The sequence below is a fragment of the Rana temporaria genome, chromosome 10 (assembly GCF_905171775.1).
Source record: "Rana temporaria chromosome 10, aRanTem1.1, whole genome shotgun sequence".
NCBI classification, from domain to species: Eukaryota; Metazoa; Chordata; class Amphibia; order Anura; family Ranidae; genus Rana; species Rana temporaria.
In genome coordinates, this window is record NC_053498.1 from 21,129,300 (window position 1) to 21,201,388 (window position 72,089).

General features: G+C 46.1%; 2 protein-coding genes across 4 annotated transcripts in view; both read left to right on the forward strand.

The window, feature by feature from the left end:
- The first annotated feature begins 718 nt into the window (after positions 1-718).
- On the forward strand, positions 719-28,523 carry ETHE1 (ETHE1 persulfide dioxygenase). The gene is made up of 7 exons (XM_040327362.1): positions 719-877; positions 8,006-8,150; positions 12,614-12,762; positions 14,326-14,455; positions 17,287-17,376; positions 22,820-22,936; positions 28,223-28,523. The coding sequence occupies exons 1-7, from the start codon at positions 788-790 to the stop codon at positions 28,264-28,266; spliced, it is 765 nt and encodes a 254-aa protein (XP_040183296.1). The 5' UTR covers positions 719-787; the 3' UTR covers positions 28,267-28,523.
- A 30,141-nt stretch (positions 28,524-58,664) lies between these two features.
- The window catches only part of PHLDB3 (pleckstrin homology like domain family B member 3), a 122,965-nt gene continuing 109,540 nt past the window's right edge, over positions 58,665-72,089 (forward strand). For all 3 annotated transcript variants that reach the window (XR_005743983.1, XM_040327363.1, XM_040327364.1), the window contains exon 1: positions 58,665-58,835. The gene's annotated coding sequence lies outside the window, so the exon portion shown is untranslated. The remainder of the gene's footprint in view (positions 58,836-72,089) is intronic.

Here is a 72,089-nt window from a genome sequence, read left to right on the forward strand (position 1 = left end):
ATATTTATTACACACGACCACGCCCCCGGACCTGTACACTTTTTTTTTAGACCAGACCACGCCTCGGCTCTTCATATTTATTACACACGACCACGCCCCCGGACCTGTACACTGGTTATTAGACCAGACCACGCCCCCGGACCTGTACACTGGTTATTAGACCAGACCACGCCTCGTGTCTTAATATTTTTTTACACAGGACCACGCCCCCGAGACCTGTACACTGGTTATAAGACCAGACCACGCCTCGTCTCTTAATATGTTTTACACAGGACCACGCCCCCGGACCTGTACACTGGTTATAAGACCAGACCACGCCTCGTCTCTTAATATGTTTTACACAGGACCACGCCCCCGAGACCTGTACACTGGTTATAAGACCAGACCACGCCTCGTCTCTTCATATTTATTACACAGGACCACGCCCCCGGACCTGTACACTGGTTATTAGACCAGACCACGCCTCGTCTCTTAATATTTTTTACACATGACCACGCCCCCGGACCTGTACGCTTGTTATCATATCATTCCTGTGCGCTTATGATTAAACCAAACCACGCCCCCTCCCGTGATTAGATTACACCTAACCACGCCCCTGCCCTGTCATTCGGACCAACCCTCGCCTGTGCTGTTGCTTGTAAACTAGACCACGCCCCGGGCCGTGTAGGCTTGTGATTGGTACGGAGGTGTGATGGGCGTGGCGCCCCGGGGGTTGTGGGCGATATACGGGGGCGGACAACATAGAGGACGTACATTCTCTTAAGGGATCTGTGGTGACACCGGGGAGATGCAGAGTGTCATTAATACAAGTGTGCTCGGAGGAGTCCGGAGATATTGTGCCATGGCAGCCGCAGGGAAAGGTCTCATCTTCAGGCAGGTGAGTGCTGAGCATAGAACAGAGAGGATTATGGGAGGGGAGAGGGGGGAACCAATCAGAGGAAGTGCTGCTGGCTGATCCTTTCCTAATCATTCATGAAATATCCAGAAATAACAACTGTGTGTGTTGCAATGTGACCACTCACTGGGCTGGATTCAGGTAGAATTGCGCATTTTTTACGGAGGCGCAGGGCAACGTTTTTGCCCTGCGCCCCCGCAAATTTGCTGCGCTGCCCTCGATTCACGGAGCAGTAGCTCCGTAAATTGCACGGGCGCGCCGGCAAAATGCCCGGCGCAAGCGCGCGCAATTTAAATGATCCCGTAGGGGGCGGGAATCATTTAAATCAGGCGCACTCCAGCGGCGATCGTAGAGCGCATGCTCCGTCGGGAAACTTTCGCAAGGACGTCATTTGCTTCAAAGTGAACGTGAATGGCGTCCAGCGCCATTCACGAATCACTTACGCAAAGTATGTAAAATTCAAATTTCGCGACGCGGGAACGACGAGTATATGTAACAATGGCTGCCCCTGCTAATAGCAGGGGCAGCCTTACGTAAAAACCGCCGTACGTAAACTACGTAAATTGCGTACGCAGGGCTCGCGCAACGTTGTGAATCGGCGTTAGTATGCAATTTGCATACTATACGCTGAGCACAACGGGAACGCCACCTAACGGCCATCGCAAGAATGCAGCCTAAGATATGCGGGCATAAGAGCCTTATGCCGCGCAGATCTTAGGCTGCAGTCGGCGTAACGAGGTTCCTGAATCAGGAGCACTCGTTACTCCGGGGCAAGTAAGCAATTGCGCTGTGTAACCTATGGTTACACAGGCGCAATTGCTTCTTGAATCCACCCCTGTGTGTGTTGCAATGTGACCACTCACTGTATTCAGGCATGCAATTATATAAGAAAAAAATTAATAAAATTATATTATTATATTGTAAAAGATAATGTTGCACCAAGTAAATTGATGCCCAACACGTCACGCTTCAAAAATTGCGCCCTCTTGTGGAATGGCGACAAACTTTGACACTTAAAAATCTCCATCGGTGAAGATTAAAAATGGCTACAGGTTACCAGTTTAGAGTTAGAGGAGGGGCCAGATCCACGAAGACTTACGACGGGCGTATCAGTAGAAACGCCGTCGTAAGTCCGAATCCCCGCCGTCGCAACTTTAAGCGTATTCTCAAACTGAAATTGCGCTTAAATGTTGCTAAGATACGGCCGGTGTAAGTCTCCTACACCGTTGTATCTTAACTGCATATTTACGCTGGCCGCTAGGTGGCGTTTCCGTCGATTTCCGCGTCGAGTATGCAAATTAGCTAGATACGGCGATCCACGAACGTACGTTCCGGCCGGCACATTTTTTTTACGTCGTTTCCGTAAGGCTTTTTTTGGCGTATAGTTACCCCTGCTATTATTAAGTATGGACGTCGTTCCCGCGTCAAATTTTGAAAATTTTATGTCGTTTGCGTAAGTCGTTCGCGAATAGGGCTTTGCGTAGAATGACGTTCACGTCGTAAACATTGGCTTGTTGCGGTTTAATTTCGAGCAATGCGCACTGGGATACCCCCACGGACGGCGCATGCGCCGTTAAAAAAAAAAAAAAACGTCAATCCTGTCGGGTCACAAACATTTACATAAAACACGCCCCCCTGTTCCACATTTGAATTAGACGGGCTTACGCCGGCCCAAGGTATTTTGCTAGAATTATTGCTCTCGCGCTAACGATCGCGGTGATACCTCACATGTGTGGTTTGAAAACCGTTTAGATATGTGGGCGGGACTTACTAATGTGTTTGCTTCTGCGCGCAAGCTCAGCGGGACAGGGCACTTTTATTTAAAATGTTCTTATTTATTCTTATTTTTATTCCTATAATAAGGAATGTAAACATCCCTTGTAAAAGGGGGGGGGGGGGGGAAGCATGACAGGGCCTCTTAAAGCGGAGGTTCACCCAAAAAGTATATAACATTACATTCAGTATACCCCAAACATATACAGTATGCCGGTGTTTTTTTTTTTTGGGGGGGTGTACATACGGTATTATCTGTATTTTCCTCCCGGCTTCCGGGTACTCGCTCCCGCAGGAGTGGGCGTTCCTGTGCAGTGCCGCAATGTCATCTGGGACTTCGCCCATATGATTGACGTGCCTGAGAAAAACTCCCCCCGGCGGATAAGGAGCGCCACGACTTTCCGAAAGTAGCCGAACCACGAGTCGGCTCTATACCGCGCCTGCGCAGTCAGCTCTACGCAGCTCCTAGTCGGTGCGCAGGCGCCGTATAGAGCGGACTTGCGGTTCTGCTACTTTCGGAAAGTCGTGACGCGCCTTATCCGCCGGGGGGAGTTTTTCTCAGGTACGTCAATCATATGGGCGAAGTCCCAGATAACATTGCGGCACTGCACAGGAACGCCTAGTCCCGACTTCTGGGTACTCGCTCCCGCAGGAGGACAATACCGATAATGCAGTATGTACACCCCCCAAAAAAAAAAAACGGCATACTGTACATGTTTGAGGTATACTGAATGTAATGTTATATACTTGTTTTTTGGGTGAACCTCCGCTTTAAATATGAGATCTGGGGTCAAAAAAACTTAAAATCTCTTATCTACACTTAAATGCATTTATTTATATATATATATATATATATATATATATATATATATATATATATATATATATATATATATATATATATATATATAATATATATATAATTTCTCGTCCGCGCCAAAATACGACGCCTCACATTCGGACTTAAGACGGCGTATCTGAAGATACTCCGTCGTAAGTCCTTTCTGAATCTGGCCTATATATATATATATATATATATATATATATATATATATATATATATATATATATATATATATATATATATATATATATATATATATAGGCCAGATTCAGAAAGGACTTACGACGGAGTATATATATATATATATATATATATATATATATATATATATATATATATATATATATATATATATATATATATATATATATATATATATATATATATATATATATAATTTCTCTATCTATCTCATACATAGAAGTGATGTTGCTTTCATCATCCAAGGTTATGGAGTTGATTGGGGGCCGTCATTCCCTCACTCGACTCCATGCCTCAGAGGGAACAGGACCAGATTGTCTCTCCGCCGCTACCAACGGCTTCAGGAAGCGGCGGAGACAACCGGCGGGAGGGGGGTGGTCACCTCTCCCGCCACCGATTAAAAACGATTTTGTGACGAATCCACCGCAGAGACCACTTTTATCCGAAAGCAGACCGCCCACCGTTTTTTAAAAATAGCGGGGTAATGGCGGCTATCTGCTGACATAACGGCAGTATTTAATGTCAAAGTACCGTCGTATAATGCGGGCGGGCCGGAAGCGGTTATTACTATGACAGGGGAGACAAATATAGTATGGGTCGGTGACAGGTCCTCTTAATGGAGCCATCATGGGGTTTATTGGATCCCTGATGTCTTCCCTGCCCTTCAGTGCAGCTAATCAAGAGCAGATTCTGCTTGAGAATGCTGAGCTGGGTAAGAACACCAATGGTGGAGGAGGGGGAGGGGGGGATCAGGGATATTCCCCCAAGTTCATCTTTCAGTCTGTGGAAGGCTTCTGTCACAATGCTTGTCTCAAAATGCGTTTCTGGTGCATTTTGAACCTCTGGAAAAAGGACACGTGACTTCAAAAATGCACCACGGGTGCGTTTCTGATGCCTTTTTTTTATTCCTTTTAATGTGTAGGTGCGTTTTTGTTTTTTTTTAGCTGCATCAAAACGCAGCATGCAGAACTTTTAAAACCGGATTTAGGATTTAATGGTAATGCGTTTTTTTTCTTTCGCTTTTCTTGACACAAACGCAAGAAAAAAGTGATGAGTGTGAAAGCAGCCTGAGTCCTGGTGCAGCTTTGAAATCGCACAACTTCAATGCAATGTCTAAGCTGCAGATCAGTGCGGTTTGTCTCTCCTGATTTTATTGTGGAATACGACTTCATTAAACAGAAGCCAATGAAATCGCAAAAAAAGTAGTGCAGGAACACCCCTTTCAAAGTCGCAACAGTTCCATTAGCGGCAGTGGAGTGCGATTTTTTTTTTTTTTTTTTTTTTTTTTTTTTCTCTATAAAATCGCTCTGGTGTAATTTACCTTGGAGGCCTTTCACACTGACCCCCCCCCCCCCTTTTTTTTTTATTAATTTTTCTTTTTTTTTTGCCCTGGCAAAAGTAGAAGAAAAATACACGAGCATCAAATCCTATGGAGCTCTTTGCACCGGTCATTTGCATTTTTAAAAAGATCCGCATGCTGCATTTTTGGTGTGGCTAAAAAAAAAATAATAATAAAAAAAAAAAAATTAATGGACCTCTCCGTTGACATGAATGTAAAACAAAAAAAAACTGCAGTTGCGTTTATAGTGCGTTTTTGAGTTGCGTGTCTTTTTTTTTCCACAGGTGCAAAACGCACCATACGCGATAAAAAAATATGCATTTTTACAGAATTTTTTTTTTTTTTTTTAAATGGAATAGTATGAAATCAGCCTTAGCTAGAGAGCGCCTAGGAACTACCACGGGCAGTAGGGGTGGGGTTGGCACCGTCGGCGCCCTGTGTGAGTGGGCAGCTCTAGAAAGTCCATTCACTTCTGTGTGATCTGTGCATGTTTTTCTGGAATACGCAAAAAAACGTACATCACCCTTATGGGGGCCATTCATGGTTCACTGCACCCCAAACGTGGCAAGCAGACCAACATGCGCAAAGTGGAAAGCGTCAAAATGCTCTATGAGCTACATTACTGCGCTTTTGTCTCGCATGGGACAACACATTGACATCAATGGGGGGGGGGGGGATTAGTGTTGCGGGACGGGGTGGAAAGTCACAGGTGGGAGGGGTGAAGCTGTTGACAGGCGGATTCCTTTCCTACTACAGAGAGTTCAGACTCCTCCATCTGCTCTGTGTGACACCATAGGGGGGGAGGGGACATGGAGAACTAGATTGGAGGATGCCGGTTTATTGTGCAACACGCAATACTCGCCGAATGACAGGAGGACAAGTGTGCGCAACTTGGACATTTCCTCTGACGTCCATGGGAATTACAATTTTGGCAATTGTCTTCCAAAAATTAGAAACAATGTACACTTTGATTGTTTGGGGTGTTTTGCTGGGTAAGTATTGCATATGAATGGATAGTCAGGGGAAAGGTACAAATCATCTGTCAAAGAATTTCCCTAACAAGCTATGACTTCACCACTCTTCCCCTGCTCTTTCCGTGACCTCGCCACTCTTCCCCTGCTCTTTCCGTGACCTCACCACTCTTCCCCTGCTCTTTCCGTGACCTCACCACTCTTCCCCTGCTCTTTCCGTGACCTCACCACTCTTCCCCTGCTCTTTCCGTGACCTCACCACTCTTCCCCTGCTCTTTCCGTGACCTCACCACTCTTCCCCTGCTCTTTCCGTGACCTCACCACTCTTCCCCTGCTCTTTCCGTGACCTCACCACTCTTCCCCTGCTCTTCCCCTGCTCTTTCCGTGACCTCACCACTCTTCCCCTGCTCTTTCCGTGACCTCACCACTCTTCCCCTGCTCTTTCCGTGACCTCACCACTCTTCCCCTGCTCTTTCCGTGACCTCACCACTCTTCCCCTGCTCTTTCTGTGACCTCACCACTCTTCCCTTCCTCGTCCCCCTGCCCTTGTCCTACCCTTCCGCCGCTCTTCCTCTACCCCCACCGCTATTTCTTTGCCCTTCTCTTGCTCTTCCTCTGCCCTCACTGCTATTCCCCTTCTCTTTCCTTGCCCTTCTCTTTCCTTGCCCTTCTCTTTCCTTGCCCTTCTCTTTCCTTGCCCTTCTCTTTCCTTGCCCTTCTCTTTCCTTGCCCTTCTCTTTCCTTGCCCTTCTCTTGCACTTTCCTTACTTTTACACCACTCATCCCCCTGATCTTGTCTAGTCCTTGCACTGGTCTTCATCTGCCCTCACCGCTATTTCTTTGCCCTTCTCTTGTCCTTCCACCGCTTTTACTCTGCCCTTACACCGCTCTTCCCTTGTCTAGCCCTTCCACTGGTCTTCATCTGCCCTCACCCCTATTTCCTTGCCCTTCCACTAGGGGTGCAACGGATCAAAAAACTCACGGTTCGGATCGTTCCTCGGATCAGGAGTCACGGATCGGATAATTTTTCGGATCGGCAACAAAAAAATAAAAATCTCCCCCACTGTAATATCCACATCTCCTCCCCCCCACCAACTATAGTACCCCCTCGGTGCAGACCTCCCCCCCTCCTCTTAGTACAGTGATCCCCCCCCCCTTCTCAGGACAGTGACCCCCCCCCTTCTCAGGACAGTGACCCCCCCCCAGCTAGTACCGACAGACGAGCGGTGTGTCCCACGAGTGCGGGCTCCTCCTCTGTGGGTGTAAACAGAGGAGGGCCGCCGCCGGGTGTACCAAGATGGCCGCGGCTCCGGAGCTAGGCCGAAACCGCGGTCTTTCCTAATGTTACGGCGGCGGCTCCAGAGCTAGGCCGAAGCCGCGGCCTTTCCTAGCGTTATGGTCACGGCTCCGGAGGTAGGCCGAAGCCGCGGCCATAACATTAGTAAAGGCTGCGGCTTCGGCCTAGCTCCGGAGCCGCCGCCGTAACATTAGGAAAGGCCGCGGCTTCGGCCTAGCTCCGGAGCCGTGGCAATCCGCGGATCAGTGTGTTCCGATCCGAAGGGGGTGACCCGTTTGGATCACGGATCAACTGTGATCCGTTGCACCCCTACCTTCCACTGGTCTTCCTCTGCACTTGCACTGCTCGTCCCTTGTCTAGCCCTTCCACTGGTCTTCCTCTGCACTTGCACTGCTCGTCCCTTGCCCTTACACAGCTCTTCTTTTGTCTAGCCCTTCCACTGGTCTTCCTCTACCATCATGACTATTTCCTTGCCCTTACACTGGTCTTCTAAAGATCCGCTAACCTATGTGAATCTGGCCCAAGGGCTGTAGAGGAGAGGGCTGCAGATAAACAGGTAAAACTTACGTTGGAGAATTTGCTGCATCTGTGTATCACATGAAGCCAGTCACTTCACTGGGTATATGTAAGGGTTTACAACCACTTTATGCATTGCTAATTGTCTTGTTTCTTCCTCCCCTTGCAGCTCTTTGAGCCCATCAGCTGTACATATACTTATCTTCTTGCCGATGAGGCCAGTAAGGAGGCCGTTCTGATCGATCCCGTGCTGGAAACCGCTAACCGGGACTCCAAACTCATCAAAGATCTTGGCCTAAACATGATTTATGCAGGTATGGCTCGTGCTAGGTTGCACTCTCCGGGGGGCGCTGTAATGGCTGTTTCTTCTCAGGAAAGATAAAGCAGATCGTAAACCATAGTTACGCAGCGCAATTGCTTGCTTGCGCCGGCGTTACGAATGCTCCTGATTCAGGAACATCGTAACGCCGACTGCAGCCTAAAATCTGCGTGGCATAAGGCTCTTATGCCACGCAGATTTTAGGCTGCATTCTTGCGATGACCGCTAGGGGGGAGCTCCCATTGTGCTCAGTGTATAGTATGCAAATTGCATACTAACACCGATTCACAATGTTGCGCGGGCCCTGCGTACGCAAGTTACGGAGTTTCCGTACGGCGTCTTTAGCGTAAGGCTGCCCCTTCTAATAGTAATGCTAAAGTATACCCGACGTTCCCGCGTCGTGAAATTTGATTTTCACATCGTTTGCGTAAGTGATTCGTGAATGGCGCTGGACGCCATTCACGTTCACTTTGAAGCAAATGACGTCCTTGCGACGTCATTTGCCGCAATGCACGTCGGGAAAGTTTCCCGACGGCGCATGCGCTTTACGATCGGCGCGGGAACGCGCCTAATTTAAATGATTCCCGCCCCCTGCGGGATCATTTAAATTGCGCGCGCTTACGCCGGGCAATTTTGTCTGCGCGCCCTCGCAATTTACGGAGCTACTGCTCCGTGAATCGAGGGCAGCGGCGCAAATTTGCAGGAGGCGCAGGGCAAAATCGTTGCCCTGTGCCTCCGTAATTAATGCGCAATTCTTACTGAATCTGGACCACTATTCGTACAATGTAGTATTACATCGCTTTATTATTATTATTATTATTATTATTATTACTTCTATTATGAGTAGTAGTATTAATAATAATAATAATGCAATTTAGTAATAACAATCCAATGTAATAAGATTATTTATCTTTGGTTTTTGGTGTGTGTAATGAACAAAATATATATATTATTATATATATAAATAAAATTTATTGAATCACAATACACATATGCGTATGAATTACTGACCCTGGGTTTAAATTCGCAGGTTGTTTACACAGTACGGGCCAGATTCACGTAGGAGATACGACGCCGTATCTCCAGATACGCCATCGAATCTCTGAGTGTGAGGCGTCGTATCTTGGCACCTGATTCAAAGAATCAGATACGCCAGAATTTGTCTAAGATACGACCAGCGTAACTCTCCTACGCCGTCGTATCTTAACTGCACATTTACGCTGGCCGCTAGGGGCGTGTACGCTGATTTACGCCTAGAATATGTAGATATGCCTATTCACGAACGTACGCCCGGCCGTCGCAGTACACATACGCCGTTTACGCTAGGCTTTTTCTGGCGTAAAGTTACCCCTGCTATATGAGGCGCAGCCAATGTTAAGTATGGACGTCGGGCCAGCGTCGAATATTACGTCGTTAGCGTAAGTCGTTTGCGAATAGGGCTGGGCGTAATTTACGTTCACGTCGAAAGCATTGGCTTTTTGCGGGTTAATTTGGAGCATGCGCACTGGGATACTTTCACGGACGGCGCATAAAACACGCCCACATCTTCCACATTTGAATTAGGCGGGCTACGCCGCCGCAACTTTGCTTTGAGAATACTGCACTTGCCTGTCAAAGTTGCGGAGGCGTAACGTAAATAGGATACGTTACGCCCGCACACAAATACGCGGTCCCTACCTGAATCTGGCCCAACATTTGTATGTTGTCATATAATATATTGATTCTTAAAGTGGAGGTGCAGCCGCGATTATTTTTTTATTAAAAAAAAATATATATATATATATTATGATGTAAAATAAAAATTATAATAAAAAATAAAATTAATAATAATAAAAAAATAATTTTTATCCTTTTTTTTTTTTTTTAAGCTGCTGACTTAAGGACACTTACCTGTCCTAGGCGGCCGCAATGTCTCTCCCCCCCCCCCCCCCCCCCCCCCCTCAAAGGCCGATCGTGGCAGGTCACGGCGTCGCCATCCTCACTGATGCCCTGTACACCTGACATGCCGAAACCCGACATTTTTTCCCGATGTGATTCCTCTCAAGCCTGCCTTGAATACAATCAAAAAAACGCTTGACCAAAGCGCGGTGGCGTGCAACACGTACAACGGGACTATAAAGGGGACGTTCCATTCAAATGGCGCCACCCTTTTGGGCGCTTTTGCTGATCCTCGTGTTAGTAAAAGTTTGGTGAGAGACGATTCGCGCTTTTCAGCCTCGTGCTTTTCAGTCCGTTACAGCGTGACGAATGTGCTATCTCTATTACGAATGCTAGTTTCATACTTGATTCTGAGCATGCGCCTCCCCCTTTTGGAAAATCGTACACACAAGCGATTTTCGTGACGAGAAAAAGACTGGGAAACACGACAGGAAAAAATACAGCAGGTTCGAATTTTTTTGCAGGCAGTTTTCTCGTCGGGGATTAGGAAGATCCGCCTAGCAAATACCGTTTTTGGTAAGTAAAAACATCTTTTTTTTTAGCATTTTTATTTTTAGGTTGGACCTCCACTTTAATTTTCTCGTGCAGGTTTTGTTTAGGGGGGAACTTTTTTTATTTTTTTGGGGGGGGGGTTTATCAATTAAACTGGGTCAGAATGTTACCAAGTGTCTTGCGCCCACTATTACCCCTCTTACCAGCAATCCCAGAATCCTCCGGGCTTCTATTTTACGTGCAGTACGTGACGCAACGCATTGTAGAAGTAGTTATGGCTCACTAAAACTGCATAAACATTTTACATGTCTGTCCTATGACCGCCAATGCCTGGATCTAAGACTCTTTTTTATTTTTTATTTTCTCCAGTGAGGACAATAAACTCTACAATAAGTGAACTTTGCTTTGCTGTTGTAATTATAAAAGTTGAGTGTTTTGCAGAAGGTGATAAACTGGATTGGTCGGGATTTAAATACTACATACAGGGTACCGCCCTGTAAACTAAAATACAAAGCCATTTGGGGTGTTTTTCAGAAACCTGTAGTAAAAAAAAAAAAGTTTCTTCGTCAGCCTTCCTAATGGGGGGGGGGGGGGCCTTCCTATTCCAGTCCCTGTAGCAGATGCATTGGCTACTATGGCTATCTGTACGCCACCAGTAGCGCCTTGTACATGCAAAAAGGGGTGGGGGTACTCATGACATCATTGGCCATATTGGGTCAATGGCATCACAAGCATCACTGTCCCTGTTCTCTGGATAGGGGTTCTTCTGACACCCTGATAGGAGCCCACCTGATTCCTGGGATGAGACCTCCTGTCTCTTGGCTGTGGTTCTTCTTACCCGGGGCTGGGACCTCCTGGCTGGGGCTCTTCTGACCCGGGGGTTGGGACCTCCTGGCTGGGGCTCTTCTGACCCGGGGGTTGGGACCTCCTGGCTGGGGCTCTTCTGACCCGGGGGTTGGGACCTCCTGGCTGGGGCTCCTCTGACCCGGGGGTTGGGACCTCCTGGCTGGGGCTCCTCTGACCCGGGGGTTGGGACCTCCTGGCTGGGGCTCCTCTGACCCGGGGGTTGGGACCTCCTGGCTGGGGCTCCTCTGACCCGGGGGTTGGGACCTCCTGGCTGGGGCTCCTCTGACCCGGGGGTTGGGACCTCCTGGCTGGGGCTCTTCTGACTGGGAGCCCTGAGCTATCCTTTACTGTTGGGCTTAAAGCGTAGTTCCACCCAAAAGTGGAACTTCCACTCCTCTTATTCTTTTTAGGGGGAGGGAGAACAGGATACCTGTCTTTGACAGCGGAGCTGTGATGTCACCGCGGGGCTCCCTCCGCCGCCGGGCCAATAGGAGAGAGGAGCAGGGCCTTGTGCATGCATAGTAGGGTTCCCGGTGTGAAGCCGAAAGGCTACACTGTCAGCTTCCTGTACCCTCAATAGCGGCGGAGCACCCGACAGCTGATGAAAACATCAGCTGCGGGTGCCGACATTGCTGGACTCCAGGACAGTGTCCATTTATTAAAAGCCAGCAGCTGCAGTATGTGTAGCTGCTGGCTTTGTGTGTGGTGTGTGTGTTTTTTGTGGTGGAACACCGCTTTAAAACCTTACACCCAGTCTGTAGCTAAAACCTGCTGTACTTCTTTTTCTCCACAAGATGTCCTCAGTTTTCCGGGATGATTGTCTCTCGGCTTCACCAGCCCTGAAGATGGAGGACATACTGTGAGTGCTGGATGTCATATATCTGTCCCTTGAAGGGGTGTCACCACAGCGTCCTTCATTCATTGTTATATGATGCAGAGAGTGGTGATAATATTGCACCAGTGCTGTTCTCTGCATCTTCCAGGACAACCCATCGCTGGGATAATATGGGATGAAATAAAAGATCCAGTGTGTCATGTGACAGTCAGTAAGACTTTGGGAATTTCTGCTGTTGTAGATCCTCCCCTATATTTTGATTTGAGTATTTGGTGGCTTTAAATCGCTGTGTCGTAAAAAAAAGGTTTTATCAGCCCGCTGATCTGTGTCCTTCTGTGTCCCTACAGCCAACACCCACTGCCATGCCGATCACATTACCGGCACCGGGGCCCTGAAGAAGCTGCTGCCTGGATGTAAAAGTGTCATTGCCAAGAAAAGTGGGGCCCACGCTGACCTCCACATCCAGGAGGGAGATGTCCTCAAGTTTGGGAACTTTGTGAGTATCACACTTTAGAAAAAGGAATTCAGTCAAAGCTTGTAAAGCCAATGGCTGTTAAACGGCAGGCGAGGAGAGCTGTAGATTGGCATTTATTCCAGTTCTGTTTCATACAAATCATTAACTAAAAAGGAGTGCCCCCCCCCCCAACAGAGTACACAGGGGACTTAAAGGGCAACTGTATAGAATAATAGATATATGGAAAATGGAACAAGTGCAGCGCTAATAATAAACTAACATAATATAAAGCAAGCTGAATGCAATATAGAATGTAAATAGTGAATAAACATAAAATTAACACCAATGTACAGTACAGACCAAAAGTTTGGACACACCTTCCCATTCAAAGAGTTTTCTTTATTTTCATGACTATGAAAATTGTAGATTCACACTGAAGGCATCAAAACTATGAAGTAACACATGTGGAATTATACAGAACAAAAAAGTGTGAAACAACTGAAAATATATTTCATATTCTAGTTCCTTCAAAGTAGCCACCTTTTGCTTTGATTACTGCTTGGCACACTCTTGGCATTCTCTTGATGAGCTTCAAGAGGTAGTCACCTGCCGCAGCACCCCATCACTCTCCTTCTTGTAGCCCTTACACAGCCTGGAGGTGGATTTGGGGTCATTGTCCTGTTGAAAAATAAATGATGGTCCAACTAAACGCAAACCGGATGGAATAGCAAGCCGCTGCAAGATGCTGTGGTAGCCATGCTGGTTCAGTATGCCTTCAATTTTGATTAAATCCCCAACAGTGTCACCAGCAAAACACCCCCACACCATCACACCTCCTCCTCCATGCTTCACAGTGGGAACCAGGCATGTAGAGTCCATCTGTTCACCTTTTCTGCATCGCACAAAGACACGGGGGTTGGAACCAAAGATCTCAAGTTTGGACTCATCAGACCAAAGCACAGATTTCCACTGGTCTAATGTCCATTCCTTGTGTTCTTTATCCCAAACAAGTCTCTTCTGCTTGTTGCCTTTCTTTAGCAGTGGTTTCCTAGCAGATATTCTACCATGAAGGCCTGATTCACACAGTCTCCTCTTACCAGTTCTAGAGATGTGTCTGCTGCTACTTTGAAGAACCTAGAATATTAAATATATTTTCAGTTGTTTCACACTTTTTTGTTATGTATAATTCCACATGTGTTACTTCATAGTTTTGATGCCTTCAGTGTGAATCTACAATTTTCATAGTCATGAAAATAAAGAAAACTCTTTGAATGAGAAGGTGTGTCCAAACCTTTGGTCTGTACTGTAGGTGAGTAAGTGCTAATAGCAAATATGGCATGAATGAAAAAATGTCTTTGCAACAAATGATTCAAAAACACAAGAATTATGTCTCTATAGTCTATATTTACTTGTTTGCAATATTTTACTTCTTCTCCCTCCCTCTCTCTGAGCTCTGCTGTACACTTGGTTGATACTAAATTTCAGATACTAAAGGTGTCTGCAAAAATAAAAAATAACTGCATTTAAGGGTGTAATGACTACATAGCTTAGTGATGTTTTATATCTGCCTGGAGTTTAGCTTTAAGGATTCTTTTCCCCTTTCAGTTCCTGGAGGCGCGATCCACCCCGGGCCACACGGACGGTTGCCTTACCTATGTGCTGAATGATAAAAGCATGGCCTTTACCGGGGATGCTCTGCTCATCCGAGGCTGCGGCCGTACTGACTTCCAGCAAGGTAGGTCCGGAGCAGACACAGTGCTGTGGAGGGAGGGGGATGAAACAGAGAGAGAGGGGGATGGATATTGAGGGTGGCGGTTCCCATGATAAAGGCGTATTTTGGAATGTCATCATTTTAGATCTGTGCCGTGGTTTGCTGCCATGGCAGGGTGCCTAATGTTCAAGTCATGTTTAGCAGCTCAGAACATCACCGGGACAGGAAACTTTTTGTCAGGTCAAACCCCATTTAGACTCATTTACACCTCTGCGGCTTTTTACATTTGCTGGAAACTGCTTTTATCAAAGCAGCAAGCGGGATTACTTAAGGCGGAATTCCACCCAAAAGTGGAACGTCCACTTTAAGTACTCGTCGCCCCCTTGCATGCTACATTTGGCATGTAATTTTTTTTTTGGCGGGGGGAGGGGGAGGGGGTTCTTTGTTTTGAAGGGGACTTCCTGTCCCACGTCCTCCTTCCGCCTAGGCGACTCCTCCTCTCCCCTTAGGTGGCCCCTATCTCTAGGCGATCACCTGGGACATGTGACAGGTCCCAGAAGATCGCCTGTCCACTCCGAGAGCGCAGCGCGACTTGTGCGTGCCCGGCCGCAAAGCCACAAGCTATCACGGCCAGGTGCCCACAGTTCTAATGATGGCACCACAGGGAGGAGGGGGAGAGGAGCGAGCCTCTGGGGGGCTGCATTGCTGGACCGCGGGACAGGTGGAGTGGCCGTTTATTAAAAGTCAGCAGCCACAATTTTTGTAGCTGCTGACTTTTAATAAACTAAAAATAACCTGGAACTCCCCTTTAACCATTTGCCCACCAGACACCCCTTCCTAACCAAACCAATTTATAGCTTTCAGCGCTCTCATACTTTTGAATGACAAATACTCAGTCATGCAACACTGTACCCATATGAATTTTTTTTTGCCCTTTTTTCAGACAAATTGCTTTCTTTTAATGGTATTTAATCACCACTGGGTTATTTTATTTTTTGCACTATAAATTAATTTTTTTTTAAAATTAACCACTTCCATACCAGGCACTTGCGCAGCTTCCTGCCCATGCCAATTTTCAGCTTTCTGCGCTGTCGCACTTTGAATGACAATTGCGCGGTCATGCTACACTGTACCCAAACAATTTTCTATCATTTTGTTCCCACTAATAAAGCTTTCTTTTGGTGGTATTTGATCACCTCTGCGATTTTTTTCTCATTTCTTGAGTCCCTAAAATGTCAGGAAAGTCTAATTGCCCCCAAAGCCCCTTTTTTGGAAAGTAGACACTCCAAAGTAGTAAGAGGCATGGTGAGTTTTTTTGGGTCACTTTTATTCCTATTACAAGAAATGTAAACATGTTTTGTAATAGCGGTGGGGGGGGGGGGGGAGCATGACAGGACCTCCTTAATGTGAGATCTGGGGTCAAAAAGACCTCAGATCTTGCATTTACACACAAATTTAATAAGGGTCCTCGTATTTATATTCCCCCCCCCCCCCCCCAAAAAATTAAAAAAATCCCCTTTAAGACCATTTGGCGGAAGTTGCGTTTTGACGTCGCTTCCATCATCCAATGTTATGGAGCCGAGCGGGGGGTCATCATTCCCTCACTCGGCGCCAGGCCTGTGAGGGTATAGGATAGTCTCCACAGTACCGGCAGCTTTGGTAAGCGGCGGAGATGACCAGAGCGTGGCGGGGGAGCACCTCTCCCGCCACCGATAAAAGTGGTCTTGCGGCAAATCCGTCCCAGAGACAATTTTATTTTATTTATTTTTTTAATCTGAAAGCGGACCGCCCGCCGTTTAGGAGGATACCGGGGTTATGGCAGCTATCTGTTGCCATAACAACAGTATTCCACGTCAAACAGTCAACGTCTAATGACGGCGGCTGGTCCGTAAGTGGTGAAACGCCTGACGGGTTCTAATCCTCTAATCCAGACTGTCCTTGGCATCTTTGGGCCAGATCCTCAAAGAAGTTACGCTGGCGTATCTATTGATACGCCACGTTACTTCTAGTTTGCTCCAGCGTATCTTTGTTTTGTATCCACAAAACAAGATACGCCTGAAGCTGGGCTAGATCCGACTGGTGTACGTCTTAGTACGTCGTCGGATCTAAGGTGCATATTTACGCTGGCCGCTAGGTGGCGTTTCTGTCGATTTTTTCCGCGTCGAGTATGCAAATTAGCTAGATACGGCAATCCACAAACGTACGTCCGGCCAGCGCATTTTTTTACGTCGTTTCCTTAAGGCTTTTTTCGGCGTATAGTTACCCCTGCTATAATTTCGAGCATGCGCACTGGGATACCCCCACGGACGGCGCATGCGCCGTTAAAAAAAAATGTCATTTTACGTTGGGTCAAAACGTATTAACATAAAACACGCCCCCATCACATCCATTTGAATTGCGCGTCCTTATGCCGCCAAAGTTACACTACGGTGCCGTAACTTACAGCGTGAATTCTTTCAGGATAAGGAAAATACGCTGTAAGTTACGGCGGCGTAGTGTATCAGAGATACGCTACGCTGGACGCAAAAATGCGCCACGCTACGTGGATCTGGCCCTTTATGTCCAATTCAGGGCTATAGTCCATCAGTCTTGATGATGTCAGTACCTTAGAGCACTGGTGCATGGGGGGAGAAGTTGCTACAGGGACTGGTCTAGCAATGCAGAGGAGCCTGCAGGAGCGGAGGGTTCAGGAAGTTGATCTGCTTTACAAAATCACCTAGGCAGGAACAAGCAGGTAACCCATGCATGGCGGCTCCAGCCCCACTGCAGGGGAGAATTTTTAGGTTTCCTAGAGTTCAGCTTTGAGTTTGTTATGGTCTCTGTATTTGTTACCCTCATGTCATTGTGTTCTGCAGGTTCTCCCAACACTCTGTACCACTCTGTACACACCAAAATCCTCAGCCTGCCCGACAGCTGCTTCCTGTACCCAGGCCATGACTACACTGGTGAGTCTGAATTTTTTTGACACTTATTAATTCCAAGAAGTTTTTTTTGCTTTCAATCAGCTGCGGGCGCTGTCCTTTTTTCACTAAACAAAAGGCGAGAATGCTGCCAGAAAGCAGCCGCTCTGCCCTGATGACCCTTTCAATAGACATGTTTATCTTATGTTATGTTTTGGAGAAATCGGCATTGGCTGATTTTTGTCCAAATTTGGCTGATATTTAACATGGCCACTAGCGGTGCCACGGCTCCGGAGCTAGGCCGAAGCCGCAGCCTTTCCTGATGCTGTGACCGCGGCGGCAATCCGCGGATTGCCGCCGCGGTCACAGCATCAGGAAAGGCCGCGGCTTCGGCCTAGCTCCGGAGGCCGCGGCCATCTTGGTACACCCAGCGCGGCGGCCCTCCTATCTGTTTACACCCACAGAGGAGGAGGGGCCCGCGCTCGCTCCTGTCTATTGGCCAATGATCGTGCATGCTTGTGTTTACCTACATTGATTGCCTAATCCCTCACTGAGCTCCAGCATGTCATACAAAACAAAGATCTGCAACAACGACTGAACTCTGGGCGTACAATGTCCAATGGATGTGTACAGCAGATATAAAAGCACACAACACATGATTTTATACATTCACAGGAGGCTGTGCAAGGCTTAGACATGCATCGTCTTGATTCACTCTGACCCGTGTACTGTGCATAGACATGTTATGCTGTACAGCCGATGGTGTGTACATCTGCATCATCATGTCTGTACTGAGGAGGGGGTGGGTGTCTATACTGGAGGGAGAGGGGGTCTGTACTGAGGGTGGTGTCACAATTTTTTTTTTTTTGCACCAGTGCCACCTGCCAGTGCCAAAATCACCTTCTATCCAGTGCCAATTAGTGCCACCTTCTATCCAGTGCCAATACCAGTGCCACCATCCAGTGCCACCTGCCAATACCAACCAGTGCCATCTGCCAGTGCCTGCCATCCAGTGCCAATTGGTGCCACCTGCCAATCAGTGCCATCTGCTAGTACCATCTTTCAGTGCCTTTCAGTGCAACCTGCCAGTGCCACTTGCCAATCAGTACCTTCTGCTAGTGCCATCTTCCAGTGGCAATTAGTGGCATCCAGTGGCACAAAAAAAAAAAATATTGGCCGCAAAAATCGGCATCATATATCGGCCATCGGCCGCTCCGATTTCTAAATATCGGCATCGGCCAGAGAAAAACCCATATTGGTCGACCTCTAATCCACAGTATAAAAAGTGAGAAATCCACCCCTCCCCCCACATAACACATCCTGGTAATATACAATGAACTGTGGATCACCTCATATTATGATTAACATAACATATGATAAACATTTCCAAGCTAGTAATGTAAATAACCTGTCACTCAAAGCAAGGAGAGAGGAAAGGACTTTTTATTTAGACAGGTTTTTATCTGGAAGTCTGTTCATTTTCACTGAACAATAAAAGAGGATTGCTCAGAGCTGGATTAACTCTGTGTGGCAAGACTGGGCACAGATGATAGGAAATCTTATACTCTACATTGTGACAGCAAAAAAATAAAATAAAAATGTTTGGGGTTTACATCCACTTTAAAGGAAATCTCAAAGGGGGCTTGGTTACTAAATATTGGTTGGCCAAATGTAAGAAGCATTCACGCAAGCTGAACACATTTTCAATGCAGGGCAGCCATCACAAATGTTGGGGCCCCTTACACAGCTTTAGGCAGGGCCCCCTGGAGCAGAGAACCGGGAGGGGGGGGGTATTGCTGACGGAAAAAAAAACAAGTGCAATCTCTTCTCTCCTGACACGAGATTTACACAAAAAAAGGGGCACTGGGGAGCATCGGGCCCCTTACAGGTATAATGCAAAAGAAGAAAAAACATTTATTTATTTTAAACGGTAGGGGGGCCAGCCGCGGGCCTGTAAGGGGCCCTGAGGACCATTGGCCCCCTTACAGGTGTAATGCAAAATAAATAAATAATAATAAAAAAATTATAATAAAAAAAAACCGGGAGGGGAGCCAGCCGGGCCCCTGGGGACCATCGGGCCCCTTACAGGTGTAATGCCTGTACCCCCCCTGATGACGGCCCTGTTTCTAGGCTACTCTAAGGCCGCGTACACACGGTCGGTCCATCCGATGAGAAAGGTCAAAACCGATCGGACCGATCGGTTAGGCGTCCATCGGTTCAATTTTAAAGCAAGTTCTAAATTTTTCGACCGAAGAATAACGGACCGATGGGGCCCACACACACGATCGGTTTGGGCCGATGAAAACTGAACTTCAGTCCGTTTTCATTGGTTTTGACCGATCGTGTGTGCAGGGCCTAAGGTGTCTATTGATAAAACATTTGTTGGATGGACAGAAACTTTCCTGCAAGCTGAACAAAAACTTTAAACAACTTTTCCTAATAATAGATTGGCTTCTGTATCGTCAGCTCCATCTAGTGGCCACATGTAGTATACAGGGAGGAAACTTAAAGGGGTTGTAAAGGTTTTTTTTTTCTAAATAGGTTCCTTTAACCTCCCTGGCGGTATGATTCTTTCCGAAAAAACATGCTGAAAGCGGTACCATTATTTGCAAGGAAATTTGGCGTTTTATATTGTAGGTCTGTAATTTTTAGAAATAACTCACTTAAATCTGACCAAACAAGATTCTAATAGGCATCCCGGGTATGACATTTTTTTAAAAACAAAATTATAAATTATAATATAATAAATAATTATAAATAATTATAACAAATAATATAATTATAATAAAAATTATTCAATAATGTAATCAAATTAAAATCACTGAAATTTGCTCAGTTGCAGAATTGTTGCTGTCATTATTTTTTTTTTTTTATGACGAATTTCCCCACAAATCGCTATCGCACAATTCTGCAAGTGATTATAATTTATTATCGCTGTTTTTTAGCTGATCTAAAACTATTTTTGACATAAAGGGACACTTTTGGTTGCTATGGACAATCTACAGTTTGCAGGGAGAAAGAAACGTTTTTATTATATAAAATGACATGCATGACACAGGACAGACCACTAGGGACAAGGGGGGTGTGTTTTTTTTACATACAGTACTGTAATCTATAAGATTACAGTATACTGTATGTAATGTGTTTGTTTACGTTTTTGAATTTGGCGCCGTTCTCCGTCCCCGTGCGTCGTAACGTCGCAGGGAACGGAGATCGGCGTCACACGGAGGCACTATGTGAATCGAGCGAGGTCCCGCTCGCTCACACAGCGCGGTGGCATCGCTGGATCCAGGGACAAGGTAAGTAAAAAGTGCCTGTGGATCTAGCGAGGCAAGCCCGAGACTGACTCGGGGTTACCGATCGTAGCAGGAAAATCTAACCCCGAGTCAGTCTCGGGAACACCGCCAGGAAGGTTAAGCTAGTGCATTGTTGGTTCACTTACCTTTTCCTTCCATTTCCCTTCTAAATGTTTTTTTTCTTTGTCTGAATTTCTCACTTCCTGGTCCTCCTCAGTAAGCTGTTCTAGTGGGCATTTTTATAGCGATCAGTGCTATAAAAATGCATTGGATTACTATAAAAATGCCACTGGCAGGGAAGGGGTTAACACTAGGGGCCGGGGAAGGGGTTAAGTATGTTCCCTGGGTGTGTTCCTTGGGTGTGTTCTAACTGTAGGTGGGGGGGGGGACTGACTAGGGGAAATTACTGATCTTCTGTTCATACATTGTATCAACAGAAGATCAGCATTTTTTCCCCCTGACAGGACCGGGAGCTGTGTGTTTACACCCACAGCTCCCGGTCGCCGCTCTGTAACGAGCGATCGCGTGTGCCCGGCGGCGATCGGGCACGGGAGTCGGAGGCGAGCGCCTCTGGCGGCGCGCACGCGCGCCCCTAGTGGCCTGCTCGAGAGCCGACGTATAGCTACGGGCTCTAGCGCAGGGGAGCCGACCTGCCGCCGTAAAATGACGGCGGCTGGTCTGCAAGTAGTTAAGTTACATCTATGACAACCGTCAGTAAATTTACAAACCGTTTTGTAAAATCCGTAATTTTTGCATCTGTCCATAAATGTCCATTACGGACATATAGGTAGAGTTAGGCCGACTTATCAGTAGATTAGGCCGACTTATCAGTAGATTAGGCCGACTTATCAGTAGATTAGGCCGACTTATCAGTAGATAAGTCGACCTAACTCAGAATCTACGCCGACTTATGTTTAAGCGTATGCTCAAACAGAGATACGCTTAAACATATCTAAGATACGACGGCTTGCGCCGTCCTATCTTAGATTGCAATATTTCGGATGGCCGCTAGGTGGCGGTTCCATTGCGGTCGGCGTAGAATATGTAAATGAGTTGATACGCTGATTCACGAACAAACGCCCGGCCGCCGCAGTAGTTTTACGCCGCTTCCGTAAGGCATTATCAGGCCTAAAGTTATTCCACCTTTAACAATGTTAAAGTATGGCCGCCGTTCCCGCCGCGAGATTCGAATTTTTTACGTCGAATCGGGATTTATGTCCACGTCGAAATCAATAGGCCCGTGCAGCGTACTTAGCCGCAATGCACACTGGGAAATGTAGGCGCCCGGCGCATGCGCAGTAAAAAAAAACGTAAAAACCCGTGAGGTCAAGCCTCATTACCATGAAACACGCCCCCCTCCAACACATTTGAATTTGGCGCCCTTACGCCCGCCCGCTTTAGGCTACGCCGCCGTATATTAGCACGCAAGTACATTGAGAATCATGTACTTGCCTAGCTAACTTACGGCGGCGTAGCCTAAACAGGCTAAGCTACACCGCCGCAAGTTTAAGCCTTCGTACCTGAATCTACCTAATACAGACTACACGCCCATAGTGGACATTTATGGACCGATGCAAAAATTACGGATTTTACAAACTGTTTGTAAATTTACTGAAAGTTGGCAACCCTGGTGGGGGGTGCTGGAGAGCCTCGGAAACACTCGGAAAGGCCGGAGGACAGCTCTGCTGAACTCCGCTCGGCTTCGGCGCCACCACCACCTCAGGCCAAACGTGGTACTGCACACTGCTGTGGCTTGAATCCTGCTTGTTTTGCGAGACAACACTTGCAAACTGAGTCAGGATTAAAAAAAGAAATAGCTCCGATTGCGAAACGCTCGTTAACCACGTTATTCGCAATCCGAGGTTCCACTGTATTAGGAAAAAAAGTTCAAAGTTTTTGTTATGCTTGCAAGAAAGTTTCTGTCTGTGCAACAAATGTTTTATCAATGGACACCTTAGAGTAGCTGTTGCCGTCCCATTCAGAGCTGATGGCTGCTGCTCTCTACAAGGGTCAGCTTTACTTGGCATGGTAAGGACAAGTGTTCCCAGATTGATCTGAAGTCTGCCCCCTAGTGGTGGGGGGTCATCAGGGAAGAGATCACTGCAAATGGTAGACCTGTTGACTTTCCATTTAAAGAAGACAGAAGCGCTCCAGCAGTTGGTAGCTCCTGATTAGATTTCTTCCTGTTACAGGTCAGACGGTGACCACCGTTGCCGAGGAGAAGCGACTGAACCCCCGACTAACCAAGGACGAGGCTGAATTTGTCAAGATCATGAATAACCTGAACCTGCCCAGACCAGCTCAGATAGGTGAGAGCAAGCCCAGGCATTCGATTGTTTTTCCACCTGTATTATACCGTATTTATCGGCGTATACTGCGCACTATTTTGCCCTGATAATCAGGGCAAAATCGTGGGTGCGCGGTATACGCCGATACCCGCTTTCCCGCCACGAGTTTGAATACTGCGCCGGCATATACCGAGCGCAGTACACTCGTGTATCTTTGGGCAGTCTCGGCGCCTCTCGCGCTGACGTCCTGAGTGTACAGGACGTGAGCGCGAGAGTTGCCGAGCCTGCCCGACGATACACGAGTGTACTGCGCTCGGTATATGTCGGCGCAGTATTCAAACTCGGAGCGGGAAGGACGCCGGACCCGACGAAGAGGACACCCGAAGCCACAGACGGACGCCGGACCTGACGAGGCCGCCGATGGACGCCACGCAAGACACCAAAATTGTAAGGAATTCGGGCAACTTTAGGGGTGCGCGCTATACCCCGATAAATACGGTAATTGACATACATTTATTACAGAACTATGCAATGCTATATTCACATCAGCCCCTGTCCTCAAGGAGCTTACAGTCTAAGGTCTCTAACTGATATATATATATATATATATATATATATATATATATATATATACACATACACAGTATCTGACAAAAGTGAGTACACCCCTCACATTTGTGTAAATATTTTATTCTATCTTTTCATGTGACAACACTGAAGAAATGACACTTTGTATCTACAATGTTGTGTAGTGAGTGTACAGCTTGTATAACAGTGTACATTTGCTGTCCCCTCAAAATAACTCAACACACAGCCATTAATGTCTAAACCGCTGGCAACAAAAGTGAGTACACCCCTAAGTGAAAATGTCCAAATTGGGGGCCAATTAGCCTTTTTCTCTCCCTGTTGTCATGTGACTCGTTAGTGTTACAAGGTCTCAGGTGTGAATGGGGAGCAGGTTTGTTAAATTTGGTGTTATCACTCTCTCATACTGGTCCCTGGAAGTTCAGCATGGCACCTCATGGCAAAGAACTCTCTGAGGATCTGAAAAAAAGAATTGTTGCTCTACATAAAGATGGCCTAGGCCAGTGATGGCGAACCTTGGCACCCCAGATGTTTTGGAACTACATTTCCCATGATACTCATGCACTCTTCAGAGTAGCTGAGCATCATGCGAAATGGAGTTCCAAAACATCTGTAGTGCCAAGGTTCGCCATCACTGACCTAGGCTATAAGAAGATTGCCAAGACCCTGAAACTGAGATGCAACACGGTGGCCAAGACCATACAGCGGTTTAACAGGACAGGTTCCACTCAGAACAGGCCTTGCCATGGTCGACCAAAGAAGTTGAGTGCACATGCTCAGCGTCATATCCAGAGGTTGTCTTTGGGAAATAGACGTACGAGTGCTGCCAGCATTGCTGCAGAGGTTGAAGAGGTGTAGGCTCAGCCTGTTACTGCTCAGACCATACGCTGCACACTGCATCAAATTGGTCTGCATGGCTGTCGTCCCAGAAGGAAGCCTCTTCTAAAGATGATGCACAAGAAAGTCCGCAAACAGTTTGCTGAAGACAAGCAGACTAAAGACATGGATTACTGGAACTGTGTCCTGTGGTCTGATGAGACCAAGATAAACTTATTTGGTTCAGATGGTGTCAGGCGTGTGTGGCGGCAACCAGGTGAGGAGTACAAAGACAAGTGTGTCTTGCCTACAGTCAAGCATGGTGGTGGGAGTGCCAGGGTCTGGGGCGGAATGAGTGCTGGGGAGCTACAGATCATTGAGGGAACCATGAATGCCAACATGTACTGTGACATACTGAAGCAGAGCATGATCCCCTCCCTTCAGAGACTGGGCCGCAGGGCAGTATTCCAACATGATAACGATCCCAAACACACCTCCAAGACGACCACTGCCTTTCTAAAGAAGCTAAGGGTAAAGGTGATGGACTGGCCAAGCATGTCTCCAGACCTAAACCCTATTGAGCATCTGTGGGACAACCTCAAACAGAAGGTGGAGGAGCGCAAGGTCTCTAACATCCACCAGCTCTGTGATGTCGTCATGGAGGAGTGGAAGAGGACTCCAGTGGCAACCTGTGAAGCTCTGGTGATCTCCATGCCCAAGAGGGTTAAGGCAGTGCTGGAAAATAATGACACTTTAGTCCCAATTTGGACATTTTCACTTAGGGGTGTACTCACTTCTGTTGCCAGCGGTTTAGACATTAATGGCTGTGTGTTGAGTTATTTTGAGGGGAAAGAAAATTGACACTATTATACAAGCTGTACACTCACTACACAACATTGTAGCAACGTGTCATTTCTTCAGTGTTGTCACATGAAAAGATAGGATAAAATGTTTACAAAAATTTGAGGGGGTGTACTCATTTTTGTGAGATACTGTGTGTGTGATATAGAGATACATACACCGGCTAAGGAAATGTGTGACGCAGCCAACAAAGAACATTTTGTGCAATACTCTTCACTACCACTAGAGGTCACTGTGGTTTACTGTCTTGTGTTATGACATTTAAAAAGGTGCTCCAATCTGAGTGTGTGTGTGTGTGTGTGTGTGTGTATATAATATATAATGGGGAGGGTAGTGCTGCGCTAAAAATTAGCGCAGCACTACCCTCCCCATTATCAATTGCTTATGGTTTGATACACCTTCCAGTGCCGCAGCTGTACCTCCACTTCTCATCACTTTCATTCCCCCCCCCCCCCTTTCTTCCCCTCTGTCTCCCCTCCTTTGATAAGCGCGGTAATATCCATTTTTCCACTGTGTATAATATATATATATTTAAAAAAATCATACAAATTAAATACTGTAGCTGCTGCCTTTTTTAATATGAGGACACTTACCTGCCCAGGGATTCCACAGTGTTGGCACCCCGAACCAATTCAATCGGCTTTGGGTGCTGGCGTCGGCATTGTAAGTAAGGGAAACTGGCAGTGAAGCCTTCAGGCCGTTTCCTACTGCGCATGCGCGAGTCGTGCTGCACTTTATGAATGGTCCCGCCAACTTCTTGGGCTCTGTGTTTGTCCCAGAAGTCAGTGGGGGGAAGAGGGAGGGGCTGGAAATTCGAACAAGTGGGGCTTCCCCTTTTGGGTGGAGCTCCATTTTAAGGTGTATGTACGGCCATTTTTTTTTTCTGTTTGGAATGAAAAGGGAGGGGTACAAAACACTGCCAGTTTATTTTTTTGCTGTCTGTCCCATAGAGGAAATGAGGAAATTTCCCTTCTTCCTGTTTTGGAGACTCAACAGTAGATGAGAGAGAAAGGCCCAGATTCACAGACAGCAGGCGCACATTACGCCGCCGTAACGCAAACAATATACGCTACGCCAACGCAGCGCAGAGAGGCAAGCATGGAATTCACCAAGCCAGTGCTCCCTACGCTGCCCTGGGTTTCAAAGGCGTACACCGGCGTAGGTGGAAGTGGGCGTGAGCCATGCAAATGAGGCGTGACCCCATGCAAATGATGGGCCGAGCGCCAGACGGATACGTATCACGAACTGCGAATGCGCCGAGACGTGGACGCATCCCCCCCTGCGCATGCTCCCAACCACGTCGGAACAACTGCCTAAAATACGCCGGATCACTGCGTACGGCGTGAACGTAACCTACGCCCAGCCAGACACGTCCAACGTAAAATACGCCGGCTTGTATTCCATGGTGCAAACCTTTGCATGTCTGCTGCTGGGTTACACCTCCTTTATGGGGAATAACTTTACGCCGGACGTACAACTTGCGCGCACTGCGTCGGGCGCACGTATGTTCGTGAATCACTGTATTGCACTCATTTGCATATTTGAATGGGTAATCAATGGGAGCGCAACCATGCGTCCAGCCTAAATGTGCGCCCACCCTACGCCGGCGTAGGCAAGTTACGTCGGTGGGATGAAGCCTGTTTTTAGGCGCATCTTAGTTTGTGGGTCTGGCGCACACATATGCGGGGCGCACATTTGCACTACGTCGGCGTAAAGTGATTTACGTCGGCGTAAGTGCTTTGTGAATCCGGGCCAAAGTCTCTACAATAGTGTTTCTGAACTCCTGTCCTCAGGTCCCGCTAACAGGCCAGGTTTGCAAGATAACTTAAATACATGACAGGTGATATAATTTGCTGCTCAGTGATTGCAGTATTCTAGTCTGCATCTCCCCAAGGTAATACATAAAACCTGGCCTGTTAGTGGGTATATAAACTTGGGAAGTCTTAAACAGACAAAATAGTTTCTTTTGAAACGCAGCCAAGAAAATGCAATGTGTGAGGCTAAGATCTTATTGGAACTCTGGACCAGATTCACAGAGATTTACGTTACTCCGCGGCGGCGTAACGTATCCCATTTACGTTACACCGCCGCAGGTTTACAGCGTAAGTGCCTGATTCACAAAGCTCTTACCTGTAAACTTGCGGCGGTGTAACGTAAATGCGCTCGGCGCAAGCCCCCCTAATTCAAATGGGGCGGGCACCATTTAAATTAGGCGCGTTCCCGCGCCGAGCGTACTGCGCATGCTCCGTCGGGTAAATTACCCGACGTGCATTGCGCTAAATGACGTCGCACGGACGTCATTTGTTTAGACGTTAACGTAAATGGCGTCCAGCGCCATTCACGGACGACTTACGCAAACTACGTGATTTTTTAAATTTCGACGCGGGAACGACGGCCGTACTTAACATGGCTTAGAACACCTAGGGCTCAGCCCTAATTTTACGACGCATATCTCGACGGAAACAACGTAAAGTTAGAGCGACGGGTAACGCGGACGTTCGTGGATCGCCGTAACTAGTCATTTGCATATTCTACGCCGACCGCAATGGCCTCGCCACCTAGCGGCCGGCCTAGAATTGCATCCTAAGATCCGACAGTGTAAAACAGTTACACCTGTCGGATCTTAGGGCTAGCTATGCATAACTGATTCTATGAATCAGCCGCATAGTTAGGATGGGCGGATCACAGAGATACGCCGTCATATCTCTTTTGTGAATCTGGCCCACTGTGTGTGAAAACTGGGACTCAGTAATGGCCTAATTGGATATTCCCAAATCAAGATATTTAGTGAAGGTGACAAGTAGTAGTAGTAGTAGACGTAATCGCCACCCCACCTGGCAGATTTGTTTCTTTTTGGCTATTGTGCTTTATTGTAGTGACACTTGTTAACCACTAGGTGGCATGATGGGATTACTTGCTAAGCGATGGAGAAAACGTATAAATTGCAGTTGTGTATGCGATTCTTCCGGAATTCCTCTTCACTTTACTCTCCTTTTGTATGTATATTTTATTATAATGGTGTTTTTTTTGTTTTTGTTTTTTAAGATGTTGCCGTCCCAGCCAATCTGAAATGCGGGATCCAGGATTAATGACGTCATCACAGACCTGAAGATGAGCGGGCCGATGCAATTCATTGTGGTGTCTTTTTTATTGAATGTTCTTCTATGAATTGGTGGATTTGAATAAAGAGAAACTGAGCGTTGTCCCTCTGCTTTTACTGTGACGAAACATTGAGAATACTGTTTTATCTAAATACCTCATTCTTCATTACTTTTCATAGTGAAATGAACATTTTTTGTATATATTTGTAAATGATTATTTTTCCCAGTAAAGAGGATTTATACCACTTTCTGTGTCATGTAGTTTTCTTTTACCATTCTTGTTGTAATTGGGTCATTAGAGTAGACAAGCACTGCCGAAAAATCTGTTCGTTTTTAGTTTTCTACCCAGTAGGCTGGACTATACCCTAAATACTCGCAACCCCTGAACGCTGTATGTTGGGATGTACATTACATACTAGTAGGGTTGCCACCTCATCCCTTTAAAACAGAACACATATGAATTACACAGGTTCTGAGGCTAATTGAATGCAGGTAAGGCACCAAATGAGTCTTAATTACCACCTTAATTAGCCACAGAACCTGTGTAATTAATATGTGTTCTGTTTTAAAGGGATGAGGTAGCAACCCTAGATACTAGTGACCCGTGAACTCTGTATGCCAAACTGCACATTACATACTCCTGACTACTAGGGGTGCAACGGATCACAGTTGATCCGTGATCCGAACGGGTCACCCTCTTCAGATCGGAACACACTGTGATCCGCGGATTGCCACGGCTCCGGAGCTAGGCCGAAGCCGCGGCCTTTCCTTATGTTACAGCGGTGGCTCCGGGGCTAGGCCGCAGCCTTTCCTAATGTTATGGCCGCGGCTTCGGCCTACCTCCGGAGCCGCGACCATAACGCTAGGAAAGGCCGCGGCTTCGGCCTAGCTCCGGAGCCGCCGCCGTAACATTAGGAAAGGCCGCGGCTTCGGCCTAGCTCCGGTGCCGCGGCCATCTTGGTACACCCGGCGGCGGCCCTCCTCTGTTTACACCCACAGAGGAGGAGCCCGCACTCGTGTCTGTCAGTACTAGCTGGGGGGGGGGTCACACTGTACAGAGAGGAGGGGGGGTCACTGTACAGAGAGGAGGGGGGGTCACTGTACTGAGAGGAGGGGGGGTCACTGTACTGAGAGGAGGGGGGGGGTCACTGTACTGAGAGGAGGGGGGGGGTGTCTGCACCGAGGGGGTACTATAGTTGGTGGGGGGGGGGGGGACATGTGGATATTACATTGGGGGAGATTTTATTTGTTGCCGATCCGAAAAATGATCCGATCCTTGACTCCTGATCCGAGGAACGATCCGAACCGTGAGTTTTTTGATCCGTTGCACCCCTACTGACTACGCTGGGCTGTAATTTATATACTACAGAACCCTGCACACTGTTTGTTGGAATATTCATTACATACACTTGAGCCCTGCGCTCTGTATGCTGGGCTGTAGCTTATATACTCCTGACCTCTGCAATCTGTACGCTGGGCTGTAGCTTATATACTCCAGAACCCTGCACACTGAATGTTGGGCTGTACATTACATACCGTATTTATTTGAGTATAGCGCGCACCCCTAAAGTTGGGCAGAAATTCCTGTGGGAAAAAAAGATTTTGTACTTGCAGTTTTGGTGTCTTGCGCGGCTTCCATCGGCAGCCTCGTCGGGTCCGTCTGCGGCTTCAGGTGTCCTCTTCGTCGGGTCCGGCGTCCTCCTCGCTTGTTTCCCGCGCCGAGTTTGAATACTGTGCCGGCATACCGAGCGCAGTACACTCGAGCAGGCTCGGCTACTGTCGCGCTCACGTCCAGGACGTGAGCGCGGAAGAAGCCGAGACTGCCCGACTATACACGAGTGTACTGCGCTCGGTATATGTCGGCGCAGTATTCAAACTCGGGTGGTGGGAAAGCGGGTATCGGCGTATATCGCGCACCCACGATTTTGCCCTGATTTTCAGGTCCCGGCCCCTTACCACGTGACCAGCTGTCAGCCAATGACAGCTGTTCACGTGATGTAAACAAAGCTCGGTAATCGCTGGCTCAGGTGCAAGGGACATCAGTCCGGAAGAGGAAGGAGGCACATCTGCCTCATGTGTGCCAATCAAAACCCCCTGCCAGTGCCAACAAGTGCCACCTATCAATGCCCAAGCGTGCCACCCATCAATGCCCATGAGTGCACCTATCAATGCCCACCACCACTGGTGCCACCTACAGTGCTGCCGATCAGTGCCCATCACTGCCACCCATCAGTGCCACCTACCAGTGCTGCCTATCAGAAAAGTCTATCAGTGCAGCCCCATCAGCGTATATCAATGAAGAAGAAAAATTACCCGTTTGCAACATTTTATAACAAAAAATAAAAAAAATAGTCTTAATTTTTTTTTTTACAAAAAATAAAAACTGCAAAGGTGATCAAATACCACCAAATGAAAGCTCTATTTGTGGGAAATAAATGATAAAAATGTCATTTGGGTACAGTGTTGCATGAATGCGCAATTGTCATTCAAAATGCGTCAGCGCTAAAAGCTGAAAATTGGTGAGGGGGGGGGGGGGGTTAAGTGCCCAGTAAGCAAGTGGTTAAAAGGGGTTGTAAACCCTTGAGGTTTTTCACCTTAATGCAATCTATGCAAAAACCTTTTGTAGTGCAGCAGCCCCTCAGAGCCCCCGCACCTTTTACTTACCTGAACCAGATGGTTCCAGCGACGGGGATGAGCAGAGCCGCTTCGGGTCCTCATTGACTGAATTGATACCAGCAGGTGCATTGGCTCCCGCTGCTGTCAATCAAAGCCCCAGGTAGAGGGGGCGTTCAAAAAGAAGAGGAGCCAGGAGCGCAACTGGGGGACCCCAGAAGAGGAGGATCGGGGCCCCCCTATGCAAAGCCACTGCACAGAGGGGGCAAGTATTTAAAAAATATGAACCTTTACAACCCTCTAAGCAATGACAAAGGTAAGGTGCACTTCTAGTGCAGGGATCAGTTTTTATGGCCACTGAATACACTTAAGTCTTATTCCTTCTGAAGGCAGCGCTGGAAAATGTTCCCAAATGTGAGCGATACTTTCATCTGTCCAGTTTGTAAATTAAAGGCAGGAGTTCCAGAAATAACTCTACAAAGCAGCTGAACGAACCAAGCCAATAATTAGCCCACCTGTTGCCAATTAGGCTCAGCCATAAGACGTGCCAGCCCTATGGGGATGAAGAGCTGCAGACGGCGGTTTGTGCATTAGGGAGATGGTTTTACTTTGAAACCATGATGTCGAGGTCCAAGGGACCCTGTCACTGTCAGGATAGGAATATGGGAGCTGACAGTGTCAGGAAGGCCATGTTTTAATTCACTGCTTGGAAGTGAACACCTACTACTCCCATCTCTGCCTGTACGGTACTCAGGGCCGCCATCAGGGGGGGTACAGCCGGTACAACTGTAAGGGGCTCCAGGGCCCGAGGGGTAGGGTGACCAGACATCCCCTGTTTCCGGGGACAGTCCCCGGATTGAGGACACTGTCCCCGGATTGGATTTGAACAGGGGCTGGGGCAATTTCAAAGACAGTCAGTGCAGAATAAAAAAAAAAAAAAATCAGAATTACACCCCCCCTCCGCCGCACCTTCTAGCTTAGGGGCGGGGTATATTTTTTTTTCCATTATCCGTGCCCCTTTCTGATGATCATGTGCTAGTGTCATGGATATGCAATAGTCTGGCAGCTTACCTGTTTCCATCTGTCCATTAACTACTAGCCAACCAGCCACCGCCATTATACGGCGGCAGGTCGGCCCTCCGGGGCGAGAGCCCGTAGCTATACGTCCGCTCTTCGAGCGGCCACCCGCTTGCCCCCGATTACCGTGCGTGTTCCCAGGCGGGTTCGATCGCCGCCGGGCACACGCGATCGCTCGTTACAGAGCGGGGACCGGGAGCTGTGTGTGTAAACACACAGCTCCCGGTCCTGTCAGCGGGGGAAATGCTGATCTTCTGTTCATACAATGTATGAACAGAGGATCAGTGTTTCCCCTAGTGAGGCCACCCCCCCTACAGTTAGAACACACCCAGGGAACATACTTAACCCCTTCCCCGCCCCCTAGTGTTAACACCTTCACTGCCAGTGGCATTTTTATAGTAATCCAATGCATTTTTATAGCACTGATCGCTATAAAAATGCCAATGGTCCCAAAAATGTGTCAAAAGTGTCCGCCGTAATGTCGCAGTACCGAAAAAAAAATCGCTGATCGCCGCCATTACTAGTAAAAAAAATATATTAATAAAAATGCCATAAAAATACCCCCTATTTTGTAAACGCTATAACTTTTGCGCAAACCAATCAATAAACGCTTATTGCGATTTTTTTTAACGAAAAATATGTAGAAGAATACGTATCGGCCTAAACTGAGGGAAAAATTTTTTTTTTATATTTTTGGGGGATATTTATTATAGCAAAAAGTAAAAAATATTCATTTTTTTCAAAATTGTCGCTCTATTTTTGTTTATAGCGCAAAAAATAAAAACCGCAGAGGTGATCAAATACCACCAAAAGAAAGCTCTATTTGTGGGAAAAAAAGGACGCCAATTTTGTTTGGGAGCCACGACACACGAACAAGCGGCGCAGTCCCGAATCGCAAAAAGTGCTCTGGTCTTTGACCAGCAATATGGTCCGGGGGTTAAGTGGTTAAGAGGCCTGACTCTGTTCTGGTTACCTTTCTATCTATGCGACTGATTCATAGAATCAGTTACGCATAGTTAGCCCTAAGATCCGACAGGTGTAATTGTTTTACACTGTCGGATCTTAAGATGCAATACCGCGGCCGCCGCTGGGGGGAGTTTGCGTCGTAAACCAGCGTCGGGTATGCAAATTAGGAGTTACGGCGATCTCCGACGGTTTTTCACGTTTGCTACGTCGCCGCTAGTCTAGTTTGCTGTGTAAAGTATGGCCGTCGTTGCCGCGTCGAAATGTAAAAAATAATGTCGTTTGCGTAAGCCGTCCGGGAATACGAAATTACGCTACGCGCGTCGCCGTTCAAAAAAATGACGTCACGGCGTGCAAAGCACGGCGGGAGTTAAGAAACGGAGCATGCGCAGTAGGTCCGGCGCGGGAGCGCGCCTAATTTAAATGGCACACGCCCATTTAAATTGGCCCGCCTTGCGCCGGAGGCCGCCGGCGTAGGTTTTCATCGCAAGTGCTTGGTGAATCAGGCACTTTCGATGAAAAATTGCGGCGGTGTAACGTATCTAGGATACGTTACGCCGCCGCGATTCTACGTGAATCTGGCCCTATGTGTATATCCAGGGCGCTCCAAGCATTTGAATCCTGACAGATAAAGTCTGTGTTGGAGAGGGTAGCAAATCTTTACACACTTTAGGCAGCACTCAGGGAGACAAGCAATCTCTAATGGAAACAGAAATACAAACAAGGCGCCTCTAAGTGCAGAAGTATAAAACTTTTAATATCCCCTAAAGGGGTTAAAAACACTTACAAGATAGTGGATGAAACAGACACGTAGCAGGTAAGTGTGTCCAGGAGATGTTCCAGTGGCAGGGCAGTCACAGTCCGTGATGAGACAAAAACCAACATGGAACACAAACATGGAACACAAACAGGAAGTGGACAGGAAGTGTGTCATATGACACACTTCCTGTCCACTTCCTGTTTGTGTTCCATGCTGGTTTTTGTCTCGCTTCCTCTGATGTCATCCCCAGGCTCCAGCATTATTGTGTCCCCTGAACATTTACAGCACAAGTTGGCTGTTTTTTCGTGGACTTCCCTGGAAGCTTTAACATCACAGACTGGGATTGCCCTGCCATTGGAACATCTCCTGGACGCACATATCGGCTACATGCCTGCTTCATCCACTATCTTGTAAGTGTTTTTAACCCCTTTAGGGGATATTAAAAGTTTTATACTTCTGCACTTAGAGGCGCCTTGTTTGTTTTTCTGGGGAGCACTATGGGAGCTGAAAGGCACTGTTGGATGTTGTGGGGTGGTGTCGGCTATGGAATGTTGGGCTCACTATGGAGCTGGGAGTAGGGTGACCACATTTCCAAACTACCATTCAGGGACACCCCCCCTTCCCAAAAATCAGCTTGTGCTGTAACGAATCACAGCACAGTGATTGGACACAAGAGGCGGGATTTATGATTTCTCCAATCACAAGCAGGGGGCGGGGATTGTGCTCCTCCAGACATTCCCAGCCAGGACAAGTACTGTCAGTGAGTAAAGCAGTGATGTGGCTGCCTTTTTTGGGGGCATCAGATTGGCCTGGGGGGGGGTGGATGTGTCAGTTTCATTCCGGGACACAGTATTGTCCTGGATTTTGCAGGACTGTCCCTGGGCAATACGGGACACGTGGTCACCCTAGCTGGGAGGCATTCTGGGACATTAGGGGGCACCAGGGTTATTTATGGGGCAATGCAGTCCACTATGGAAGGCACTATGGGATGTTTTGGGGCAGTGTGGGTGTTGAGGGGCACTGCGGTTCACTATGAAAGGTTAGGGCCACTATGGAAGCTGGGAGGCACTGTGAGAGTTTGAGGGGAACTGTGGATGTTGACAGGCACTATGGAAGGTTTGGGGGCACGGTAGGATGTTGGGGGGCACTGTGGTCCACTATGGAAGGTTGGGAGCACTATGGCAGCTGGGAGGCACTGTGGGTGGTAAGGGGCAATGCAGTCCACTATAAAAGGTTGGGGGGGGCACTATGGAAGCTGGGAGGCAATAATATTTATATATCTATATATACTGTATATATAAAACATTGTGCAGGAGATGTAACAAGTCACGGCGGAAGAGTTGCAGAACTTTCAGCAAGAAAACATTTTCGTTGCCGAAGACGGCCGGAGCCAAAATTCATTCATACATAAAGGTAACAGGAAGCCGTGGTGTTTATAAATGCGCTAGACCAGGACAGATGTGAATGGTTATCCGCAGCCAGCGAACATCTGCTTCTGCTTAGCAGAAGAATGGCTCGGAGCTGCTGTTTTGGTTCAGAAACACTTCTTTAAGCCTCGTGCTCCGGTTCAGCTCCCCAAGGCCTCTCACATGCCAAGTGTAGTATTTTCTCCAGTAAACTGTACCCCATCTGTGGATGTTAAATATAGGCTGTGCGTATGTTTCTGTGCAGTGTTTAAAATTACCTATAAATTGGAGAGGGTTGTAAAAAGTCAATCTGAAATGTTCGTATGATTTTTTTTTTTTTTTTTGGAGAAACCCATTCAAGGCTGAATTTACAATTAGGTCCCCTGGGCCCTGGGCCTCATAGGCTGCAGCACCAAAGAGATTTATTTTCTTTGTATAGTCTTTGGCTGTGCATGTATTCCAATCATCAGTACACATCTAGTAATCTCCTCTACTTACAGTCAGGTCCATAAATAGTTAGTAGTTACATAGTTAGTCAGGTTGAAAAAAGACACAAGTCCATCCAGTTCAACCACAAAAAACAAAAAAACAAAATAAAAAACACAGTAAAATCCTATACACCCAACTCCATACCCACAGTTGATCCAGAGGAAGGCAAAAAAAACCAGCGGAGCATGATCCAATTTGCTACAGCAGGGTAAAAAATTCCTTCCTGATCCCCCGAGAGGCAATCGGATTTACCCTGGATCAACTTTACCTACAAATCTTAGTACTCAGTTATATTCTGTACATTTAGGAAAGAATCCAGACCTTTCTTAAAACAATCTACTGAGCTGGCCAGAACCACCTCTGGAGGGAGTCTGTTCCACATTTTCACAGCTCTTACTGTGAAAAAACCTTTCCGTATTTGGAGGTGAAATCTCTTTTCCTCTAGACGTAAAGAGTGCCCCCTTGTCCTCAGTGATGACCGTAAAGTGAATAACTCAACACCAAGCTCACTGTATGGACCTCTTATATATTTGTACATGTTGATCATATCCCCCCTTATTCTCCTCTTCTCAAGAGTGAATAAATGTAGTTCCTCTAATCTTTCCTCATAGCTGAGCTCCTCCATGCCTCTTATCAGTTTGGTTGCTCTTCTCTGCACTTTCTCCAGTTCTCCGATATCCTTTTTGAGAACTGGTGCCCAAAACTGAACTGCATATTCCAGATGAGGTCTTACTAATGATTTGTACAGGGGCAAAATGATATCTCTCTCTCTGGAGTCCATACCTCTCTTAATACAAGAAAGGACTTTGCTCGCTTTGGAAACCGCAGCTTGGCATTGCATGCCATTATTGAGCTTATGATCAACTAAAACCCCCAGATCCTTCTCCACTACAGATCCCCCCAGTTGTACTCCCCCTAGTATGTATGATGCATGCATATTCTTAGCCCCCAAGTGCATAACTTTACATTTATCTACATTAAACCTCATCTGCCACTTAGTCGCCCAATTAGACAGAGCATTGAGGTCGGCTTGTAAATTGGAGACATCCTGCAAGGACGTTATTCCACTGCATAGCTTGGTGTCATCTGCAAAGACAGAAATGTTACTTTTGATCTCAGACCCAATATCATTTATAAATATATTGAAAAGTAAGGGTCCCAGCACTGAACCTTGGGGTACACCACTGATAACATTGGACCATTCAGAGTAAGAATCATTAACCACGACTCTCTGAATTCTGTCTTTCAGCCAGTTCTCTATCCATTCACAAACCGATATATCCAATCCTGTAGACCTTACCTTACACATGAGCCGTGTGTGCGGAACTGTATCGAACGCTTTTGCAAAATCCAAATATATCACGTCCACAGCCACGCCTCTGTCCAGGGTTTTACTTACCTCTTCATAAAAGGAAATCAGGTTTGTCTGACAACTTCTGTCTTTCATGAATCCATGTTGTCTGCTGCTTAAATAGTTTTTTTCCTGCAAGAACTCATCCATGTGGTCTTTTATTAAACGTTCCAGTATCTTCCCAACTATAGAAGTATAAATATTGGGACATTGACACAATTCTAATCTGTTTGGCTCTATACACCACCACAATGGATCTCCTTCATCAAGGTGCAATTAGCACTTAGGGCTCTTGCACACAGCTGGGGCAAGTTCTGGTATTTTTCTTCATCTGGGAGCTCATACAGCCACCTATAGGCCCCTTTCACACGTACGGACCGTATGTCCGCATTTTCATCCGTCCGTTTGCGGATGAAAACGGGACATACATGGGTCCCTATGTGATTACGGGTGTCAGCGGATGAACATGAAAGGGCCCTTAGTATAAAGGCGGCCATACACGGTTCGAATTTCAAAAGAATTTTCTTTCGAAAATCGTATCAAAGAATTTTTCGTACGAATTTCGCACCGTTAGTGGGCTGCAGCAACAGCCGATTTTCGGGCGGCAAACAAATTTGAGAAATCCGACATGTTGGAATTTTTTTGAAAAACTAACGATTTTCTGATCAATGATGGGAGACTCGTGCGAGAAATGTAATAAAAAAAAAAACCGCGCATGTGCAAGAAAAGAATATTCCCGGAGAGAAAAGAATATTCCCGGAGAGAAAAGAATATTCCCGGAGAGAAAAGAATATTCCCGTAGAGAAAAGAATATTCCCGGAGAGAAAAGAATATTCCCGGAGAGAAAAGAATATTCCCGGAGAGAAAAGAATATTCCCGGCAACATGAATATTTTGTCGGCCGAATTTCGAAAATCAATGGTGGCATCATCGGATCACAAAAAAAAAAAACTTTCGGATTTTGAAAAGAAAATTTGTTCGAAATTCGACCGTGTATGGCCTGCTTAACGACTGTACTATGTATATGCAAGTACCCAGGGTTGGGACATGGGGTGGGCAGGAGGGACGGCTGCCCTGGGCACTGTGGTATCATGAGAGGAGGGGGGGCACTGCAAGGAGGTTGAAGGGAGGGTACTTGTTTTTTTTGGGGGGGGGGCAGCAGGCGGTATGAATTGTTCTGGGAAGAGGAATGGTGGGTGGGTGCTAGGAGTTGTCATTTGGGAGGATTTGTGCTAAGAGGGGGGACTTGGGGGGTTTGTGCTAGAAGAATTGATATAGTGGAGAGGGGAGGGGATTTGTGGTAGGAGGAATAAAAAAAAATGTGGGGGGGGGGGGCGGGGATTTGTGCTAGTAGAGATGATTTGGAGGAATTTGGGCTAGGAGGGGAAATTTAGGAGGGGGAGGGATTTGTGCTGGGAGGGGTGATTTGCAGTGGGGGGGGGGGATTTGAAGGGTAGAGTATTTGTGGTAGGAGGAGTGATTTTTTTGAGGGGTCGATTTATGCTGGGGATGATTTGCGGAGAGAGAGGATTTGAGCTGGGAGGGGGTATGGCAAAGATAAAGATTTGTCCTGCGAGGAGGAGGAATTTATGCTTAGGGGTAATCATGCAGATTCGTCCCCAATTTTTTTGGTGGGGGGGGGGGGCTGAGATATAATGCTCATACCCATCTTGGGGAGGCACAGCTTGTCATGTTGGCCCTGGGCTCTAGATGACCTTGTCCTGGCACTGCAAGTACCTGTGAATGCGTACAGGCATGCAACCTTGCGTCCAGAGCTGTATGCAGGGCTGCTGATAAAAATCAAGGGGCCCCGTACAGCCTACCTGACAGCCTACCTACCCCTCCTCCGAAAATATATATATATTTTTTTTGCTAAAATGGAACGCCCGCAATGCTATGCTTTGCAGCCATTATACCCAGGTTAAACAAGACCTATTCAAGTGAATATGGGGTGATATCTGCACCCCCACAGTCAGGGCAGCCATCAGGAATTATGGGGCCCCTTACACAGCTTCAGGCATGGGCCCCCTCCCCTGGAGCAGAGAACCAGGGGGGCTGCCGCAAATTGAGAAGCGGGGGGGGGGGGCCTTTACAAAAAAAAAGAAGAAATAAAGAAAAATATAAAAAAGGGGGGGGGGGTTGCCATCCAGGGCCCTGGGGACCTCTGAGCCCTTTAATAAAAATGTGTGTGTGTATATATATATATATATATATATATATATATATATATATATATATATATATATATATATATATATATATATATATATAACAAAAATAAAAAAATAATAAAATATATATATATATATATATATATATATATATATATATATATATATATATATAGACATACAAAATTATTTTTTTTATAAAAAAAAAGGGGGGTTGCCATCCGGGGCCCTGGGGACCTCTGGGCCCTTTAATAATAAATAATATTTTATATATATATAAATATATATCTCTTTTTTTATATATATATTTTTTTACTTAAATATATAAATATATATAATAAATATATAAAAGATATATATTTTTTATAAAAAAATATGAAAAAAAGGGGGGTTGTCACCCGGGCCCCTGGGGACCTCCGGACCTCTACAAAAAAAAAAATTGGCCCTTTAATAAAAAAAACAAAATAAAAATATATTTAAAAAAAAATATTTTTTTATAAAAAAAAGGGGGGGGGTTTGCCATCTGGGGCCATGTGGGCCTCCGGGCCCCTAGGGACCTCCGGGCCCCTGATGGCGGCCTTGCCCACAGTGTTCATTCAGGATGGTGAGCACTCCTGCTCACCATCCTGAAATAACCCACCTGTGTGCAGCTGCCAGCGGGAGAGGAAGGAAAATGGAAGCAGTGCAGGGAAAGAGGCACACAGGGGTCCCAGACAGTAGGGAAAGGGGGTGCAGATACTAGAACTGCTGCAATGCAGCAAGAGGAAGAAAAGAAAAGTAGAAGCCGGCAGCACTGCATAAAATGAATGGGCTGCCGTGCCCGAGCAAACACGGGCACTAGTGTGAACCTAGGGTTAAGGGCCCCTGGATCAGTGGGAAGGGCCCCGTCCTGGAGGGAAGGGCATCGGGACTTATGAAAAGGATCCTGGCTGTCAGGGGGGGCCATCTATGGTTTCTTGCACTGAGGCCCTGAATGTTGTAGTTACGCCTCTGCCCTGTGCCATCCACCCACGTGCAAATGCAGAATTCTCATGCACCAATGGTAAATGCCCAGGTACACGAGGTCTAAGGGAACAGTTGGCTATAATGCATAGCTCCCAACTGTCCCTGATTTGGAGCAATGTCCCTCTATCCCTCTGTCCTCCTCATTTGTCCCTCATTTCTGTCTGATCTGTATAGTTGTATATAAAATGCACTTTTTTTTTATCAAAACGTGTTTTCCTTTCATCTGATTTCTAAATTTCTGCATTTGTAAATTCCAAAAGCCAATATAAAGGAATAGTAGTGGTAAAAAAAAAAGTACTTGTGGGTTTAACCACTTAAGACCCGGACCTTTAGGCAGCTAAAGGACCTGGCCAGTTTTTGCGATTTGGCACTGCGTCGCTTTAACAGACAATTGCGTGGTCGTGCGACGTGGCTCCCAAACAAAATTGGCGTCCTTTTTCCCCCACAAATAGAGCTTTCTTTTGGTGGTATTTGATCACCTCTGCGGTTTTTATTTTTTGCGCTGTAAACAAAAATAGAGCGACAATTTTGAAAAAAAATCAATATTTTTTACTTTTTGCTATAATAAATATCCCCCAAAAATATCTAAAAAAAAAAATTTCCCTCAGTTTAGGCCGATACGTATTCTTCTACCTATTTTTTGTAAAAAAAAAAATCGCAATAAGCATTTATCGATTGGTTTGCGCAAAATTTATAGCGTTTACAAAATAGGGGACAGTTTTATTGCATTTTTATTATTTTTTTATTTTTTTACTACTAATGGCGGCGATCAGCGTTTTTTTTTTCGTGACTGCGACATTATGGCGGACACTTCGGACAATTTTGATACATTTTTGGGACCATTGTCATTTTCACAGCAAAAAATGCATTTAAATTGCATTGTTTATTGTGAAAATGACAGTTGCAGTTTGGGAGTTAACCACAGGGGGCGTTGTAGGATTTAGTGTTCACTTAGTGTGTGTTTACAACTGTAGGGGGGTGTGGCTGTAGGACTGATGTCATCGATCGTGTCTCCCTATAAAAGGGATCACTCGATCGATGCAGCCGCCACAGTGAAGCACGGGGAAGCCGTGTTTACATATGGCTCTCCCTGTTCTTCAGCTCCGGGGAGCGATCGCGATGGAGCGGCTATAAACGAATAGCGCCCCGTCGTCCCGGATCGCTCCCCGCGGGAATCCGACCGCCGCAAGTACCGGGGGGGGGGGTCCCGATCGGACCCCCGACCCACGTCTAGGCAGGCACTTACAGGTACGTTGATGTGCCTGTCCGTGCCATTCTGCCGACGTATATGTGCAGGAGGCGGTCCTTAAGTGGTTAACCAATCTTGTTTTTTTTGTACAGTTCTCCTTTAAGGGGGCGTGGCAAGGGGTGTGCCCTATACCTGCATACTTTTGCTGATAGGTGTCCCTCATTCCCATCTCAAAAAGTTGTGAGGTGTGCATGATGCATATTTTCAGGTGACCAGCCTTGTGTCCTCATAAAGTCACTTGGTAGGACTTTTCATTGCTCTCTTGGAATGTTGGCCGGCTGGGGCTCATTCTGGAAGAGGACCTGCTGGGAGCTAATTAGCGGGGATCGTTAGGACATCAGCAGAGTGTTATTTATCACAGCACAGACAGATTTAATCAGAGTTTGGTAATTGAAGGGTGGCCAGCTAGTATCAATGATTAACAATCAGCTGGACAATTAGGCTCATTAGCATATGAATGGTGTCACGCCTTTCTCACCCTCTGGGACCTGTTTATAGATCAATCCTGGAGCCCAGAAGTCCCAACCTGACCGTACCTGTCTGTCCTGAATTGCAGGTCCATTGAGGATGCCAGTGAGGGGCCTGCAGAGCAATTCTTCAGCTTTCTATAGGATAGAACGAGGTTCAGCAACCAGTCAGGGCTTCTTGACCATCGGACTAAAGTCCAAAGTACAAACACGCTTGCTCAGAACCAGGGATCCTCAAACTACGGCCCTCCAGCTGATGTAGAACTACACATCCCATGAGGCATTGTAACACACTGACATTCACAGACATGACTAGGCATGATGGGAATTGTAGTTCCTGAACAACTGGAGGGCCGTAGTTTGAAGACCCATGCTCAGAACCAATGCTAAACATCAGACAACAATAGCAGAAGTTGCCCAAAGGGTGGCGGTAAAGAGCTGAAAAACCATGGGCTAGATTCAGATAGGTGAGCGGATCTTTAGATCCGCGTAACCTATCTGATTTACGTTACGCCGCCGCAAGTTTTTGAGGCAAGTGCTTTATTCAGAAAGCACTTGCCTGTAAACTTGCTGGCGGCGTATCGTAAATCCCCCGGTGGAATTCAAATTCCGCGGCTAGGGGGCGTGTAAAATTTAAATCAGGCACGTCCCCACGCCGAACGAACTGCGCATGCGCCGTCAGTAAAATTTCCCAGTGTGCATTGCTCTAAATGACGTCGCTAGGACGTCATTGGTTTCGACGTGAACGTAAATTACGTCCATCCGTATTCGCGAACGACTTACGCAAACGACGTAAAAAATTCAAAACTCGGCGCGGGAACGACGGCCATACTTAACATAGGATACGCCGCACATAGCAGGGGTAACTATACGCCGGAAAAAGCCGAACGCAAACGACGTAAAAAAAAAGCGCCGGGCGGTCATTAGTTTCTGAATCGGCGTAACTCCTCATATGCATATTCCTCGCGTATACAAACGGAAGCGCCACCCAGCGGCCAGCGTGAGATTGCAGCCTAAGATCCGACGGTGTCACTTACACCTGTCGGATCTTAGGGATATCTATGCGTAACCTGATTCTATGAATCAGGCGCATAGATACGACCGGCAGAACTCAGAGATACGACGGCGTATCGGGAGATACGCCGTCGTATCTCTTTCTAAATCCGGGCCACTGTGATTAAGGGACAAGTGATGAGGAAAGAAGGACAGAGGGACATTGCTCCAAATCAGGGACAGTTGGGAGCTATGTATATATGTGCGGCATTTGGCCCGTAAAGCCCACCCACTTTTCTGCCGCACATATGTGTCCTGTGGGCGGCAACAGTTTAATAAACCTGAGTGTTGCATACCTTTTTTTATCCATACAAAACTTGCACGGCGTCCATCGGCGGCCTCGTCGGGTCCGGCGTCCGTCTGCGGCTTCGGGTGTCCTCTTCGTCGGGTCCGGCGTCCTTCTGCGGCATTCTCCTCGCTCGTTTCCCACGCCGAGTTTGAATACTGCGCCGGCATATACCGAGCGCAGTACACTCGCGTATAGTCGGCAATGCTCGCGCTGACGTCCTGGACGTACAGGACGTGAGCGCGAGTGTAGCAGAGACTGCCCGACTATACCCGAGTGTACTGCGCTCGGTATATGTCGGCGCAGTATTCAAACTCGGCGCGGGAAAGCGGGTATCGGCGTATATCGCGCACCCACGATTTTGCCCTGATTTTCAGGGCAAAATAGTGCGCGGTATACGCCGATAAATACGGTAAGTATTACTTTGCATTTGACCGGCAATTTCTATGACTTTTATTGAGCTGCAAACTCTTCTTTGTTTACGTCTGGAAGAGTTCCATGCTGTAGAATTGTGATTTCAGGTCGAAGTGTTTTTAGCGCCCCAGACAGGAATGTGTCAGTCATGTGTCCTGTCTGCCCTCTGTGTCCTATCCTGTAATCAGAAGGTGACGGAGGTGGCGGCCTAGGGGCGGGCATTGCTACAACTGTCAAAAGTCAGAGAGCGGGGACCAAGCGTACAAATTGCTTGTATCAAATGTCACGGCTTGCGCTAATCAGTGACCGTAAAACACGTCCGATAACATTATTTTATTATTAAAAAAAAATTATATTCTATAACTCGCATGACAATTGCGCGGCTGTGCGACGCTGCACCCAAACAAAATTTACATCCCTTTTCCCCCCCCACAAATAGAGCTTTTTTTTGGTGGTATTTGATCACCTCTGCATTTTTTTTTTCCCCGCTATAAACAAAAAAAAGAGCGACAATTTTGAAAAAAATAAATAAATATTATTTTCCTTTTGCTATAATAAATATCCCCCCCCCCCAAAAAAAAAAAAAAGCGTATTTTGATTGGTTTGCGCAAAGTTATAGGGCCAGATTCCCGAACAATTGCGGCGTAATGTATCCCCTTTACGTTACTCCGCCGCAAGTTTTCGTCGTAAGTGCTTGATTCACAAAGCACTTGCGTGCAAACTTGCGGCGGCGTAGCGTAAAGCCGTCCGACGCAAGCCCGCCTAATTCAAATGGGGCGTGTACCATTTAAATTAGGCGCGTTCCCGTGCCGAACGTACTGCGCATGCTCCGTTAGGAAATTTCCTGCCGTGCTTTGCGCGAAATTACGGTGCCCCGACGTGTTTTTTGAACGGCGACGTGCGTTACGTCCTTTCGTATTCCCGGATGTCTTGCACAAAAAAAATAAAAAATTTGAAATTCGACGCGGGAACGACGGCCATACTTTAACATGGGCTGTCTATCGTTACACCACCTAAATAGCAGCCGTAACTTTGCGACGCGAAAAGCCGACTAGCGACGGCGTAAGAGAATGCGATGAACGCGCGTACCTTCGTGGATCGCCGTAAACAGCTAATTTGCATACCCGACGCGGAAAACGACGCAAACTCCACCCAGCGGCGGCCGAAGTATTGCATCCTAAGATCCGAAGGCGTACGAAGCCGCACGCCTGCCGGATCTTAGCCAAAAGCCGTCGTATCTTTGTTTGTGAATTACAAATAAAGATACGAAGCGGGAAATTTGAAAGTACGCCGGAGTATCAGCAGATACTCCGGCGTACTTTTTCTGTGAATCTGGCCCACAGCGTCTACAAAATAGGGGATAGATTTATGGCATTTTTATTATTATAATTTTTTTTTTTACTACTAATGGCGGTGATCAACAATTTTTAGCGGCGCTGCGACATTGCGGAGGACAAATCAGACACCTAACTGACATTTTTGACACTCTTTGGGGAACCAGTGGCATTATTACAGCAAATCAGTGCTAAAAATTTGTCACTGTACTAATGACACTGGAGGGAAGGGGTTAACACTTGGGGCGATCAAGGGGGTTAAATGTGTTCCCTGGGAGGTGTTTTCTAACTGTATGGGGGATGGGCTGCCTGGGGACACACACAGTTCAGTCTTCCTGCATAGCAGAAAGACAGGATCTGTGTGATCTCCCCCCTGTCAGAATGAAGATTTGCCTTGTTTACAGCGGGGAACGGTCGCGGGTGGCCAGCGGACATCGAGTCCGCCCCACCCACTGATTGGCTCCCCACTGGTTAGTGGGCGCCTGCGCACTCCCACAAACTAGAGTTCCCGAGCCTAACGTACAATGACGGCGATTCGCGGGAACGAGCCGACCTGCTGCAGTACAATGACGACGACTGGTCGGAAAGTAAGGGCTCTTTGAAGAGTGATCCACATTTGGATCGCTCTTCAAAAAGCATTTGATAGGCGGTGAGGAGGTGTGTTTATCTCCTTCGCACTGCCTGCTTTAACTGCTTGAAATCCACACTAATGCGCCGCAACCTAATGAGTGGCCCCATTCACTTGCAAGCGACAGGGGGCGTAATTCCTGCTGCGGCCACTAAGGGAAGCATTGTGGCCGTGGCATGTGTACACCCCCAGAGGGTAGCAGTTGAGTGTCAGTAAAAGCGGTGGAACGGCAGGGTTTTACTGCCCCGTCAAGCGATAGTGTGAACAAATGCAAAGTTTGAATGTTTTAGTAGCAGACTACCAGCAGGTGGCGCTCTTTCACTCATATCTGCACCATACACATATACTGTATACAGAAGGGTGTAAAGTTGCATTTAGTATTGGCAGTCATGTTACAGCGTGCATGGTTTTTGGAAGGTGGGCATGGTTTTTGGAAGGTGGGCATGGTTTTTGGAAGGTGGGCATGGTTTTTGGAAGGTGGGATTCATGTTTGCCAGATCTGATGAAGATAAAAAGTACAGAGTAGTCTTTTCACTATAGCAGGGATACCAAGTGGTTAAAGAGTAACTCCACTTTTGTTGAGAAACAAACCCTCCCCTCTGGGTGATCTATGTACATTGCAGGGATTTAACAAACTTTGTTGTAGATTCCTACCTTTTTTTTATTCTGAAGAAACCCCTGTGTGTTTCTCTGTGTCCATGTGCATTATGAATGGATAGGGGAGTGACTTTATAATTATCAATCAGCTGCGGCACCTGCAGGGCTCTAATAAGGAAAGAGGCAGGGTCTGCATCCTGTTAGACGTGATTTCCCTTTGGGAGTATTTCACCAAAAAATGAAATTATTGTTGCAGGGGATGCCCAAAATCTGACTTGGTATAGACTTCCGGGAACATCAGCAAGACGAGCAGGAAATTACATTTCTGGGGGAAAGTCCTGACACCCCCTGTATACGAAACGCCTCCAGATTGATAAACTGAATTGCATTTTACTCTAAATTACAGCTCTGCAGATTGAAAAGGAAAGGGAATTTTTTTGTACAAATTAAAGTACAATGGGCCATATTCTCGAGGATCTCCGGCGGCGTAACGTATGTCCTTTACGTTACGCCGCCGCAAGTTTAACTGGCAAGTGCCTGATTCCCAAACCACTTACCTGTAAACTTGCGGCGGCGTAGCGTAAAGTCCACCCGCGCAAGCACTCCTAATTCAAATGATCCTGGTAGGGGGCGTGGATCATTTAAATTAGGCGCGCTCCCGCGCCGATCGTAATGCGCATGCTCCGTCGGGTAAATTACCCGACGTGCATTGCGCTAAATGACGTCTCACGGACGTCATTTGTTTTGACGGTAACGTAAATGGCGTCCAGCGCCATTCACGGATGACTTACGCAAACGACGTTATATTTTCAAATTTCGACGCGGGAACGACGGCCATACTTAACATTGAGTACGCCACCTAGGGGCATGTTTATCTTTACAACGCGTATCGCGACGTAAAATCACTACGACGGGCAAGCGTACGTTAGAGAATCGGCGCGACTAGTCATTTGCATATTCTACGCTGACTGCAAAGGAAACGCCACCTAGCGGTCAGCGTAGAATATGCAGCCTAAGATACAACGGCGCTGTCCGTCGTATCTTAGGCATGTTTAAGTGTATCTCAGTTTGAGAATACACTTAAACATAGGACGGCCTTAGAATCGGACTTACGTCAGAGTATCTGCTGATACGCCGGTGTAATTCTTTGAGAATATGGCCCAATATGACTTTTTTTGCAATGGATACACTATAGTATTTTTTTATTTGTTGTTTTATTTTTATTCGTTTTTTTCACAAAAGTGGAGTTACCCTTTAAATGTCTTAGAACGGTGTTCTGGCATACATATATATATATATTTTTTTTTACATTATTATGAATATTCATTAAAACATATTAATAAAGCACGATTGATACATAAACAGTTGGAAAAACGTACCTGATATAATCTCAGGGATCTTGTGTCCGTTTCCATCATAGCTGTGAGCATTATGAAGCCCAGTTCATGTTACTTCCTGGATTTTCAGGGAGAGGTGCATGCTGGGATTTTTAGGCACAGTAATGCCCAGAGATTATTTAAAGCGGAGTTCCACCCTAAAAACAAACTTTTTATGAACAGCTTGGGCCAGATCCACAAAGAACTTACGGCGGCTTATCTATTGATACGCCGCGTAAGTTATACGATGCGCCGTCGTATCTTTGTTTTGTATCCACAAAACAAGATACGCCTCAATGTGGGCTAAATCCGACTGACGTACGTCTTAGTACGCCGTCGGATCTTAGGTGCATATTTGCAGGTGGCGCTTCCGTTGATTTCCGCGTAGAGTATGCAAATTAGCTAGATACGCCGATTCTCAAACGTACGTCCGCCCGGCGCATTTTTTTACGTCGTTTACGTAAGGCTTTTTTCGGCGTAACGTTACCCCTGGGTCTATGAGGTGTACGCAATGTTAGGTATGGACGTCGGGACAGCGTCAAATTTTCCGTAAAACGTTCGCGAATAGGGCTTTGCGTAAATTATGTTCAGCATTGACTATTTGCGAAATGATTTCGAGCATGTGCACTGGGATACCCCCACAGACGGCGTTAAAAAAAACCCGTCATTTACGTGGGGTCAAGATGAATTAACATAAAACACGCCCACATGTTAGTCATTTGAATTTCGCGCCCTTACGCCGACACATTTACACTACGCCGCCGTAACTTACGGCGCAAATTCTTTCTGGATAAGGAACCTCCGCTCTAAGTTACGGCGGCGTAGTGTATCTGAGATACACTACGCCTGCCTAAAGATAGGCAGTTCTTTGTGGATCCGGGCCCTTGCCTTTAATGTAATGCAGATTTCGTAATCTGCCTAGCTCCTAGTCCAAGGTGGTAGAACTTCCTGTCCTAAGACCCCATTGCCTCTTGGGAAATGATGACACTAATTTCCCAGGAGGCAATGGGGTTTTAGGAAATCTACCTAGTAACAGCCATATAGAAGTGAGTAAAAAAAAAGTTTAAGATTTTTTTTTTTTTACATTAAAGGCAAACTGTTCATAAAAAGTAAGTTTTTAGGGTGGAACTCCGCTTTAAACAATCAGAACTCAGCAGTTATCTCTCATGGTTCTGCATATGACATCTTATCTGAGCGGCCGCTACACAAAATGTGATAATCATATTTATTAACACGCAACTTCAGCCAGGGATCCAGCTAAAGAAAATCCCCTAAGGGAATAAAATGGCGATCATTGTAATTTGATTATGTCACACTGTGCTTGCACAGTGGTTTTGCGAACGCAATTTTTTTTTGGAAAAAATACACTTTAATTAATTAAAAAAAAAACACCCAATAGGAACCCCAATTGTTTTGTAAAATGTGAAACATGATGGTACGCCGAGTAAATAGATACCTAATATGTCCCTCCTAAAAATGTTAGCACCCTCGTGGAATGGCGACAATCTACAGTACTTAAAAATTTCCATAGGTGATGCTTTTAACATTTTTACAGGTTACGGGGCAGATCCTCAAAGATCTGCACCGGCGCCGAGTATCTGAGATACGCTACGCCGCCGTAACTTACCTGGCTTTGGTTTGAATCCAGAAAGAATTTGCGCCGTAAGTTACGGCGGCGTAGTGTATTTCTCGCAGCGTAAGGGCGCGGAATTCAAATGGGGCGTGTTTCATTTAAATGAAGCGCGTCCCCGCACCGAATGAACTGCGCATGCCCCGTCCGTCAAGACTCCCAGGGTGCATTGCTCCAAATGACGTCGCAAGGACTGGGAACACACATCGGTCTCCTCACCGCTGACAGGACATGGAGCTTTGTGTTTACACACACAGATCCACGGTCCTGCCGTGATTGCGGGCAATCGCGGGGGCACGGCAGACATCGCGGCTGCCGGGCACGTGGCGCGCACCCCCTAGACGTCCGGGAAGCCCAGGACGTCTTATGGCATCCACCCAGGATGGGAGATCCCATCCGTGGACGTCATATGACAATGGGTGGGTAGGGAAGTGGTTAAAGAGGTAGTTCCATTTTTGGGTGGAACTCCGCTTTAACCACTTCCATACCAGGCACTTACGCACCTTCCTGCCCAAGCCAATTTTCAGCTTTCAGCGCTGTCGCACTTTGCATGACATTTGCGCGGTCATGCTTCACTGTACCCAAACACATTTTTTATAATTTTGTTCCCACAAAGAGAGCTTTCTTTTGGTGGTATTTGATCACCTTCTGCAATTTTTATTTTTTGCGCAACAACTAAAAAAAGACTGAAAATTTAGAAAAAAATTATGTTTTTTTTTTTTGTAAATAAGTAAGTTTTCTTTTTCAATTACGGGCACCGATGAGGTGGCACTGATGGGCACCAATGAGGCGGCACTGATGGGCACTGATAGGCGGCGCTGGTATGCAGCACTGGTGGGCACTCATAGGCGGCACTGATGGGCACTCATAGGCGGCACTGGGTACTCATAGGCGGCACTGATGAGCACTCATAGGCGGCACTGATGGGCACTCATGGGCGGCACTTATGGGTGGCACTGATGGGTACTTATGGGTGGCATAGGTGGGCACTGGGCACTGATGGACACTGAGGGGTGGCACTGATGGACACTGAGGGGTGGCACTGATGGCATTGCTGGGCATCACTCAAGTCAGTCCCCATGTTGCCAGTCAGTGCCCATTTGTGGGCACTGATTGGCATTTATTGTGCTTTTTTTTTTTTTTATTGCTTTTTTGCTTTTTTTTTATTATTGTTTTAATGGTTTTAATGGTGCCATGGTGACTTCCCTGGTGGTCCAGCGTGGGGATCCGAGGGGGGGCTGCGCTGATAAACAATCAGTGCGAACCCCCCCTGTCAGGAGATCAACGGCTCTTCCTGTTTACATCGTGATCAGCCGTGATTGGACACGGCTGATCACGTGGTAAAGAGCCGAGATCGGAGATGCAGGGTGTCAGACTGACACCCCGCATCACCGATCGCCGCGTTGCGCGCCCCCACGGGCGCGCGGCGGCTGTTATCCTCCCGGCCGTCAATATAATATTGACCGGGCGGGAAGTGGTTAAGCACCCAACCGGCTGTAGTACTATTCGCATACTGTAGGTGGCTTTGCCTCTCTCACTTGCATGGAAATCATCCAGTAAGGATGTCGGGATTTGCACTGCACCCCGGGCACCTGCACCTCCCTTGCCCACATCCTGCACTCGGTGAGAGACAAGCTATCACTTGTGTTAGTGGTAGGCAGGGAGCGGAGGGCCTGAGCCAGAGGTGGTGGAACGGAGTTCCACCAAGTTCCAGCTGAAAAAAAGCCCTGACCACACATAAGCCAAAGGGCCACATGCAGCCCTGGGGCTGCAGGTTGTGCACCAGTGTTCCAAATCTATCTACTTTGCAAAGCTCTGCAGAATTTGTTGCCTCTGCATATGTAAAACAGTCTGGTGAAGACAAAGATCTCATTGGGACAAATAATTACAAATGAGCATCTAAAAGCCTTGTTTATGGCTACATTACAAGTAATGCATGGTAAGTGTGTGTGGTCACTGCTGGACTCCATTAGCTCGGGAGTGATGGGACAAATTAGCTAATCAGTGACTGCGTGTATTGGACTGTTTATTGGCTGGATACAGATGTGCTAATGGTCTCAAACACTGCTGGGGGGCTAAAGCGCGGTCAGTGCTCAGGTGACGGTTGTGGTAACAGATGGGAGAGGACATTTCCTGTCATTGCTCTTCTCTAATTATTTTCAACAGGGACCAGTAAAGCTCTATATTGAACATTTCTTAAAATGCAGCTAGTATAAAAATCTGAAATGGTATTTATATTTGCTTCCTGGAATCCCAAAGCTGTTGTGCTTATCTGGTAATGTAGGGTGACCAGACATCCCTGGTTTCCGAGGACAGTCCGCGGATTGAGGACACTGTCCTCGGAGCCAGTCTGTCCCTGGATTTGTCCCCAGATTGCAGTGGCATGGGGTACAGGGCCGCCATCAGGAATTATAGGGCCCCTTACACAGCTTCAGGCATGGGCCCTCCTGGAGCAGAGAAGCGGGGGGGGGGGGGGGGGGGGCTGCCGCAAATTGAGAAGCGGGGGGGGGGGCCTTTACAAAAAAAAAAAGAAAAATAAATATAATAAAAGGGGGGCAGCCTTCCGGGGCCCTGGGGACCTCTGGGCCCTTTAATAAAAAGAAATGAAAAAAATATATATATTTTTTTTAAAAGGGGGGTTGCCATCTGGGGCCCTGGGGACCTCTGGGCCCTTTAATAAAAAAAAAAAATATATATATATATATATATATATATATATATATATATATATATATATATATATATATATATATATATATATACACATACATACATATACACAATTTTTTTTTGTTTTTATAAAAAGAAATTTCAAAAAAAGGGGGGTTGCCATCCGGGACCTCTGGGCCCTTTAATAAAAAAAAAAAAAAAGAAACCTCTGGGCCCTTTAATAAAAAATAAATTAAAAATATATATATAAAAATAAAATAAACATTTATAAAAAATAAAAAAAAGGGGGTTGCCATCCAGGGCCCTGGGGACCTCTGGGCCCTTTAATAATAATAATAATAATAAAAACAAAACAAAACAAAAAAAAAAAATATATATATATATATATATATATATATATATATATATATATATATATATATATATATAATAAAAAAATATTACAAAAATATATAAAAAATAAATAAAAAAGGGGGGGTTGCCATCTTTTTTTTTTAAGGGGGTTGCCATCCGGGCCCCTTACAGGTGTACTGCCTGTACCCCTTTTGGCGGCCCTGCTCAAGTACAATATTTGGGGGGGGCACAAAATCATTACTGTGCCCTGCTCTGATGGATTATCATGTAGGCCATGGAGAGGTGAGCAAAATCAACCGATCTACACTGTAGGGGGGGTGAGTAGTGCAGGAATCAGGAAGGTCAGTGTAGTGGTCAGTATAGAACGCAAGTAGGTCAGTGTAGTGGTCAGTATAAGAATCAGGAGGGTCAGTGTCGTGGTCAGTATAGGAATCAGGTATGTCAGTGAAGTGGTTAGTGTGGGGGTCAGGTAGGTCAGTGTAGTGATCAGTATAGGAATCGGGTAGGTCAATGTAGGAATCAGGTAGGTTAGTGTCAGTGCCGATCCTGACCTCCCTAGGGTCCTAAGCAAAATGTTACATACATTAAAGTTGAGAAGTGCGCTGCCGACAGTGACAATGACATTAAAGTTTAAAGTTGAGAACTGGGGGGAGGAGGTGTTCTGCTGTTGGAAATGACATCTTACAATAAGTGAGAAGCAGGGGGGTGCTGAGTTCTTATCTCTTCTCCCATGCAGCCAGCAAACTGAGAAGCAGGGTGAGGGGCCGAAAATGACTTCTCTCCAGGCGGGGGGCCTCTAGTAATTTGGGGGGCCCTCGGCAGCTTTGCGGGCCCTAAGCGGCTTGCATAGTGAGCCTATAGGGCGGATCAACCCTGGTCAGTGAAGTGGATAGTGTAGGAATCAGGTAGGTCAGTATAGGGATAAGGAAGGTTAGTGTAGGAATCAGGTAGGTCAGGGTAGGAATTTTAGGTAGGTCAGTGTAGTGGATAGTGTGGGAATCAGGTAGGTCAGTGTAGTGGTCAGTGTAGGAATCAGGTAGGTCAGTGTAGTGGATAGTTCAGGAATCAGGTAGGTCAGTGTAGTGGTCAGTGTAGGAATCAGGTAGGTCAGTGTAGTGGTCAGGGTAGGAATTTTAGGTAGGCCAGTGTAGTGGATAGTGTAGGAATCAGGTAGGTTAGTGTAGTGGTCAGGTAGGTCAGTGTAGTGGTCAGTGTAGGAATCAGGTAGGTCAGTGTAGTGGTCAGGGTAGGAATTTTAGGTAGGTCAGTGTAGTGGATAGTGTAGGAATCAGGTAGGTCAGTGTAGTGGTCAGTGTAGGAATCAGGTAGGTCAGTGTAGTGGATAGTTCAGGAATCAGGTAGGTCAGTGTAGTGGTCAGTGTAGGAATCAGGTAGGTCAGTGTAGTGGTCAGGGTAGGAATTTTAGGTAGGCCAGTGTAGTGGATAGTGTAGGAATCAGGTAGGTTAGTGTAGTGGTCAGTGTAGGAATCAGGTAGGTAAGTATAGGCATAAGGTAGGTTAGTGTAGGGGTCAGGTAGGTCAGTGAAGTGGTTAGTGTAGGAATCAAGTTGGTCAGAAGTACGGTACTAGTGCAATGGACTCAGGGAGTGCTAAAAGTCTGGTGGGGGGGTTCAAATTTCTTGCCTTGTCCCGGGCGCTGACAACCCATGCTATACCACTGACATATATAATTTGAGGAAATATGCATATAAAATAGTTTACCATTTGCCAATAAAAAAAAAAAATATGTCCCCGGATTTCATTTTAAAAATCTAGTCACCTTATGGTAATGGCAAATGAAACCAGTAGAGATGAGCAAACGTCTGTAAAGTTCGGTCATTTCTGGTTCAGCAGAACTGAACCTCCAAAGTTTGGAACTTCTGAAATGGAAATCCCAGGATACAAAAAATAGGTATTATAGAGATGAAAATGTTGCAAACATAGGCGTGTGCACAGGGTGTGCCGGATGTGCCAAGTGCATTAGTATTATCGATCTGTGGGCAGGGACAGGAAGATGGCAAAGATCTCCCTCTTACCGGCTCTGCCATAAAAGAAGTGTTTACACACTTCTCTCACCATGCCGGCAGGGAGATCAACGTGCCAGGGTTATATATATAGATATACACACAATATCTCACAAAAGTGAGTACACCCCTCACATTTTTGTAAATATTTTATTCTATTTTTTCATGTGACAACACTGAAGAAATGACACTTTGCTACAATGTTGTGTAGTGAGTGTACAGCTTGTATAACAGTGTAAATTTGCTGTCCCCTCAAAATAACTCAACACACAGCCATTAATGTCTAAACCGCTGGAATAAAAGTGAGTACACCCCTAAGTGAAAATGTCCAAATTGGGCCCATGACATCACTGAGCTGGTGGATGTTAGAGACCTTGCGCTCCTCCACCTTTGAAAAGCGACCAGAGCATGGAATGAGAATTTAGCAAGATAGTTTCCTGATCCGAATCCCATCATTTACCATGTTGAATTACCCTGCATTGCTCCCTACTATCTGACTGATAGTTATTATTTCACATTGCTTCTTGGTATCTCATGAAAAAGAAAATAATCCTATTGCTGACCACAGAAGTATTGCACAGTGATGATGATTTGTGCCAGGTACTTATACTTTGTTATGCAAATGATAGTGAATCACACAGGAAAGTCAGAGAAAATGTAGACACTGAGCTGACTGCAAACCCCCATCTTTGTACACAGAATGCGAATGCACTAATTAGTTTCTAACCTGAGGGGAACAAAAGAGTGATACTCCAAATCTATTCTTCTTCATCACAAAGGGGCTTATAAAGGACTTTGTTTTAAGATAGATAAGAGAATTGTGTGAGAGTAGAGGAAGTGAGAGAGAGAGAGAGAGAGAGAGAGAGCGAGAGGGAGTAGAAAAAGAGAGAGAGGGGGATAGAGAAAGAGAGGGAGAGGAGAGAGAAGGGGGCAGAGAAAGAGAGAGAGGGAGGGTGGTAGAGAAAGAGGGAGAGAGAGAGAAAAAAGTGAGGGGGTAGAGAGAGAGAGGGAGGAGGAGAGATAGGTAGATAGAGGAGAGAAAGAAAGAGGGGGGGGGGGAAACAGATACAGATAGAATAGAGAGCAGAGGGTGAGAGAGAAAGGAGAGGGATGGATGGAGGGGGGAGAGAGGAGAGAGAAACAGATAGATAGGGGGAAGAGGAGAGAGAGAGGGGAGAGAAGAGAGAGTAAGGGGTGGGAGAAAAAGAGAGAGAAGAGGGGGTGAGAGAAAGTGAGAGAGAAGAGGGGCATGAGAGGGAGAGAGGGGGAGGAGGAAGAGAGAGAGAGAGAGAAAGAAAGGGGGAGGAGAGAGAGAAGGGGGGGGGGAGATAAGGAGAGAGAAATGGAGAGAGGGGGAGAGGAGAAAGTGGAGAGAGAGAAGAGAGGGAGAGAAATAGAGAGGGTGGAAGAGAGAAAGAGGGAGAAAGAGACCTCAAAGACTGCCCTAGAGCTAAAAAAAGTGGGTGAGGGAGATAAAGTAAAATGTAGGAAAAGGGGAATTTGAATGTGAGACCCAAGGAGGCTGAGAGTTGATAGAGAGACAGAACTTGGATGGAGAGAAGAGAGGAGATGAATGGGAAGGTGTTTTCCCAATAATGATGGGTGAGAAGACATCTGTCTGTCATTTGTATTGCTGGGACCCAACTTGATTGTTTGAATTAACGCAGTTAACACCTTCCCTTCCTCCTGTATTCACTGGCCACATGGTGATCTTTCAACAAGTTGGAAACGTATTGTAAACCATCAGCATACGTCATTATCACCTCCTAGGAGTGTCACACCCACCAAACATACAGCAGTGTTTTCCTCAAGACATGACCTTGAGGCTTTGAGGTTTCTCGTCAAGAGAACTGCCCAGAATCTCAATGAGAAAAATAGAGAACCTGCTCTCAATTTTCTTGTGATTCTCAGCAGTGTTTTCCTGCCGAGAAACCAAAGCGTGTGTATACTTACCTGTCTCCATGGAAACCCGCGCATGCTCGAAATGACTTTGACGCATGCGCGGTAGCTTCCAAGTTATAGGTAGGGTGAAGCAAGATGGCGGCGATGGCATCGAATGTGACGAGCGCCGTAGTCGATGACGTCACCGCGTTCGTGCCATTCAAAAGAACGGCGGTTCTTTTGAATCGTACGTGTGTACACTCGGCCGGCAAGAAACTCTTGCCAGGAATCTCATCAGGAAAAATGACGTGTGTACAGGGCTTTATAGGAAATCTCTCCATATACAGTTATCCATAGATCAGGGGTCCCCATTAGATTCTCCTCCTGTTCTGGGTGACAACTATAAAATGTTGGATAACCACTCGCTTTCTGTCCCATAACAATGGTGGGGGGGGGGGCAAAACAGCAATAAAACGTAATTGTGTGAAGCCTCGTACACACGACCAAGGAACTCGACGGGCGAAACACATTGTTTTCCTCGTCGAGTTCCTTGTTAGGCTGTCGAGGAACTCGACAAGGCAAGTTTCTCCATTCCCGTCGAGGAAAAAGAAGACATGCTCTCTTTTTGGCTCGATGGGATCCTCAACAGTTTCCTCGTCGAAAAATGTACACACGACCGGTTTCCTCGAAAAAAAAAAAAATCCCAGCAAGTTTCTTGCTGGTTTTTGCCGAGAAACTCGGTCGTGTGTACGAGGCCTTAGAGAGAGAGAGAGAGAGAGCAAAAGAAAGAATAAAAGAAAGGGAGAGACAAATAAAAAAGAAAAAAGAAATAGAAAAAGATAAGGAAGAGGGAGAGATGAGTAAGAAAACAAGAAAGATAGAAAAAGAAAGGGAAGACAGAGAGAAAGAGAACAAAAGGAACAGAGAAAGATAAGGAAGAGAGAGAGAAAAAGAGAGAGACAGAGAGAGAGAGAGAAAAAAAGTACCAGATAAAGATAGGGAAGACATAGAGAGAAAGAAAGATAGATAGATAGAGAAAGAAAGAAAATAAATAAACAAAAGGTTAAGAGTCAGAAAGGAAATAAACAAAAGAGTGAGAAAAAAGGAGAGAGGAAGACAGAAAAGAGAGAGAGAGATGAGAAGGAAAAAAAGATAAGGAAGAGGGAGAGATGAGTAAGAAAACAAGAAAGATATAAAAAGAAAGGGAAGACAGAGAGAAAGAGAACAAAAGGAACAGAGAAAGATAAGGAAGAGAGAGAGAAAGAAAAAGTACCAGATAAAGATAGGGAAGACATAGAGAGAAAGAAAGAAAGAGAGAGAGATAGATAGTTAGATAGATAGTTAGATAGTTAGATAGATAGATAGATAGATAGATAGATAGATAGATAGATAGATAGATAAAGAAAGAAAAATAAACAAAAGGTTAAGAGACAGAAAGGAAATAAACAAAAGAGAGAGAAAAATGAGAGAGGAAGACAGAAAAGAGAGAGAGAGAGAGAGAGAGAGAGAGAGAGAAGGAAAAAAAAGAAAGGAGAGAGGAAAAGAGATGAAATAAAAAGAAAGACAGGAAATAAACAAAGAGATATAAAGAATAAAGAAAGAAAAGGTTAGGTAAGAGACAGAAAATAAAGAGAGAGAAAGAAAGAGAAAGTAAGAAAGGAAAATATAAAGAAAGGGTTAACAAAGAGACAGAAAGGAAATAAACAAAAGAGAAAAAGTGAGAAAAAAAAGAGAGAAAAAGTGAGAGAAAGATGCAGAAGAAAAGAAAGTATAGAAAAGAAAAGGTTAGGAAAGAGACAGAAAAGAAAGCAATAAGTAGAGAAAGAAAGAAAATAAATAAACAAAGGGTTAAGAGACAGAAAGGAAAGAGAGAAAAAGAAAAAAAGAGGGGAAAGAAGTAGAGAGGAAGACAGAAAAGCAAAGAAAGAGAAAAAGATAAGGGAGAGAGATAAAGAGAGAGAGAGAGACAGGGGAAAGATGAGAAAACAAGAAAGATAGAGAAAGAAAGGAGAGAGAAAAAGAGAAAAGAAAAGAGAAGAAATAAGAAAGAAAGAAAGAAAGAGACAGGAAATCAACAGAGAGAGAAAAAGAAAGAAAGAAAGAAAGAAAGAAAGAAAAGGTTAGGGAAGAGACAGAAAAGAAAGAAACAGAAAATAAATAAATAAGAAAAGGTAAACAAAAAGACAGAAAGAGGGAATGTGAAAAGAAAAAGAAAGAAAAAGAGAGAGAAAGATGGAATAGGAAAGAAAGAAATACAAAAAGATAAGAGAGAGAGAGAGAGAGAGAGAGAGAGAGAGAGAAAGAGAGAGAGAAAGATGGATGAGGAAACAAGAAAGATAGAGAAAGAAAATGAGACAGAAAATATATAAAAGGAAGAAAGAGAGACAGAAAGGAAATAAACAAAGAGAGAAAAAGAAAAAAAAGGAAGAATAAAGAAAGAAAAGGAGAGAGAATGAAAAAAAAAAGAGAAACATGTAGAGAGAAAGAGAAAATGAGAATGAAAGAAAGAGAACAGAAGGGGAGGGGGAAGTGGGGGAGTGTCCCAGAGAAAGGGGCGGGGCCAGGACTCAGCCAGTATCTGTGAATCATTCACTCTGTCACATTGAGGTTTGAACTTCTCTCACACTGAGCTGGGATCTGTGAACTCTTCTATTGTTACTGTGTAACTGGGATCGTGCAATCTGTGCCCTGGACGGTGCTGGAAAGGTATCAGAGGGACTTTGTCCTTGGAGCTGACACTCAGGAGCACGTTTCACCAAGGTAAGACTACTAACAATCAGACCCAGAGGGGCCCCACTGAGCCCCATCCCCAGGCTGCTCTTGTAGTGTGATGTGATCATCTGATTCCAGGACAACTCAGATCCTGCAGAGAGTCCCTGGAATCATCAGGTCACATTACTGGCAACTGTTGCATAACTCAGCCTTGGTGGTGGGGAACTACAAATCCCAGCCTATGCTGAACCTGCCAGGGCCACAGGAGAGATACTTCAGGTCCAGTTCACACCTGAGCGATTAAAAGCGCGTTTCCCAAACCACTTCAACATCAAGATTCCCCGCTTTTTTGTGGCAGATTTGCGTGTTTTGCACAATTTTTTGCCTCTCCTACTAATTATTCATTTTCTGTTGGCGCCAGCAAAAAAAAAACGCTCAAGCCACCTGAATGCTCCAAAAAAGATTTAGGGCTTCATGCAGACGGTCGTACAGCGTGCAGATCCTGCGTAATGACAATCCTGGGAACTCGCTGTACGCCAAAATTTCAAAAGCACGGCATGTGCACTGATGTACAATCGAACGCACAAAATCTGCTTGTGGCGCAAACGTCAGAGCGTATGTGGGGGGTTTACGTAAGGCTGCATTTACACCTGAGCGACAAAACGCCTGAAATATTAATCTCTATGGAGATGGTTCACATCTCCACGCCGAACGCCGATCGCGTGAAGCTCAAACAAGTCCCGGACCCTTTTTTGTCGCGGGTATTCAGGCGGCTTCGGCGTTCGGCATAGCCGACAATGACCTGTTAAAAAAACCGCGGTTAAAAACGCAGCGTTTTGTTGCGGCAAATCGCGGTACAAAACGCTGCAATTTGTCGTGGGAAATCGCGGTACAAAACGCTGCGCTAAGGTGTTGGCGTACATTCCCATACAGTCGCCTCTTCTAATGCGTCTCAGCGGACGCTAGTGTGCAGATGGTCCCGGGAAAGTCATGACGCAGACTCTGCGCGCTGTACGGCCGTGTGCAGGAAGTCCAAGAAGCTCAAGTGTGATCCTTGTTCTCAGGATAAATGTACCTGGAAGTTCAGGGATTGTTTGTAAATAATGATATTCATGTGTCTAATGAACTGAAACAACAGGCTGAGCTGGAAAGAAGTTTATAAATAATGAGGGGGGAATTAATAAAACTGGAGAGTGCAAAATCTGGTGCAGCTGTGCATGGGAGCCAATCGGCTTCTAACTTCAGCTTGTTCAATTAAGCTTTGACCAAAAAAATCTGGAAGCTGATTGGCTTCTATGCTGAGTTGCACCAAATGTTGTACTCTCCAGTTTTAGTAAATCAACCCCAATGTGACCAAAAATAATGTGTGAGCGATGTGTGTTAACGTTGGTTCCTTATGAATATTATTATTTACTATTTTTTCTTTTTTATTATTTTAGATTTTTTTTTTTAAGTAGTTATTTATGTTATTATTATTATTATTATTATCCATATTTTTTTAATTATTTTAAATTTTTAATCAATATTTGTATACATTGTTGTTATTACTATAACTATTTCATTATTTGATTTTTTTATGTAGTTATTTATGATTATTATTATTATTATTATTATTTTTATTATTATTATCATTATTATACATTTTTAAGTTATTAATATTATTGTCCATATTTTTTATAATTATTTTCATGTTTTAATATATATGTGTATACATTGTTGTTGTTATTACTATAACTATTTGTATCATTTGATTTTGTTTTTAATTTATTTTATTAAGTTATTTATAATATTATTATTATTATTAATATTATTATTATTATTATTAATATTATTATTAATATACATTTATTTTATTGCTTTTAATAATATTCAAATTATATATTTGTATATTATTATTGTCCATTTTTTTAAATTCATTTTGATATATTTTTATAATTTATTATTGTTATGTTTTTTTATAATATTATTAATTATTTAATAATAATAATAATAATAATAATAATAATAATAAATAATATAATACTAATACAAATGAAAATAATTTAAAAAAAGTTATAATAATAATATAAAAATATTATAAATAAAATATTAATAAAAGCAAAAAAATAAAAACGTATAATAATTATAAATTTGTATTTTATTGCATTTATTAATATTTTCATTTTTAATATATATTTATGTTGTTGTTTTATTTATTAATAACAACAACAACAAATATATATTAAAAATCTATCTATCTATCTATCTATCTATCTATCTATCTATCTATCTATCTATATATATATATATATATATATATATATATATATATATATATATATATATATTTTCATTTTTAATATATATTTGTTGTTATTAATAATAACAACAACAACAACAACACAAATATATATTAAAAATGAAAAAAAAAAAGTATATTATTTTAATTTTTAATGTTGGAGGAGGGAGGAAAGGGGGGGGGGGGGCGAGGTCACGACATATATGCAACAATGTGTAGCAGCAATTAATCGCTATTGGTACTGCAAACTTTCACAATTGATTGCTTCTACACTCCATTGTGACCAATCGGTATCGATCACTGCGACTAGTAGCTGGGTGATCATACACAAATTGTCTGCGTAGGCCCAGCCTAATAGCGACCATACAATCTGATTGTACAATCTCCATCCACCAAGTAATGTCTGCCTGATCTGATACTTATTGCATTGTTTAGGTTCATCCTCGTATTTTATTGTGGTGCTAAAGATAAAGGACGTTGTGTAATCAGATTATATAATGTGTTCAATGGAAATTGTCAGCAGATAAATGTGCTCGTGAGACAACAGCTATAACAAATTGTCCAATCAGCTGTCAGATTGCTGTATGCCAGAAATATGATAGTAATTCCCATCACACCCTTGCGTAGGGATGTGTTCAAGTGAACCTGTCACATGTAACGTGTTTAAGAACATACCAAAATGGTATACACATTGCAATTACTAAAGACCTTGGGCCAGATTCTCGTAGATCGGCGTATCTTTGTGCGGGCGTAACGTATCCTATTTACGTTACGCCTCCGCAACTTAGACGGGCAAGTGCAGTATTCTCAAAGCACTTGCTCCGTAAGTTGCGGCGGCGTAGCGTAAATAGGCCGGCGTAAGCCCGCCTAATTCAAATGTGGGACAGGGGGGCGTGTTTTATGTAAAAAACTTGTGACCCGACGTGATTGACGTTTTTCACGAACGGTGCATGCGCCGTCCGTGGAATATCCCAGTGTGCATTGCTCCAAATACGCCGCAAGGACGTATTGGTTTCGACGTGAACGTAAATTACGTCCAGCCGCATTCACGGACGACTTACGCAAACAACGTAAAATATTCAAAATTCAACGCGGGAACGACGTCCATACTTAGATGTTCATGTTCCGAGCCTTTCGGAGGCTCCGTAGTGCTTTGTGCTGCGCCTGCGCAGTACAGGGCGGGCATTTTTCGACGGGGGACCTTTCTCATCACAGCACCGGCAGAAATAGTATAGGCATGTTTTGAACTGGCCGTTTTATTGCAATGCAAATTGATGCGCTGCAAAAGGTGTGTGCGTTGGGGTACTGCGGCACTGTGTTGTTGTTGTTGGTGTGGTCGCGTCCGACTCTTGGTGACCTCATGGACCATAGCGCCTCAGGCTTTGCTGTCCTCCTGGAGCTTGCTTAACTTCATGTTCATTGTTACGATGATGCCATCTATCCATCTTGTTTTCTGTCCTCCTCTTCTTTTTTTTTTTTCCTTCCATGTTTCCCAACATCAGGGTCTTTTCCAATGAGTCCTCTCTTCGCATTAGGTGGCCAAAGTATTTGAGTTTCAGCTTCAGGATCTGTCCTTCCAGTGGATATTCAGGGTTGACTTCCTTCAGGATTGACTGGTTAGATCTTCTTGCCATCGAAGGGACTTTCAAGAGTCTTCTCCGACACTATGGCTCAAAAGCATGAATCCTTCGGTGTTCAGCCTTCCTTATGGTCCAACTTTCACATCCATAGGTTACTACTGGGAATACCATAGCTTTGACTATACAGCACTTTTTAATGTTGTCTAGATTTGCCATTGCTTTCCTCCCAAAAAGCACGTGTCTCTTAATTTGCTGGCTATAGTCACTGTCTGCCGTGATCTTGGAGCCTAGGAAGATAAAATCTGTCACGGTTTCCCTTTCTTCCACTTCTATTTGCCAAGGAATGATGGAACCGGTTGGCCTTGATCTTGTTTTTTTTTGGACTTCTGAACTGCTTGCCATCTTTCAGTAGCTTGAATACAGTACTCACTGTAGAATTCTTTCCAGTGCCTATGATGCCTGGGTACACTGGGCCCATAACCTGTTGTGCAGAGTATTGAAATAATGCGCTGGAAGCTTCTTGGATGCAGAGAATACTTTACTTTCCTGGAGAAATAGCTGAACATATCTTACAACATGTCTTTTATCATGGAACAGGAACAAGGAGAATACAACTACATACACTGAGGCCTTGTACACACGAGGGGACATGTCCGATGAAAACGGTCCGCAGACTGTTTTCATCGGACATGTCCACTCGGAGATTTCGGTCTGATGGTTGTACACACCATCAAACCGAAATCCCCGTGGACTGGATACGCGGTGACGTGGCCGCGCCGTCGCAGCGACGATGACGCGGCGACGTGCGTGACCCTGGAAGGTCAATGCTTCCACGCATGCGTCGAATCACTTCGACGCAGGCGAGGGCTTTCGGACGACCGAACATGTCCGACGGACAGGCTTCCAGCGGAAGATGACACTTCCTCTGATTACATTACCATAGATACACATTGTAGTGCCACCTGCTCGTTAGATAGGTATAATAAATACAGTATATAGTTCCGTTTATAACATTCAACATTCTTATGTTCAATCTCAGGCCAGCTTTTGTGCTCTCCTCTTTCACCTTCAATAACTGCTTGCCGCCGTTGTTATACGGTGGCAGGTTGGCACTGCTGCGCGAATCGCCGTAGCTGTACGGCGGCCGCTTTAAGAGCTTTAGTGGCGCGAGGCCGGAGCCGATGCACGTGGCCGGCGGCCGTGATGTCCGCCCACGACCCACGATCACTCCTTAAGAGGCAGAACGGTGATCTGTCAGAGAAGTAGAGAGAGATCTGCTGTTCCTGGTGATTAGGATCAGTGATCGGTCTCCTTTTCCAGTCAGTCCACTCACCCCACAGTTAGAAACACCTCGCAGGGAACACAATTAACCCCTTGATCGCCCCCCTAGTGTTTACTCCTTCCCTGCCAGTGACATTTATACAGTAATCGGTGGCTATTTTTATCTCTGATCGCTGTGTAAATGTCAATGGTCCCAAAAAAGTGTCCGATCTGTCCGCCGCAATGTCGCAGTCCCGCTATAAATCGCTGATCACTGCCATTACTAGTAAAATGCATAGAAGTTAAATAAGTAGGGTGACAATATACATAACTACGCTACAATGGAACGTAAACGCATTTGATTGCTGCAGATGGGTCGCTGTTTTGCAAAGCGTGATGTTAATTGGGGGGCTCGGCCTACAAAGACATCACATTTAATTAACGCCACATAATCAGCATTGTGAGCCGCCATTGTCCCAGCTGATGCATTTCAAGGCAACTTTGAACTTTTAAGTGGAAAAGTGAATGACAGGGGCGACGGTGGGGGGAGGGTGGGTGTAGGGGGGGTGTGTGGGCTTTAATCAGTCAGTTTGCTGTAAAGCGTTGGATAGAGCAGGAAATGGATCCCAGAACAGGCCAGGTCTGTGCGGAGTAAAGTCGGTAATTGGGGGTCTGTGTTTGTATGACTGCTCCGTATATTCCAATAAATGTCGTTTATCTTTGATTCGGAGGCTGAGCGGGTCTGGCACTGATTAGGGGACTTACTGGGTTTCACCCAATGAGTTAGGAAAGGAAATGAGTATCGCTTACCTTAACTGCTTCCCTCCTGTTAGTAGGGGGGGAAGTTCTACATGCACTTTAATAAGATGGCCATACATGTTCTAATCTGATTGGCTAATCTCTGCAAAATAAATTAGGATGGCCATACATGTATCAAATTGCGATCGATGTAGGTATGAGTGATTGTAAACAGGCAATTCATAAATGTACCAAGGTCCAAGATAGAGGATGACAGGTAGGGGGTACAAGGAGTGGAACTGTCATGTGGGGAGGAAGGGCAGATGCCCTCAATGCAGCACTGTCATGTGGTGGTGGGGGGGGACAGCTCATTTGGGTGCAGCACTGTCGTGTGTGTGTGTGGGGGGAGGGGGAGCTCAGCTGGGTACAGCACTGTCATGTGGGGGGGGGGGGGGGGGGGTAGAGGCCGTGGGTGCAACACTGCCATGTGGGGGTGGAGAGGGGCAGGGGCTGCTCAGTTGGGTGCAAGACTGTCATGTGGGTGGGGTGGGGGGGGTGGGAGGAGAGGTAGTTGCCCTGGGTGCAGCACTGCCATGCTGGGGGGAAGGAGGGGCAGCGCACTGGGTGCTACACTGTCATGTTGGAGGTATGGGGCACCACACAGCAAGCCACGCTCCCCTCACAGCATGCATGCTTCAGATCAGTCGCTGGCAACCAGCGGGATGTGGCTTTATAGCTGCTCCAAAAGCAACTGCTGCCACGGTGCTACCCCATGCACCTACATGCCCACTCTACTCTACCTGATGCAAAAAGCACACGCACATGCGCAACCACCTTCCAGCTGGATTGGCTATGGATGCTCAGTGCACATTTCATGCCAATTATGAGCAGCCAGAGCATGGGTGTGTAGAATGGGTATAGGGCAGTATGCCCATAATGCATTAGCAGCATTGGAGGGGGGCATAAACTGCATGCTTGCCCTGGGCACCTGGTGAACCCATCTCGGTTCTGCGCATCGCTTTAAATACAATGTACATTTACATCCGTCAACACACATTGATATGCTTTAGAATGGGATTGGGATTGGATTGGCATCCAATACAATGCATTGCAACGCACGTTGAAAATAAGCGATGGCGCACGTTGACATGCCTATCGATGTGCTTCCATTGGTTTAATCAGAAAATGCATCAAGTGGTAAGTGCCAAGGTGTGATTCTCATGGGGGGGGATTTTCAGCTGGCACCAACATGCCATCCCCCCAGGGCATCACCATATGGCACCTCGAGTTCTACAGGGTCTGACACCTCTACAATGAGCAGAAGACGCTGCGTCTGACAGCTGCCCCATAGCTGTGTACCTAAACACAGACAGCGTAACCCAAGTACCTGCGTCCAGATCCAGTTACTGTTTATCTCCACTTAGTCAGTGCTGACAATTATACAAAGACTGGCTTTCCCATGGCGGGGACGGAGCCGATTCATCATTCCCACTCCTATGATGTCAGACCTGCCGCCACTTTATATATACTGCAGCTGGTAATCCATTAACCACCTTCTGTAACAACAACAAAAAATCACCCACCGCAGCCAATCGGAACCGATATTTGTTGGGAAAACTGTAATCTGAAATCTAATTGGTTGCTTCAGTTTAAAAAAAAAAAAAAAAAACCTTTTAAGATGTCAATCCCTTAAATGTGAACTCCAGGCACAAAAGCTTTTATCAAAATCTATTCTTCATCATCCACAAAGGATATAAATGCCTTTGCAACCTGAATATTATCTTGTAAAAGTAGCAGTGACATCATCACAGTGCTTGTGTAGAGAGCAGAGCTGTGGGAAGGGCCCAGCAGGCACCACCCAATACACATGAGGGGGTGGAGACAAGACCAGTCACCCTGCACAAGGAGAGAGAGCAGAGCTGTGGGAGGGGCCATGCAGGTTCCACCCAATACACACGAGGGGGCGGAGACAAGACCAGTCACCCTGCACAAGGAGAGAGAGCGGAGCTGTGGGAGGGGCCATGCAGGTTCCACCCAATACACACGAGGGGGCGGAGACAAGACCAGTCACCCTGCACAAGGAGAGAGAGCAGAGCTGTGGGAGGGGCCCAGCAGGCTCCACCCAATACACATAGGTGGGGGCGGAGATAAGACCAGTCACCCTGCAAAAGGAGAGAGACCAGAGCTGCACAAGAAGAGAGACCAGAGCTGTGGCAGGGTCCATGCAGGCTCCACCCAATACACACATGAGGGGGCGGAGATAAGACCAGTCACCCTGCACAAGGAGAGAGAGCAGAGCTGTGGGAGGGGCCCAGCAGGCACCAACCAATGCACACAGGTGGGGGCGGAGATAAGACCAGTCACCCTGCACAAGGAGAGAGAGCAGAGCTGTGGGAGGGGCCCAGCAGGCACAAACCAATACACACAGGTGGGGGCGGAGATAAGACAAGTCACCCTGCACAAGGAGAGAGACCAGAGCTGCACAAGAAGAGAGACCAGAGCTGTGGGAGGGGCCCAGGAGGCCCCACCCAATACACACAGGTGGGGGCGGGGATAAGACCAGTCACCCTGCACAAGGAGAGAGAGCAGAGCTGTGGGAGGGGCCATGCAGGTTCCACCCAATACACACGAGGGGGCGGAGACAAGACCAGTCACCCTGCACAAGGAGAGAGAGCGGAGCTGTGGGAGGGGCCATGCAGGTTCCACCCAATACACACGAGGGGGCGGAGACAAGACCAGTCACCCTGCACAAGGAGAGAGAGCAGAGCTGTGGGAGGGGCCCAGCAGGCTCCACCCAATACACATAGGTGGGGGCGGAGATAAGACCAGTCACCCTGCAAAAGGAGAGAGACCAGAGCTGCACAAGAAGAGAGACCAGAGCTGTGGCAGGGTCCATGCAGGCTCCACCCAATACACACATGAGGGGGCGGAGATAAGACCAGTCACCCTGCACAAGGAGAGAGAGCAGAGCTGTGGGAGGGGCCCAGCAGGCACCAACCAATGCACACAGGTGGGGGCGGAGATAAGACCAGTCACCCTGCACAAGGAGAGAGAGCAGAGCTGTGGGAGGGGCCCAGCAGGCACAAACCAATACACACAGGTGGGGGCGGAGATAAGACAAGTCACCCTGCACAAGGAGAGAGACCAGAGCTGCACAAGAAGAGAGACCAGAGCTGTGGGAGGGGCCCAGCAGGCCCCACCCAATACACACAGGTGGGGGCGGAGATAAGACCAGTCACTCGGACAAGGAGAGAGACCAGAGCTGCACAAGAAGAGAGACCAGAGCTGTGGGAGGGGCCCAGCAGGCTCCACCCAATACACACAGGAAGGGGCGGAGACAAGACCAGTCACCCTTCACAAGGAGAGAGAGCAGAGCTGTGGGAGGGGCCCAGCAGGCTCCACCCAATACACACAGGTGGGGGTGGAGATAAGACCAGTCACCCTTCACAAGGAGAGAGAGCAGAGCTGTGGGAGGGGCCCAGCAGGCTCCACTCAATACACACAGGAAGGGGCGGAGACAAGACCAGTCACCCTGCACAAGGAGAGAGAGCAGAGCTGTGGGAGGGGCCCAGCAGGCTCCACCCAATACACACAGGAAGGGGCAGAGATGAGACCAGTCACCCTACACAAGGAGAGAGAGCAGCAGGGAGCGGTCTTTATTACAGGAAGGAAAAGTCACACACACCGGGTGACTGCACAGATCTGAAAGAAATACACAAAACACACCAATATTTACGGAAGAATACACATAATGAATGGATTTAAACAATACTTGCTTATCCCGGAGTTCATCTTTAAAGTCCAGGAGAGGAGCCGCTACAACTGTGCCAGACTCAGTAGTTTTTAGTTGGACTTTAAACATATCTTCAGATTTTTTTTATTTTTTGTATATATATATATATATATATATATATATATATATATATATATAAAAAATAAAAATTTATTATTATTATTAAAAAATATATATATTTTTTTTAGTGTTTGGGATTATTTTTTTTTTTGGGGTTAACTTTTAGATGCTTTTTTCTATTTCTAAACCCGCAATGAGAGCGCTTTCACAGTCCCCCGTAATTAGTCCCTCAGTCATTGGACCCTTTTTGTTATCCTTGGCTGTTTCCCCCGGTTTGCTGCCTGTGTGCCCCCCAATAAATCACAGGGGGAGCGCTTTTCAGTCCACATGAATAGAGAGCTGTGAAATTGGGTAAAAAGCCACAGAGGCTGGACTGCCGAGCTCCGACCGGGGACATAAAAACTTCCCATAAAAAGTGTTTTCTCTCCTCCGAGCTGCTCTGCGTTTTTTCTTTTTTTTTTCTACCTTTTTATGTCGCACCATCTGGCAGGTTGAGCTGATGTAAACAATACAGAGCGAGGACAGATTGATGGGGATTAAATACTGGCTCCACTAGTAAAACTCTAGCTGTACAAGCTGCTTCCTTCATTCATGGGCAAGTTAACTTAGCAGCACTATTGGTCTGAAATTCCTCCAGCCACTGTGGACCTACAAGTCTCAGCGGGACCACTGCAGTGCATGCTGGACCCTATGATGTCACAGTGAAGCCCATTTACCTGTCCATGCTACTCCTCGGTACGAAGAGTACCAGGAGCTGGTCCTTTATGTGGGCTGTGATGCCTGAGGTTAGTAGGAGGGGCTTCTGATCATGCAACAGTATGATTGGCTGCACGACGACAATGTCAGGAGCAGGTTCTACCGGCTCCCAGTCGTCAGTAGTTGACCATGAGCTGTCAGTGACCGCTCGACCGCATTTTTTTTGGGCACAAATTGAGTGTGCCACCAGAACAAAACCGCCCCAGGCTGGTAGGAGGGGCTTCCAATCATATGCGCTATGACTGACTGCACAGTGATGATGTGTTTAGGAGCACATCCTGCTGTTCTGGTCATTGATATTTGACCATGAGCTAGCCCTTTAAGTTGGATGTGATGCCAGAGGCTGGTAGGAGGGGTTCCTGATCACGTGGCACCATGATTGGCTGCACAGTGATAATGTTTTTGGAAGCATGGCCTACCGGCTTCTAATCATTGGTAGTTGACCGCGAGCTGTCGGTGGCAGCTCGACCACGGTTCTTCGGGCACCGATTGAGCGTGCCACCAGAACTAACCAAGACTGGTAGGAGAAGCTACCAATCATGTGGCCCTATGATTGGCTGCTCAGTGATAATGTTTTTGGAAGCACGGCCTACCGGCTTCCAAAAATTGGTAGTTGACCACGAGCTGTCAGTGACAGCTCACCTGCAGTTCTTCGGGCACTGATTGAACTTGCCACCAGAATTTCCCAAGACTGGTAGGAGAAGCTGCCAATCATATGGCCCTATGATTGACTGCACAATGATGTCATCAGGATTGCCCGCATGGTCAGCCTGCCCCTGGACCTGTGCCTTTAGGAACACCGCCTGGGTACATTATTGGAGATTTCCTCAACCACTTATGACTGGACAGGACTCGTTCTTTTGACTGTAGGCTGACCAGATGGCCTCCTTCACACCACGTAGGCCACAGGTACACTTTGAAGCAGCTGCTTAGGATGTGGCGGATGAACGTGAAGCCATCTGTGGGCCTTTTCCTGTTTTTCTAAAGTCTGAGGTGCTCTGTAAGGTACATCAGCAGAGATCACTGAGCAGATTTATGGCATAGAGTCTCCGGCAGGTCCTCGGGAAACATTATTGTGAAATACGGGGCAGGTTGTTCTCAGCCTAACGAGGAGCAATCTGTCAGTGGGATCGCCCTTGTCTTCTTCAAAGTCATCAGCCGTACCTTCAACTCTTCAAAGGTTCCAGAAACTGAAAAAACACATGCTAGCCTGTCAAAATTTATCAATGATATTAACATGTTTCAGTTGTTCTTCAGAATGGAAAATGTCTGAGATAAAGTTTTGATTGTGGATGATATATTATTTTCAGCTCAGCTGACTTCCTGTTCAGTAAGTCAAAAGATAAAAGACCAAGGGTGTTTTTTTTTTTTTTTAAAGCCTAACTCCACACTTGAATATAAGAAGGGTGAAAGCACCACAAATCTAATGAAAGTCCAATGAGTTCTTATGGCACATGACAAGAAATTGTAAGTAAAAGCCGTGTTTCAGGGGCTTAAATCCCCCTTCGTCAGGACTTGGATCCTGGCAGTAACCAGAGAGAATACTGGATGACAAAATGTAAAATTAAAATATATTTAGTACAAATATATATGTACTCTTTTGTATGTGTGGGGTTAATTCACACAGACTGTGAATAAAAACCCGACAGAGGTTTTATCCATTCCCAACTCTGTCCAAAACAACACGTTTTGCCTGGACTTTAAAGTCCAACCCAGGGCCAATTATTATGGTTCCCCAGGTATTAAAAAAAAAAAAAACAGAACTAGAAGACTGAAGCCTCGTACACACGACCGAGGAACTCGACGGGCGAAACACATCGTTTTCCTCGTCGAGTTCCTTGTTAGGGTGTCGAGGAACTCGACAAGGCAAGTTTCTCCATTCCCGTCGAGGAAAAAGAAGACATGCTCTCTTTTTGGCTCGACGGGATCCTCGACAGTTTCCTCGTCGAAAAATGTACACATGGTTTCCTCGGCAAAAAAAAAATCACAGCAAGTTTCTTGCTGGTTTTTGCCGAGAAAGTCGGTCGTGTTTACGAGGCCTGAGAAACCAAGGAGAGTGCAGGGTATAATGGACCTTCCCCCTTAAGTGGTGTCACAATGTGCTCACAATGTATTGACGGCAAAAGAGGTGCTGATGTCCCAATCTAAACACCACTTTCTGCATCGTTGAAGACCACCAACCCCTTGAAGATGATCTGTCCTTCATGTAACTGGCCAATTGGCAAGAGCATAGGCATGCGCTTGGGCATGTTTGAATCCTAGTCTGAACCCAACTGAGCGAGCCCACCAGGGAACTGTCAGCTGTTGTTGGCCAGTCATAAGCAACCAAGGCATTCCCTGCCCAGTAGCCTTGTGTACAAACGTCCGATGTTAAGGTGTGGCTGTGGGTGGGGAATGCCCTAGGCACACATATTTGGCCAAGAACAGTTGACAGCTCCCTGGTGGGCACGCTTAGTTGGCTTTGGACTGGGCTCAGTTGGCTTTGGACTGGGCTCAGTTGGCTTTGGACTGGGCTCAGTTGGCTTTGGACTGGGCTCAGTTGGCTTTGGACTGGGCTCAGTTGGCTTTGGACTGGGCTCAGTTGGCTTTGGACTGGGCTCAGTTGGCTTTGGACTGGGCTCAGCTGGCTTTGGACTGGGCTCAGCTGGCTTTGGACTGGGCTCAGCTGGCTTTGGACTGGGCTGGGCTACAGTAGGTTGGCTGTGGACTGAGCTTGGGTTGGCAGTGGACTGGGCGCAGTTGGGTTACAAATAGGGTCCAAACCCGATCAAGCTCATCCCTATTGGCCAGTAGACCTTTGGAAAGGTGACTTCCTGTCGCTGTAACAACTGGAGACC

Bases quoted from the DNA above. Each gene is read 5' to 3' on its own strand.
- ETHE1 (XM_040327362.1), top strand. From the start codon at position 788: ATGCAGAGTGTCATTAATACAAGTGTGCTCGGAGGAGTCCGGAGATAT. The intron at 17,377-22,819 runs GTGAGTCTGAAT...TTCCTGTTACAG, and splicing joins CCCAGGCCATGACTACACTG to GTCAGACGGTGACCACCGTT. The intron at 22,937-28,222 runs GTGAGAGCAAGC...TTGTTTTTTAAG, and splicing joins GCCCAGACCAGCTCAGATAG to ATGTTGCCGTCCCAGCCAAT.